This window comes from Triticum urartu, chromosome 4A (genome assembly GCF_056163025.1).
Source record: "Triticum urartu cultivar PI428250 chromosome 4A, HENAU_Tu73, whole genome shotgun sequence".
Classification (NCBI taxonomy): Eukaryota; Viridiplantae; Streptophyta; class Magnoliopsida; order Poales; family Poaceae; genus Triticum; species Triticum urartu.
The window spans coordinates 431,303,268-431,375,356 of NC_141876.1; the positions used below are offsets into that span (position 1 = coordinate 431,303,268).

At 46.8% G+C, this 72,089-nt stretch overlaps 1 protein-coding gene across 1 annotated transcript; it reads left to right on the forward strand.

Moving 5' to 3' along the window:
* The first annotated feature begins 3,708 nt into the window (after positions 1 to 3,708).
* Positions 3,709 to 10,113, forward strand: LOC125551919 (acetate--CoA ligase CCL3). Its single transcript, XM_048715323.2, has 3 exons — positions 3,709 to 4,130; positions 6,633 to 7,223; positions 9,059 to 10,113. Exons 1-3 carry the CDS (start codon positions 3,915 to 3,917, stop codon positions 9,953 to 9,955), a joined length of 1,704 nt encoding a protein of 567 aa, XP_048571280.2. The 5' UTR covers positions 3,709 to 3,914; the 3' UTR covers positions 9,956 to 10,113.
* The last annotated feature ends 61,976 nt before the right edge of the window (positions 10,114 to 72,089 follow it).

Sequence of the window (72,089 nt, forward strand, 5' to 3'; positions counted from 1 at the left end):
ACCATGGCTTGCTTCAGCAGCTCGAACGCTTGTTGCGCCTTGTCGTTCCAGGCGAAACCTTTCTTCGTCAGGAGCTGGGTCAGCGGCTTCGCGATGATGCCGTAGTGGGGGACGAATTTGCGGTAGTAGCCGGTCAGGCCGAGGAAGCCGCGGAGCTCGGTGGTCGTCGTGGGCACGGGCCAGGCCTGCATGGTGCTCGTCTTGGTCGTGTCGGTGGCGACCCCGTCCTTGGAGATCACGTGCCCCAAGTACTCGATGCTGGTTTGCGCAAACGAGCACTTGGATTCCTTGGCGAAAAGCTGGGGTTCGCGGAGCAGTTGCAACGTGAGCCGCAGGTGCTCCTCATGTTCCTGCAAGTCAGTGCTGAAGACAAGAATATCATCGAGAATGATGATAAACTTACGAACGTATCGCCTGAAGACAGTGTTCATGAGGCACTGAAAAGTTGCAGGGGCGTTGCACAGACCAAATGGCATCACTCTGAAGTGATAGTGCCCGTGGTGAGTTTTGAAAGCGGTCTTCTCTTCATCCTCCTCGCGCATACGGATCTGATGATATCCAGCATGTAGATCGATCTTGGAGAAATAGGTGGCACCGGCCAGTTCGTCCAGCAGCTCATCCACGACCGGCAGAGGAAATTTGGTTTTAACAGTTGCAGTATTCAGTCGTCTGAAATCAACACAAAATCTCCAGCTACCGTCTTTTTTCTTAACCAACAGAACCGGTGCAGCGTAGGGGCTCATGCTGTGCGCAATGACGCTAGTTTTTAGCATGTCCTTCACCTGCTTCTCAATCTCGTCCTTCTGAGCAGGTAAGTAGCGATATGGCTTTGTATTGATAGGAACAGTGCCTGGTTCAAGGTGAATACCATGGTCATACTGTCGACGAGGCGGTAACGTGGTGGGTTCGGCTAACACATCCTTGTATTCAGACAACACTTTCTGAATATTTGGTGGAATTGGTTCCGGGACTGCTTTATCTGCCCGCTCAACTGTAACCAGGGCTGCAGTCCAGATGTCGTTAGCCACTTCCATGCGATGAAGTTCATATGCATCCAATTCTGTGATTGGTGGGAGATCTACGGTTCTGACGCCCTGAAGGTGTACTGTCTTCCCTTCAGTTTGGAACGTGATCGTCTTCAGTTGCCAATGGCAATTCATGGGACTGTGTGAGGCCAACCAATCCATGCCGAGGACTCCATCGTATGCTCCCAGTTGCAGTACTCTGAAATCCGTGTGAAACGTGTGTCCAGGCACCTGCCATCCCAGTTGCCGAACGATCTTGTTGTAGTGTAGCCACTGCCCATTTGCCACTTGAACTGACACTGGTGGTAAGGCCTCTGTTTTTGCTGCTACACGCTGCACAAAGGAGTCGCTGATGAAACTGTGTGAGCTGCCCGAATCCACTAACAACAGCATGTACTGATCTCCCACTTGTGCGCGCAGGCGAATGGTAGATGGGGCTTCTTCTCCTGAAACTGCATGTTGCGAAATTGCACAACATTCAGGCTCGTGGGCGACAGGCGGGTCCAAGAGTTGCAGAGCATGCACTGTGTCGTCCGATAGGATCTCTCCAAAATCCCCTACTTCGATCATCAGTATTTGACCGGTGCGCTTGCACTGATGCTCGCGTGAATACTTGTCTCCACAGCGGAAACAGGGGCCGTTGGCTCTTCTGAATTCTTTGAGCTGCCGTTCTCGAGCGTACTCGTCGCCTCCTGGACGAGGTTGAGCGGCTGCGCGAGCCTGTGTAGCTGCTGCAGGTGCTGCTGGAGGTGGTCGCCCCACAGGAGCGATGCGGCTGCGTGGTGCTCTTTGTTTTTCCAGCTCTTCCTCTTGAATGCGTACAAACACAGCAGCTCGGGTAATGCTGGTTGGGGCTTGTAACCTGACGCCCAACCGCAGTTCATCCTTTAGTCCCAACAGAAACTGAGAAATGAAGAATTGGGTGCTCAGTGTTGGATCCAAGGAAAGCAGATGATACATTGAGGTTTCGAATTGCTGACGGTACTCCTGAACACTGCCAGTCTAACGCAGTTGAACGAGATGATGCATCTGCGCCTCAAACTCTTCGGGGCCAAATTCTGCTTCGACATCGGTTCTGAATGCTGTCCATGACATAGCAGGGTGTATCTGTCGATATGCTTGTAGCCACATCACTGCGATTCCATCCATGTACAGCCCCGCTGTTGTGACCCAATTGTGCTGTGGCACTTGGTAGAGCTCGAAGTACGAGGTGCACCGCTCGAGCCAGATGTGTGGCGCATAGCCATCGAAACGGCGAAAATCATGCTTGGGCGGCTTGGTGTAGTGGTCGTTCCCGCGATGTTGCTCGTACGCGGTTGGCGAGTGCTGGAGCAGGAGCGGGGGACCGTGGTTGACGAGGCGGGCAAACGGAAACTGCGCGGCGCCCTCTATGTAGAGTGGTGGAGGTGGTGGTGGGCGAGTCGTTGGTGGTGGAGGGGGCGGCGTTTGACTGGAGGATCCAGAGGCCGACGTCGTTCCCGTCACGGATGTGCCTGGGTCGAGCGGCGGAGGGGACTTGCGGGCCTCGTTCACATCAGCTTGCGTCAGATCTATCTGCTTGGCCAGATGCTTGAGCTCGTTGGAGACCTGGTTGTTGTAGACGACCTGGGCTTGGTGACGCTCGTCCGCCGTCTTCTGGTTGGCGTCGAGGCGGCCGATGACGGACTCGAGCAGGGTCTGAAGCTTGTCCTTCGTCTCCGTCATCGCGTCTAGCACGCGGCGTGTCTGGGCGGAGGGTTTGGACGGCGCCGTGATCGTGCTCCGAATCGAGGCAAACCCCGAGTAGGATTTTGAGCGAGCTTGCCGGGGCGGCTCGCACCTGGCTCGGTGGATGTTACCGCTCGATCTGGAGGATTAGCGAGCAGCGGCGGCCGATCGGAGAAAAATTTCTGGAGGATTTGTGGAGGCTCTGAGTACCACTGTAATGCCCAGGCGGATCCCGATCTAGAATTGGGGATGAGGGAGGAGAGAGCGGAGTAGGTGAGAGGCTTGGAGAAGGGGGAAAGGAGGACTCGATCAACACTCGCTGCCTCATTCGTCTTATGAGCCGTACACATGTAGCTGCCCCACTGGGCCACCCTTACAAGGCCGCAGCCCAATGACAAACCCACACACACACTCGACCCAAGCCCAACAGTGGGTTGCAGGTTCAGATAACTGAACTGCACTTGTTAGTCCGCTGCAGATGCATTAGCAGCATCTGCAGGCCTGACACCAACATTTTCTTGTAGCGTCGTGGCTGGACAGAGTGGAAGCATAAGTTGGCATTGCTGCCGACTGCAAAAAGAAGCTGCGATTAGTTGGACGCGAATCGTTCGCCGCGGGACGATACCTCGGTTTTTCTCGCCCTTGGTGCTGAGGCAAGGATCGTGTGACCGGGAAAACCAATGGTGGTCAAGTCCCGGTAACGACAGACGCGAGCTTGATTTGGTGCACGCCAACAGGGCACGTCCAATCCCAAGACCCTTCCCGCTACCGTACAAGCGCGGCGCATGGCGACTGCCCCGCTACGGCACAGAACCGCGAATTCGTGATGGCGCCAGTCGACGTCGCAGGATCTCCCCGCTCGCAACGCGACCATACATTACACCGGAACCGGACGGACGGGCGTCGCCGATAAACTAACAAGAGAACGCCACCCACCCACCCCGGCCGGCTGCCCGCGCCACGAGCCGGGGCGGCGGATCCCCACCACCCGCTCCTCACCCCCCTCCGCACGATCGCCCCATCCTCCACCGGCATGGCACATATAAAACGCAAGCCAAGCCGAGCGCGGCGCTCCCATTTGATCGGCGATTCCGTGCCAAGTCAAAGTCACGCGAGGGAGCCACTCGGTAGAGAGAGAGAAAGAGAGGGCGTGGGGCGGCCGGCCGCGGCGTTGGGGGAGAAATGGCGGCGGAGAGGGACATCGACGACCTGCCGCGGAACGCGGCCAACTACACGGCGCTCACGCCGCTCTGGTTCCTCGAGCGCGCCGCGCTGGCGCACCCGGCCCGCGCGTCCCTCGTGCACGGCGCCCTGCGCTACACCTGGGCCGACACCTACCGCCGCTGCCGCCGCCTCGCCTCCGCCCTCGCGCGCCGCTCTGTCGGCCACGGGAGCACGGTACGGGATGCCATCCCTCTTCTCCTCCCTCTCTCCCCCTTCCCCCACGTGCGCCTCTGGTCCGGTGTGTTCTGACTTCTGACTTTCTGAGTGAACCATACGCCGTAGCCGTAACTCCCTAGACTTGCACGCTCGTGTCCTATCAACTTCACACATCAGGTCCTATGAACTTGTACTATAAGTCTATAAGTGTGTCAGTAGAGACCCGAAGTTATTTTGATTGTCAGACAATGATCCTGTGACACTATAACCCTATTGAATCCAAAGTTTGATCATCTGGTTGCTTAGTAAGATCGATCAAATATTGCAAAATTTCACCAAATATTCGAGTTACATATACCAGTCCCCCGTTGATTTCACTCGTGAGCACATGATAAAATTCAGTTGGTATTTAGCTCAAGTGTTGTACCATATCTGCTTACAAATAGTGGACTGGAATGTGTGGATTCAAGTTCGCACAAGTGCAAGGACCTGGCTATACTGCATTCTATTCGAAAAAACAAAACATAGAAACTTCCCATTCGGTCATTCAAACTTGCCTTGAGAGGTAAAACGTTATTTTCTGAGTGTGTCAGTAGAGACCCGAAACAGTTTTGATTATCAACCAATGACCCTGTGACACTTTAACCCTATTGAACCCAATGTTTGACCATGTAGTTGCTTAATCAGATTGGCCAGATCTTGTAAAAATTTCACCAAATGTTTGAATTCCATATGACAGTTCCTCGTTGATTTCAATTTTGAGCGCATGGTAAATTTCAATTGGGATTTAGCTCAGGTGTCATACCATCTCTACTTACAAATAATCGACTGAAATGTTTAGATTCAAGTTCGCACGAGTGTAAGCACCTGGCTATACCGCATTCTATCCGGAGAAAAAAACATAGAAACTTTCCATCCGACCATTCAAATTTCCAACTTGCCTTGAGTGATAAAACGTTATTTATGGAGAGTGAGAAATAGATAGCATCTCGTTATTCACTTACGCTACCTTCAATTTTTTTTCCAAAAACAAAACATAGAAACTTTTCATTTGACCATTCAAATTTGCCTTGAGCAGTAAAACGTTATTTTCGGCGAGTCAGAAGTATATATATTCTCGTTATTCCCTTATGCTACCTTCAAAAGGTTATATACGTAGCTATTTGTGGTCATAAATGAGCTTTCAGCTCCTGGATTTCTTGTGACAGATATGAGGTCCCATCATTTGATAGACTATTATTAGATGGGTGGGTGAATGTTGTGCTTCTTCAGCCCTCAACTTCTCGTATGATAGGAATGCATGTTAAAGCTTCTCCTTTCAACACACATGTCTTGTGCATTTCAATTAAACAAACACATGCTGAGATTTGATGGTTCACATGAATACATAAATGGAGTGGCATACTTCTCAAAGTGAAATTATAAAGGATATTGTTTCACGTATTGCTGTATCCACATGGTGTTGTCTTTTCTATTGAATGAATGGCATACAGCAACCAGTTCATCCAAAAGTCCGAACTGATGGAGAAGGGTGGACAATGTATTTCAACATTTCCATGTTTCTGCACAACCAGTTAGTTTCAAGTTTGCACCATCCCGGGCTTGGGCTAGTGAGCAGAGAGGTTGGTTACAAATTTCAAACAGAGGCCAATATTTAACTTTAAGGGAACAATCCCCCAGCCATGTGTCATGCCAGAAGCTAACACTTTTCCAATTCCCTACATTCCATTTGTAAAAAGTGTTAGAGGCACTTAAAGCCCATGTAATGCCTTTCCAGAATGGAGATCCAACCCCATTTCTAGACCAATACATTAGGGTTTTCTGTATTGTACTTATGATCAATCAGAATTCTCCAATCCCTCCCCTCACTATCAAAATATCTTTTCCCCGCAAGAGGCCAGAAGAGCCATAGTAAAATTGCTAATAATTGGAACACCCAGTTAAAAAAAAAAATCTTTCCTTCTGGACACCAATCCCCAGTTGGAAAGGTGATGTTTATGATTATCACCTATATTCCTCCAAAAGAAGTGGGCCATCTGGGAGTTGATTGCATTTATCACCCATTTTGGAAATTTAATAATTGCCATAACGTTTGCAGGGACACGTTCCCCTGTAGGACAGAGTCCTACCCATCCAGCCAGAGATGTTTCTAATTATCCTATCAATAATAGGCTGTAGATCTTCTCTACGCAATTTATCATAGTGCAGTGGAACACCCAAGTATTTGATGGGAAAAGACCCCAATTGGCAACAGAAAATTTGAGCAAAAGATTTACAACCTATTACTCCCATCACTCTATTCATCTTGTCGACACCAAAACTTGTGTTTTCTAAGTTCAAACGTTCAATAGATTTGCGTTATATAGAAGATTAACTGCAGAAATCACCTTGAAGACTGTAATATCTCTTCAAGTGCTACTATAGTAGTTTCATTGACTATTTCGTGCTAGTTAATACTACTGCATGTATAGAGTATATTCTGTTATGTTTATATTGATTATCTTCTCTTATATCTGTTAGGTGGCTGTGATAGCTCCAAATATCCCAGCAATTTATGAAGCTCATTTTGGAGTCCCCATGGCTGGAGCAGTGGTCAACTGTGTCAACATTCGATTAAATGCTCCCACTGTTGCATTTCTGTTGGAGCACTCGTCAGCTGAAGTTGTGATGGTTGACCAAGAATTTTTCTCCCTGGCAGAGGATTCTTTGAGGATTATAGCAGATCAAAAGAAAGGTTCTTTCAAAAAGCCACTAGTAATAGTTATTGGTGATCATACCTGTGATCCTTCAGCCCTCCAAGATGCTCTGAGAACAGGGGCAATCGAATATGAGAAGTTCTTGGAAACTGGAGACCCTGAATTTGCATGGAAACCACCGCAGGATGAATGGAAGAGCATCGCCTTAGGTTATACTTCTGGAACGACATCTAGCCCAAAGGGTGTGGTTTTGCATCACAGGGGTGCTTACCTAATGTCACTCAGTGGTGCTCTTGTATGGAAAATGAACGATGGCGCGGTTTATCTGTGGACTTTGCCGATGTTCCACTGCAACGGCTGGTGCTATACATGGACGCTTGCTGCTATCTGTGGAACAAGCATATGTCTTCGTCAGGTATGCCTCACTATCTTGTAATCATGCTTCATTAGAGACCTTCTTACTGTGAAATGTCTGTAACATAAACCCTGGCACAGAACTTAAGTAGTAACATTTATTTTCGAATGTACACATATGAGCTACTCACGAAATCTAATGCTTCAGGGAATATTTGTTACTATATGAATGGAAGTTATTTATGTATAGAACAGTAAGTATGAGACCACGATGGTCTGGTTGAGAAGTATATTTCATAGGTTGATGCAATAAATGTAAATACCATGATGAATTCTAACAATAAATGATGCTACTCTACTGAAAGTAATCATTAATCGAGTCATTGAGTATGAATACTCACAGACAAATTATAACTAGCTTGATTCACTGTATCAGCCTTACTTTGAACACTAAACCTGCAATAGCAACACAGTTGAATCATAAAAAATATTACACCAAGATATGCAAAATACTAGAATGATCCTGGGTTCTGGTGTACCCATTCTCCAAAACTTAGCAAAAGAAAAACGTATTTCTATGTTTTCGAAAAATTCTGGAAAAAAATCACGCACATAGGTATCAAGTTGAAACTTATCCATGTAAAATTTCTCAAAATAATACGACAATCAGCTACCTGTATGAAAACGATAAAATGATATTGCTGCAGTTTAAGTTTCGAAACATAGATTGTAGCACTATCATTTTCTCTTCTTTATCTAGGCTACAAATGGGCATATTATTTTACGAAAACTTACATGGGTAAGCTTCTAACAAATACCTATCTGCATGGTTTGTTCGGAATTTCCCAAAACATAGAAATACATTTTCTGCCAAGTTTTATGAAGTGGATTCCGCTGTACCCAGGTCCCAAAAATCCTCTCCCACCAAGATATATAAAAGGAGGTACAAAGGATGCCTCGCACGAAACCAAGCCCAAGTAGTAGAATCAGTGCAATACGTGGTCTGCAATTTAATATGATTACTTTCTGATCTCTTGATTTTTTTTAATTGGAGGAGAATTATAGATCATCTTTCTTTTCCACTGGCAGCCTCTGATGGAGGTTCACTTAAACAAATGCTCCTTGATGCCTTTGTATGTGATGCAGTTGCCACATAAATGAATGAATAAGATATCATATACTCCCTCAGTCCCTCCATCCTCAGTTAGTTGACTTAGATTTGTCTAGATATGGATGTATCTAACAGTAAAACGTGTCTAGAACTCACAGTAAAACATGTCTATAACTCTACATACATCCGTATCTAGACAAATATGAGACAACTAATTCGGGAGGAGGTTGTATTTGATAGGTTGAAAACATGGAATTTGGACCCTTGCGGCTGTTTATGCCATGTGATTATGCACCCAGTTCGTTGCCAACTAGATGTTCAACCATAGCGATTAGTTTTACTGCACGCTTAGCTAATGATTTGTTATCCAGATGCTAGTAACAAGAACTTGCTTTGTCATGAACTGCTTGAAACAAGTTGGGCATACTTGATTATTGTTTTGATACAAGGATGTCGATGCCTAGAATGTGTAAGGTTGGAAATTAAGGGATTTAGCTTGGCTGAACTTCCTTTTGCCGCTCAGTAGGATACACTGAGCCACAACGTTCATACGAAATATTCAAAATGAGAAACAGAAGGGAAAGCAAAACAAGTTTGACAACAGCCCTGTGGCTGAAACAAAGAATTACTTAGATGAGTTCACTTTGAACCACTTGTATTGATTTTGAACTTTGAGGGTAAATGTTGTTGACAACTCACTGGATCATTCATTCTTGTGAGCAATTTAACTATCTCGTCTCACAAGCATATATGGTTCTCTTGTGTTGACCCATATTTATTTACAGGTCACAGCGAAGGCCATCTTCTCAGCGATAGCCAACCAAGGAGTGACTCACTTCTGTGGGGCGCCAGTTGTGCTCAACACCCTCATCAACGCCCCTCCAGCTGACACCATTCTCCCGCTGCCTCGCGTTGTGGATGTCATGACTGCTGGCGCTGCTCCACCGCCCTCAGTCCTTGCGGCAATGTCGAAGCTCGGCTTCCGTGTCTCTCATACGTATGGCCTCTCGGAGACATATGGGCCATCCACGGTGTGTGCATGGAAGCCAGAGTGGGACATCCTGCCAGATGACGAGCGTGCCCGCCTCCAAGCTCGCCAGGGCATTCGCTATGTAGGCCTGGAGGGGCTCGACGTGGTCGACCCCAAGTCCATGGCGCCAGTCCCAGCGGACGGCTCCACCCTCGGTGAGATTGTCATGCGAGGCAACGCCGTCATGAAGGGTTACCTGAAGAACCCCAAGGCCAACGCCGAGGCATTCGAAAACGGGTGGTTCCATTCCGGCGATCTGGGCGTTCGACACCCGGACGGCTACATCGAGGTGAAGGACCGAGCCAAGGACATCATCATTTCCGGCGGGGAGAACATCAGCAGCCTGGAGGTGGAGAAGGCGGTGTACCTGCACCCGGCGGTGCTGGAGGCGTCCGTCGTGGCGCGGGGCGACGAGCAGTGGGGGGAGTCGCCATGCGCCTTTGTCACGCTCAAGGACGGCGTGGACGGCTCCGACGAGGCAGCAATGGCTGCTAACGTGATCAAGTTCTGCCGCGAGCGCCTGCCCGGCTACTGGGTCCCCAAGTCCGTGGTGTTCGGGCCGCTGCCCAAGACGGCGACAGGTAAGATCAAGAAGCATGAGCTGAGAGCTAAGGCCAAGGAACTGGGCCCGGTCCGGAAGAGCAGGATGTGAGCTAGGCTAAAACTCGTTGTGTCCTCGTCCAGAGCTGTCAGTTTGGCGTCGGTGTACTGTATTCTTAGGACACCATACTGTATTTTGTTATATATATACGTATCACGTAACTTCTGTACGAATTAACGCCCTTGCTGAATTGTTTCTTACTGGCTGCTTATCGTGTGTATGACGGATGTATAACAGTGATGTAAGTCTTCTGCAACGCAGAGACGCGCTGATTTCTCATGGTGTTGGTGAAAATTAATCCCCCCCCCCCCCCCCCCTCCCTCTCCCTCTCTCTCTCTCCCTCCCTCCCTCTCCCTCTGAGATTGGTGCTGTATACCATGGTGAAAATACTGACAGCTCTTTCTTGTGGAGGTTCAGAATAGGCGATTCCTTCAGTTTAGTTGCATGGAGGAATAGCCTTCAGAAGCGATTTCAGTTTAGTTGCATGGAGGAATAGCCTTTAGAAGTGATTTCAGTTTAGTTGCACGGAAGAATAGCCTTCAGAAGTGATTGGTTCCAACATCTCGTTGATCGAGTTTGTCAGAAATTAAAAGGCTGGAAAGAGAAAATGCCATCTCTAGGTAGAAGGAAGATCTTGTTAAAAGTTGTGGCAGAAGCAAACCCATCTTATGCTATGTCAGTGTGGAATTTGTAAGGCGCCCTTGGGAAATTGTAAGGCAATCACTAGTGAAATCTCAGCATTCTGGTGGATGATGATTTGAAGAAAAGAATACATTGAATGGGCGTGGTGGAAAATGTGCATTCTGAAGATGATATGAGAAATGGCTTTTAGGGACCTTCGTAGCTCTAATTTTGCTATGTTGGCAAAGCATTGTTGGCGACTAATCCAGAATCTAGAATATTTGTAGTGCAGGTGTTCTTAGAGCAAAAATATTTTTTAGATGGTGAAATTTTGAAGGCCTCCACTTCGTATACATGGCAGAGTACATTTGCAGGAGTCCAGACTTTTAAAAGGGGATTACTAATTACTGAACAAAACATAAACATATGGAATGACCCATGGATCCCTTCAAGCAATGACATAAAGATCATTACGCCGAGAGGTTACAGAATGCTATCAAAAGTAGAAGAGGTTATTTATCCACATACTGGAGCATGGGATGAAGTTCTGATCCAAGAAACTTTTTATGCATTTGAATATTTGATGCTCGCCGCATATTGAAGATCCCATTTAGTGTACAATGTATTGATGACGTCGTTGTATGGCACTAAATCAGAGACCTTCTCTATCCGTTCAACATATCACAAGTCTGTTCAGCATATCACAGGGAATGCTCACAAATTTGGTCATTGTTTATACCCGGAGAATGGACAAAGATAGGTAAACACGAACCCTATCTGATCTAGAATTTGGAAACTGATGGTTCTCGGGAAAGTCAAGATCTTCATGTGGAAAGTTCTACATGGAATCTTGTCATGCATGGGTACTTTGATGAACAGACACGTGGTAACCCAAGCTCAATGTCTGGTTTGTAGGTTGGGGGCTGAGGATATAAAGCACTGCTTGTTCTGGTGTAAGCGCATCAAGGAAATCTGGAAGTAGCTGGGCTTTATGGAGTTGGTTATCAAAGTTGTTGAGATAGACCAGGTTCACTCATCATGAGTCGGCTGCTTGTTGACAATGCAGAGAAGAAACTCCCAGGAGATTTACTAATTACTGTGCTTGTAGCATGAGCAATTTACCATATGATTTTATTAACAGAAAGTCAGAAATAGTAGATAAAACATGACTATTGTAGCAGAGATAAAACAAGTCATGCAATCTGACAAAGAGAAGGTAAATAGCATCTGCATATATGAATTAGAAACGAACATATCTAGAGAAAACACTAGAGCAAGAAGCTGAGGTAGCACCTCAAACAGAAATAGCATGAGAACGTACGGAACAAGAGCAGAAGCACTGGTCTTGGGATCAGTGTCCTCGCCAGCCATGTCGTTGAAGAGGTTGTCGACGTCGGGGAAGAAGTCGTCGTCGGGGAAGTAGTCGTCGGAGTCCGGGTCGTCCGTGACGAAGAAGTTAGTAGTCGCGCGGAGCGCTCCCCAAAACCTTATCACCCCTCTCCCGTACAGGACTCAAAGATGTGCGGTTTCGGAGTCCTACTGTCCTGACCTGCGGTGCACGCCGCAAGCCAATATGGGCAAGATTGTGGCAGTAGCTCAGTGCCCAGGAACTCGGTGGCGAGAGGAAGAGAATCTTCTGGTGTGTCACTCTGGAGAGGAGCGATCTTCCTTTTATAGGCACAGGAGAAGGAGGCGAGAGACTGCGCCGGGAGCTGAAGGGAACGAGGGAGACGAAACATACAGGCAGCAGCCGAAGGGTGCTGCGTTCGTATTCAATATCCACTACAGCAAAAACTTTCCAGCTCCCGAGTGACCTTTCGTATACCTGTAGTGCGTGGCAAAAATTTAGATATCGGCTCGGCTCATTCCCGCAACCCGCGGCGCGTCGTGACGAGGCGGGCGGTGGAGGAGGAGCGCGCATGAGTGTCCCTCTTGTTCTCATGCTCAAACATGTGGGGAAACATCCTCCCTTATAAGGAGGGCCAACTCCCACTAAACTAGCAATGTGGGACTAAACTTTAGTTCCACCTCTTGCCTTGCACGAATGGGCTGCGTGGGCCTCTAGGATTTATTGGGATTTTAAACTGCTATTGGGCTGGCCCAAAATAGACAAAATTACAGCAATCTCCCACCAAATCCCAGAGGCACACAAAATTTGCCTTTGGTTCCAAAACACTGTTTTTGATATTGCATTGGAGACAGTTAAGTTGAACTTCCGTCTAAAACTCTATCCTATATACTAGTAAGCAACTTGAATAATGGACTGGGCCTTGAACTGCAGGTTTTATGCGAATCTAGCTTCACACAAAGCGTTGACTGATACTAGGCTACCGTGGGTCTTCCCCGTGGGTGGAGCTTATGCATCATACTCCGAGACCTTTCACAAGTTTACTAGAGATCATCCTACTCTCATAGATTGCGACATTCAACAATCATACTCATATAGGTGTGTTCTTCAAAAGATGTTTTGCAGGACATCTCTACTTTAATGAGCCACTTAGAACACATTAAGATATACATCAACCAGCCATGCAGTTTAGGAGAGTATTGCATCTTCATGGAGTGGTATTGTTAGTACTAAGGATACTCTCCTGTCAGTTGACCAATGCTTGTCTTCCACATCTAATTCACGGGATCTCTGATCACATAGACTAGGTTACCACTGTGAACAACTCACATTATGGGTCTCATACCCATCTCCTTTGATGCATTATCAATCACATTATGTGATAGGCCCTTAGTAAAAGGATCTGCCGAATTTTTAGACGTTTGGATATAATCCAATGCAATAACTTCGGAGTTTTTCATTTTTCTGACAGACTTTAACCTTCTCTGAATGTGTCTTGATGACTTCATGTTATCCTTTGAGCTGCTCACTTTCTTGATCACAGTTTGATTGTCGCAGTTCATAAGGATACCCAGCACATGTTTCTCAACAACCGGCATATTCAAGAGCCGATGAAGCCAATCTGCTTCGACCATAGTTGTATATAGTGTTGTGAGTTCTGCTTCCATTGTTGACCTCGTTAAGATGGTCTGCTTGCAAGACTTCCAAGAAACAGCACCACCTCCATGAGTGAATAAATACCTGCTCATGGCATTTATCTCAACAGCATCTGAGATCTAGTTTGAGTCACTATACCCTTCTTGTACCTTTGGGTACTCAGTGTAGCGAATTCCATAACTCGCAGTGCCTTTCAAGTAATGCATAACTCTCTCTAGAGCTTTCCAATGCACATCTCCTGATTTTGAGACAAACCGGCTCAGTTTGCTAGCAGCAAAAGAGATGTCAGGTCTTGTAGCACTGGCTAAGTACATAAGCGAGCCAATAATGTGAGAATATTTCAATTGATCTCTAGCAATTCTTCGATTCTTTCGAAGTAACATGCTAGCATCATATGGTGTTGGAGAGGGCTTGCAGTCATTGTAGCCAAAGCGACTCAAAATCTTTTCCACATAGTGATATTGGAGCAATGTAATCCCACCATCATCGTCTCTCCACAACTTGATGTTCAACATGACATCAGCCACTCCTAAATCCTTCATCTCAAAACAAGGAGATAGGAAATCCTTGACCTCCTTAATAACATTCAGATTTGTTCCAAAAATCAGCATGTCATCAACATACAAGCAAAGGATAACTCCCTTGCCCCCACCATGGTGATAGTACACACATTTATCAGCTTCATTTACAACAAAGCCCGCAACTGTTAAAGTTCTTTTAAACTTTTCATGCCACTGCTTCGGTGCTTTCTTGAGTCCATACAAAGATTTCAGCAACTTGCACACTTTTCCTTCCTGACCATCGACTACAAACCCATCTGGTTGTTCCATATAAATTTCCTCGTCCAACTCTCCATTTAGGAAAGCACTCTTAACATCCATTTGATGAACGAGAAGACCATGTGAGGAAGCTAGTGAAAATAGTACTCAAATAGTGGTCAGTCGAGCCACGGGTGAGTAAGTATCAAAGAAGTCTTCACCTTCCTTTTGGGTATAACCCTTAGCCACGAGCCGAGCCTTGTACTTCTCAATAGTACCATCAGTCCTAAGCTTCTTCTTGAATACCCATTTGCACCCTATAGGTTTGCACCCATAAGGACAATCAGTTATCGCCCAAGTTTCATTTGCCAAGATGGAATCCATCTCACTACGGACCACTTCCTTCCAGTAGTCAGTATCCTCAGATGCACAGGCCTCTGAAATAGAACTGGGAGTGTCATCTATGAGATACACAAGAAAATCATCACCAAAAGACTTTGCAGTCCTCTGTCTATTGCTCCTAGTAGGAACTTCATTGTTCTCCTCCACAGGATTTTCAAAGTGTTCCATCGAAATGATAGGTTCAGTAATTGTAACTAATTACCGATTCGAGGAACTAGGCATCTCCTGATTTGATGAGCTCGCCATATCCTTCATGGGAAAGATATCTTCAAAGAAAGTCGCATCATTCGACTCCATGATTGTACCGACATGCATGTCAGATACCTCAGATTTTACAACCAAGAAGCTATAGCCAATGCTATGAAAAGCATATCCCAGGAAAACACAATCCATAGTTTTTGGTCCAAGTTTGCGCTTCTTTGGAATTGGCACATTGACTTTCGCCAAACAACCCCATGTTTGTAGGTAAGAGAGTTTTAACCTTTTCTTCTCCCGTTCCTTGAATGGAGTTATTTCTTTGTTCTTTGTGGGAACTCGGTTTAGGACATGACATGCAGTCAATATCGCCTCCCCCCACCATGCCTTGGAGAGACCCGATGTGTCTAACATGACATTAGCCAAATTAGTTAGAGTACGGTTCTTTCTTTCCGCTACCGCATTTGACTGAGATGAGTAGGGAGGCGTCCTCTCATGGATTATACCATGTTCCTCATAGAAGGAATCAAATTCATTTGAAAAATACTCTCCACCACAATCGGACCTAAGCCTCTTAATCTTTCGATCAAGTTGGTTTTTCGCTTCAGCTTTATAGATCTTGAAATAGTTCAAAGCCTCATCCTTAGATTTCAGAAGATACACATGGCAGTATCTAGTGGATTCATCAATTAACGTCATAAAATACTTCTTTTCACCTTTTATCAATACACCATTCATTTCACAAAGATCAGAATGCGTGAGCTCTAGTGGTGCAAGATTTCTTGTTTCCGTAGTCGTATGAAACTTATGAGGTTGCTTAGCTTGCACACACACTTGACACTTAGATCCCTTGACAGTGGTGAAACTAGGGATTAAGTTCAACTTCGCTAGTCGCGACATGCAACCAAATTTAACATAACAAAGACATGAATGCCACACATTTGATTCACTGTTGTTGCAAACATGATTAACAAATTTATTGCAAACATCTGACAAGGATAAACGAAACAGGCCTCCTGACTCATAGCCTTTACCAACAAAGGTTCCATACTTGGATATTATAAATTTATTCGACTCAAAGACAAGCTTGTAACCATCTGTACACAGAAGAGATCCGCTAACAAGATTTTTATTGATGGAGGGGACATAATGCACGTTCTTCAGCTGCATGATCTTCCCCGAAGTAACCTTCAGATCGACCGTGCCAACACCACGAACAGAAGCACTTGAACTGTTACCCATCAGCACGGTGGAAGTCCCTACGGTCTGATAAGGCAAAAACATGGAAATATCACCGCATACATGCACATTAACACTCGTGTCAATCAACCAATCAGGAGAATGACATACTGAAAGAATAGTGGGAAATATACCATACCGCCTTTCCCAAGATGACGCTTGTCATAGCGATTAGGGAAACTAGGAGCCCAGTGATCAGGATCTCCACACACATGACAAACATCTTTCTTCTTGTCATTCTTCTTCTTGAAGTTTGTGTGCTGTACAGCCTTGTTCTTCCCATCAAACTTTGCTTTACCATCAAACTTTCTCTTGTTCTTGAACTTGTGGGCCTGGAAGTTTTTCTTCTGTACCAGATTGGCACTAGATCCTCCATCAATACCTCGAGCACGTACGTCTTTTGCTCTCGCCTTTTCTTCCACATCAAGAGTACCAATGAGATTCGGAACGGAAAACTCCTGCCTCTTATGCTCCATTAAGGTTGCAAAGTTCCTCCACGAAGGAGGAAGCTTAGTGATGATGCCTCCGGCAACAAACTTGTCCGATACGTAGCATACAATTGAAGTGCTCACGTTCTCCAGCAAACGATTGTAGCTCATGAGCTTGCTCAACCACGGAGCGCTCTTCAGTCATCCTGTAGTCATAGAATTCACCGGTACAACGACGTGCTATACAAACGGTTTTTAACCCTTTTCTGCGACGACATTTGGAACCGTCGCCAAGTGAGTGTGGGCGATAGGGGGTCCATCCCACACGACCCAGAAGCCGTCGGTTATAGGCCCTCCTGGGACACCAAATGAGCTCGTGTGCGATCGGGCGAGGCATCAAAACCCAATCATTTCCATAGGTATGTACATCCCACACGGTGAATCCCAGAAAATCATTTCCGTAGGTATGTACATCCCACACGGTGAATCCTAGAAAATCATTTCCGTAGGTATGTACATCCCACACGGTGAATCCTAGAAAAACATTTCCGTAGGTATGTATATTACTCACAGTTCTTTGTGTGGAGACGTTTGTGCAAGGTGGCCTAACGCAAACAGTTCGCTGCCGGAAGTCATGTGTGATTGTTAGTTGATCGAACACGCCTACTTTCTGGAAACCGTGCGGGTTGTTTGAGTTCATCGCACACGTGCTGTCTGAGTAACCGTCTGCAATAGAAAACCCTAATAAGCAGGGTAATTAGCCTATTATTGATAATCCATGTACTAATCAAACTGATATTTCTTATAAAACACGCAAGATATTTCATATCTGTATAAAAGCAACTAGGATTTTATAATCGAATTACATCAGATAGCTTTGGCACTCAGTTACGCCATTACACAACAGCACCAAGTTTCACATGCAACATCAATAACCTTTGGAAAGTAGCATCATACATGGTAAATAGACAGATGAATCTCATCTGGGAAACTGTAGAAGCAGAAGGCAAATATTGAGCCTTCAGTGATGTTGAATGTCCTTGCAACTTTAGGCCAGTGGCTATGGATAATTGCCCGCCCAACCTTCGTCCTCTTCAGCAAGACTTCAATATTGTACCGTGGGTGTTGAATGAATACCTTCCTCGCCTCTTGACCATGCGGGTGGTTTAAGAGGTAATCATCGGTGAACTGCTTTGAAAAGTACTGAAAACAAAGCTATGCATAAATCGCTGTTGTAAATTTTGAAATGGCGCAAGGGTTAAAAACAAGGTAAAAGAGTTGGTACCACCCTATAGTTGACTGATGTCTTCTTCATTGTGCAAGCAAAGATCTTGCTGTTATTCGTCACAAGTTTCTTCATCCTAACAATCTTTCTGAGTTTCTTAACTTGACTGATATTCATGGACATCTCATTTCCCCATATGCAAAATGGGTCAAACAGTGGGTCTAAGCCTCTGACAGTAGGACCTACATGTGCAAGACCAAATTGTAAGAAACCTAAATATTAAAATGATTCCTGCGACTGCAAAATAATGTGCTATTAGCCAAAGGACCCTGCTTGAACAAACCTCGATGGTAAACCGCACTGTCTCCCATTGTTTCCCTGCAACACACATAAGGAAGATCTTGATCAGGTTAACTAAGAGTTGCCATACTATCAGTAGAATATGTATTGAGTACAGCCAAATTTGATTGGTGTCACATGCATAACAATACAAAATTGTACCCACAACAAATGAAAATCAAATTGCAGAACTGAGCCAAACAGTTAAATGGACAGCAGACCAAATGAACCAAAATAGTTAACTGAGCACGACATTGGAGAATAGAAACATGTACTAGAAGATAAGACAGTTAACAAAACAAAGAATGCTTGAGAACAGTACTACGAAATGTAGCAATTGTTGGACCAAAGTGTTAACTGAACATTACATTTCAGAGGACCAAACTGTTAACTGAACATCAGATTGCATATTAACATTACAGAGAAAAAAATCACTAGAAGGCACTGGCGGTGGCCTCGAGAAAACAACACGAACTATATTTTAAAGTAGACAACCACGTGGTTGTGTCAACGAAGGCCTCGAAGATGAGGTGCTCCTCCAAGATCAGGCGGTCGACACGTATGGCAGCCATAGCGACCTCGTGCGCGCGTGAGGCCGCATGCTACTAAGCTCCAATTTATACTTCATGCAAAATGGCAGTGGGCGGCGCTTAATTGGAGGAGGGGGCAGTGATTTCGGTGGAAGGTGTCGCACCGTTGGTCCGGGCATGTGTGACGGGAAAGGAGGAGGATGGTGTGGGTGGGGTGTGGATTACCTGACCATATCGACAAGGCCGCGCAATAAGAAGAAGGGTCGGCGGCGAGGAGGCCGCGCATCAAGAAGAAGGGTCCCCGGCGAGAAGGCGGTGCTGCAAGAAGAAGGCTCGTCAGCAAGGAGGCGGCGCTGCAAGAAGAAGGGTAGCCGACGAGGAGGCGGCACTGCAAGAAGAAGGGTCGCCGGCGAGGAGGCTGGGCTGCCAGTAAGCACTAATGAAGGTTTGAATTTGGAAAGCAAGGATGAACAGTGGAAATGTGGCTTTTGGCAGGAGGGAGGGGGCGGGGAGATAGATATTTCCGCGGTGGCAAAAAAATTCGCTCGGTACCGTGAGAAACTGGCGCGCAAGTGTGGTTCAAGCGAGGGCGGTGGACTGTAGATGATGAAGCTTCCTGTGTAAGCCAGACAAGACGGTGGGCCAAGATATTTTATATCACATCCCACACAATTTTTTCTAGTAAACTGTTTGTGATATACTTGATTTTTCATTATGTTTTTAAAGACAAAATGGTGTTACGGAGGGAAATGATGGTGTTTGAATTGTTAGAACATTTACGTAGAGTGAACATGCAACTAGTACATGAGTGTCGTGTTTAAATTTGGAATTATTCCGGGTTTGTTTGACATTTTTATGCATTAATTGAGTTTCTGGTTATTTAATGTGCATAATTTAAATTTGAACTACAAGCACATGCTCCAATGCACCAAAGTTTGTTGAAAAATCACATGTGTGTCTTTGGGTGAATTTATAGGTCCCATGTAAGAAATGAGAATGAAATTTAAACATCTGGGCGTCGTGGCTCGGCCGGAAAGATTGAGAAACTTGGTTTTTTAATTTCAGTAAATCGAAAACACATCTGAAAATCATGAAACTTGGCATGGTGTCATGACATGGCACAAACATGTTGCGGTAATTTTTTTGGCCGAACTGGGACAAACTTTGGTGTAAGCTTCTTGCAAACCGGAGTTTCCCTCAAAAAGGCTCATGGTTTTGAGAGTGAACGTGTCACCTTCGTGTGCGAAATGACATACGTACACTGCCTTCGCCCGTCTTAATTTTTGTGCACTGGCATATTAGACCAAATAGAAATATCGTGCTAAATTTTGGAATTATTCCGGGTTCGTTTGACATTTTTATACATTAATTGAGTTTTTGGTCATTTAATGTGCATAATTCAAATTTAAACTATAAGTACATGCTTCAGTGCATCAAAATTGGTTGAAAAATCACATGTGTGTCCTTGGGTGAATTTATAGGTCCCATGCAAGAAATAAGAATGAAATTCAAACATCTGGACGTCGTGGCTCGGCCGGAAAGATTGAGAAACTTAGTTTTTTAATTCCTGTAAATCTAAAACAAGCCTGAAAATTATGAAACCTGGCATGGCGTCATGACATGGCATCAACATGCTACGGTAATTTTTTGGCCAAATTGGGACAAGATTTGGTGTAAGCTTCTTGCGAATCGGAGTTTCCCTCAAAAAGGTTTGTGATTCCAAAAGGGAATGTGTCACTTCCGTGTGTGAAACGAGATACGTACATTGCTTTCTTCTGCCTTAAGTTTTTTACACTGGCAGATTAGACCAAATAGAAGTGTCGTGCTAAATTTTGGTATTATTCCGGGTTTCGTTTGGCATTTTTTATACATTAATTGAGTTTTTGGTCATTTAATATGCATAATTCAAATTTGAACTATAAGCACATGCTACAGTGCATCAAAGTTGGTTGAAAAATCACATGTGTGTCCTTGGGTGAATTTATAGGTCACATGCAAGAAAAGAGAATGAAATTCAAACATCTCGGCGTCATGGCTCAGCTGGAAAGATTGAGAAACTTGATTTTTTTTAATTCATGTAAATCTAAAACACGTCTAAAAATCATGAAACTTGACATGATGTCATGACATGGCACCAACATGCTGCGGTAATTTTTTGGCCGAATTGGGACAAGCTTTGGTGTAAGCTTCTTGCAAACCGAAGCTTCCCTCAAGAAGGCTCGTGGTTCCGAGAGGGAACGTGTCACCTCCATGTGTGAAACGACATACGTACACTGCCTTCCCCCGTCTTAATTTTTTACACAGGCAGATTAGACCAAATAGAAGTATCGTGCTAAATTTTGAAATTATTTTGGGTTCGTTTAGCCTTTTTATACATTAATTGAGTTTCTACGCATTTAATGTGCATAATTCAAATTTGAACTATAAGCACAGACTCCAGTGCACCAAAGTTGTTTAAAAAATTGCATGTGTGTCCTTGGGTGAATTTCTAGGTCCCATCCAAGAAATGAGAATGAAATTCAAACCTCTGGGCGTCGTGGCTCGGGCGGGAAGATTGAGAAACTTGGTTTTTTAATTCATGTAAATCCAAAATACGCCTGAAAATTATGAAACTTGGCATGGTGTCATGACATGGCACCAATGTGTTGTGGTAATTTTTCTTTTCGATATGCGAAGGCGCACACATTAGCAATCAACAAAGTCATTTTGGAACAAGTGATGTCACGTTACAAATTGAAAACACAAGTATTATTGAAACCGTGAGCGTTCTACTTACCAATTACGTGCCGCCACGCGTCCCTTTTTTTATTGGCTAGGAGGTGCCGTGCGGGGTAGCTATTTAAGTACGGGAGGCATGCGATTAGACCCTTGTGCGTGCTCGTCGGGAGGAGAGCCCGTTGACCGCTACCCGCCGTGCACCTTCCTCCCAACGTCTCCATTAATGGCACCCGAGCCCTTATTCTACGGCGTGGCTATATGTCTCACTGGACTGAGATTTAAAAGAGGGAAATGAAAATCTGAAAAGAAAGTTTTGCACGGATCTTGATGTAAGATCTGACGAACCTATATAACATCGACTGCGACTTATAGCAAGCATGATGAATATAAGGACGATGTCAGTGGATAATAATTGTCTTACATATTTAGAAACATAATTAAAAAAAGCCACATGCGGCAACGCCCGAAATACACAAGGGCAAAAGAAGAAGGAAGATAACGATCTGGCTCGCTGATCTCTACTTTCTTGATGCGTTGCTGCAGGCCGCAGGAACTAGTCTTCACGGTGAGCAGCGATGAGATCTTTCTTGTCCTCAAGATGCTGCTTGAGAGCATCCACAGATTCCTCCACCAACCTTCTGTGCTCGATGCGCAGCATGACATTCTCGTCCATAAGTTTCTCAACGAAGACGCTGGTCCTCTTCAACAAGGGAGTGGTCTCCTCCTACTGCTCTGCACTTCCGACGATCTTCACCCTCAACAGGTCACGCTCGGCCCGGAGCTTCGCATTGGTCTCATTTAGTTTCCGGATGACACCGGCAAAAGAGGCTTTCATGTCGTCCTGCAACCTCGCCCAGCCCGAGATCTGATCCATCTGGCTATGGACGACCGCATGCATGCGCCTGTAAGTGTCCTCGCCTGCCCGCGAGACATTTTCCCAGGCTGCCGTGGTGCGGGAGGACATCTCTGCTGCATTCGCGACACGACGGGACATCTTTTCTACTTCCGCGGCGTGGCCGGACCAGTCTGCCGCATCGACGGCGCGACGGGACCTGCGTGCTGCTTCGGCGGCGCGGCGTGACCTCTGTGCTGCTACGGCCATGCAGCAGGACATGCCGGATGCGTTCGCGATGAGGCGGAACATCTCTCGTGCTTCCGCTTCCATACTTGCATCTCCCTGGTGGCAATCTCTCGACCCAGAACTCACGCTGGCCATGGCAGACGCAAGGGAACGACGATGAATGACTTGTTTGTTTTTGTGGATAAGGAGTTGATGAGGAATGTGTAGTCATCTTGGAGTAGTAGTAGTAGTAGTAGTAGTAGTAGTAGTAGTAGTAGTAGTAGTAGTAGTATCTATAACCGAGTAGTAATACGCTCCTAAGTGAGAAACCGTTTAGGTTTTGATCGGTGTGAATAGGTTTGCAATTTGGAATGTGATGGGACACATGCTCAAAATTTACTGACGGTTATAAGTGCATGACTATTCCCGGAAGGCGTAACATGGGCACGCACGTCTTCTCGGCCGCGTACATGGCGTCTGCACCGCAATAGGCAATGTCAGCACACGTCTTGTTCCAACAACCGTGCGCGCTCGTTATTATCATTGTGCATGCTTTTTTAATTAAAATGTGTGTGTCCGTCTAGCACACACATGTTGATCTATCTAATTGTTTCAGTTTGTTACGGCTAATCGCAAACAGTTCATCCATGTGAAGTGCATGCCATCAATCGCAGACATTTTGATCTGGCTGACCCGTTTTTATTCTGTTGCCTAATCGCAAACAGTTAATCCTTCTGAAGCATCTTCCCTCACTCACACACATCTTGGTCTGGTTGACCGTTTCTTTGTGTTGCCTAATCACAAACAGTTCATCCGAGTGAACCTTATGTTGTATATCGCTCACGCCTTCATCAGGCTGCCTGTTTCTTTTGTTCTGCCTCATCGCAAACAGTTCATTGGACTGAACCGTATGCCCTACGTCGCACACACAATTAAAATATGAACCGTGTTTGATGGCTCCACTATCGTAAACGTTTTGCATCTTTTTTGATGATTCTTTTACACCACTGTTTGCGATTATTGCATCGCACACAGTTTCGTCAAAGGGTCTCTGATCATAGTGTCGCGTTAGCAGCATCCTGCAGTAGTGATTGTTCCATGATGTACAGCTCAGTGCCGGCATCTGAGACCCCAAACTTGGCCTCGAGTGTGTCCCACATATCTTTTCCATTGTCAATTAATGCATAAGCATCAACTATGTTCTCACCAAGAACACTCAAGAGAGCAGCCATAAACAGAATATCCATTTTCTGAAAAGCTTGTTCCTGTTGAGCATCATACTCTCTTTCGGGTTTGCCGAGAGTGGCGTCATAGCAACTCATGGTTTGAAACCATAAGACTGCTCTCACGCGCCATCTCTCACGCAACAAAACCACCCGGGGTAAATTGCCTATAATAAGGGTTTTGAATTGTTGAAAATATGAGCAATTTATCATATGATTTTACTAACAGAAATAGTAGTTAAAACATGCCTATTGTAGCAGAGATAAAACAAGTCATGCAATATGACAGCTAGAAGGTAAATAGCATCTGCATATATGAACTAGAAACGAACATATCTAGAGCAAACACTAGAAGGGAACAAGGAAGATGAAACGAACAGGCAGCAGCCGAAGGGTCCGGCGTTCCCGCCACGAGCGGGGCGAGGCGGAGGAGGAGCGCACGTGAATGTCCCTCTTGTTCTCATGCTCATACATGTGGGGAAACATTCTTCCTTATAAGGAGGTCCAACTCCCAATAAACTACCAATGTGAGGCTAAACTTTAGTTTCACCTCTTGCCTTGCATGAATGGGCTGCGTAAGCCTCTAGGATTTATTAGGACTTTTTGAAACTGCTATTAGACTGACCCAAAATAGACAAAATTTCAGCAGCTTCTTGGTATGACAATGTCGTCCATTGACGAAGGGCGAGACTACTGAGAGGTGAATGGGGGCAATTTATAGCTGCTACAACATTGTTTATTTCTCATGTTTCTGATGTTGCTACAACAGAAACGATAACACTTTAGAATGGATTGAATTTGGTGGCACATATAGGGCGCTCCAAGATCGAAGCTGAATCTGATTACTCAAGGTTGTTAAAGACCTATCTTGATTCTTTGCGGCGCAGGCTGCAACAATCGAAAGGCCATTGGCCGAACTTTATTAGATAGAAAAGAGAGTACAGCAAGGACAGTCTAGGAAACTTAGACTGAACCCAGAGTTTACAAACAGCCCTGCCAGGGGTCGGCCTCCAAAAAACAGAGGCGCCCCCGCTACAGCAATGATCTCGGACCACCCAGGTGAGGGCCGGTCTTGCAAAACATGAACACCCGCACAACAACTAAGTTGGCAGATCAACGATGCATCCGGCGGCCCTCCACATGGCCACATCTTCTACTACCCGCTCCAGAACGCCGAACGGCGAAGCTGCCACTTGGTCAAAGATCCTGGAGTTTCTCTCTTTCCATATGCTCCAATGCATCAAGATCACCACTGTGTCAAAATTCCTTCGGATGTGCTTGGGAATGACAGCCCTAGTCTGCAACCACCACTCCCGAGTGGAGGCAAAGGTGTTATCGGGGATAAGGAAATCGGCGCCAGTCCAAGATCTGAAGCGCGCCCAAACTTGTTGTGTAAAACGGCAGTGGAGAAACAAGTGGGTGCAGTCTTCCGGCGCTTGAAGACACAAGGGGCAGACTTCGTTGGAAGGCCAATTTCTTTTCTGCAGATTGTCCGATGTAAGGCAACGACGGTGCACCACGAGCCACATGAAGAATTTGCCGCGGGGGGGGGGGGGCGCCTTGGATTTCCAAATAGGCTTGTAACAGTCGAAGCGAACGTTGCCCAGAAAGAACAGGCGGTATGCACTTTGGACAGAGAACTGCTGATTTTCCATCAGGAGCCATCGCGGCGTGTCTCTCGCCTCAGGATTTAACATAGTGGCGTGTGCAATATCCCAGACCAAGAGGTACTGAGCAATGGCAGGGAGGGAGAGCCCACCCGCAATGTCATGTACCCAAGCCTGCCCGGTCAGCGCCTCCTTGACAGATCTCCCCCTGTCCTTGACGAAGGAGTAGGGTTGCGGTGCTGTTTGAGCAATTGAGCAGCCGGTATCCAACCACTTATCAGTCCAAAACTTGGCTACCTCTCCTGACCCGAGCGTGATGCGGCAGGCTGCATTGAAGATTGCGTGGACCTCCTTCTCCGTAGTATCAGGCAGGCCATGCCACGGCCGCTCCTCTGCACTCCAACGTAACCAAGGCCATCTGTAGCGCAGCGCGAACCCAAACCATTTGATATTCAAAACACCCAAACTTCCGAGCTCCCGCGGCATGCACACCCTGCTCCAAGGCATAAGGCAATGGCCACCACTAGTCTCCTCCTCCCCCTTCCAAATAAATCCACGGCAGCGGCGGTTGATAGTCTTGATAGCCCAGGCCGGCAGCGGGAGCGCTGCCATGATGTGCATGGGCAGTGCCATGAGGACCGAAGAGGTGAGCGTGAGCCGGCATGCAACTGCCAACATCTTCGGTTTCCAGCCCTTCATCTTGTTCGAGAGCTTATCAACCAAGGGCAGCAACTTGTGCCGCTTGAGCCTGTATATCGATAGAGGTATACCGAGATATAAGATAGGAAAGGCCCGTTGCCTGCACTGGAAGTGTCCAGCTACCTCTGCAGCCTGCACCTCATCACATCGTATGCAAGTGATGGTGCTCTTGTGCATATTGATCCGAAGCCCCGACGCCTCCCCAAAGAGTTGCAGAAGGGTTGATATAAGCAGGAGACCGTTACGCTCTGGCTTGAAGAACAGAACCGCGTCATCGGCAAAAACAGATGCACATGGCACCCCTCTGTCGCAGCCAAGATCAGAGAGAAGATGGCGCTGCCTTGCCCATTCCAACATGCCGTGAAGGGCGTCCATAGCCAGAATGAATAAGGTCGGGGAAACAGGGTCGCCCTGGCGGACGCCTTGGCCGATGGCGAAGGGGGGGCCAAGCTCTCTGTTGATAAGGACGGAGGTGGAGGCAGTGGATAGCAACCCGCAAATCCAGGAACGCCACCTCCGACCGAATCCCCGAGAAGACAGCACCTCCAGAAGAAATTCCCAAGATAGAGTATCAAAGGCCTTGGATATGTCAATTTTCATTAGCACCGAGGAGCAGCGCCGTCTGTGCAGCCACCTAGCTTTGTTCCTCACAAACTTGAAGTTCTCGTGGATATTGCGGCTAGTCACAAAAGCACTATGAGCTTTCGAAATCAGACTTGGCAGAAGCGGAGCCAGACGGGTAGCGAGGACCTTAGCAAATATCTTGGCTACCCCGTGTATCAGGTTGATGGGTCTAAAGTCACCGATCTCCAGTGAGTTGGCTTTCTTGGGCAGGAGGGTGAGTATCGAGGTGTTAGGACCTCCAAAGGAGTAGAAGCGGCCATCGTGCAGAGCCTTCATTACCGCCATCAGATCCGTGGCTATGACGTCCCAGCATGATTTGAAGAAGAGCCCTGAAAAACCGTCCGGCCCTGGTGCCCTGTCAGGGGGCATGTCCATGACCACACGCTTCACCTCATCGATCGTGAACTCCGATTCAAGCCTGTCGGCAATCTCTGGTGACAGCATCCTCAAGCCCAATTCTTCCAGGCGCAGGCAGGCTCTCCTAAGGTTCTGATCTGGTGCGCCCATCGGCCTGCAAAAGAACTCGCTGGCCATACTCAATTTGTCTTCCATGGCACTAGCTGTTCTATCCCCATGTTTGAGATACGGTATGAGGTGTTTCTGACATCGCCCATTGGCCTTCATATGAAAGTATCTGGAGTTGGCATCCCCTTCCCGAAGATCCCGAACCCTGGCTCTCTGCCGCAGCCGCACTCGCTCGAGGGATGCGAACGCCAGGCACTTCCCCCTGAGAAAAGCACGCAACTTCTTTTCCTCACTGGAAAGAGGACGTCTTTCTTGTGCGCTGTCAAGGTGTAAGATCACCTTGCTGGCCACCTGGAACTGAAGCGTCAGTTGGCTCATGCTCCTTTGACCCCAGCTGCGTAGGGCTTTTGCACTTCTGTGAAGTTTAGTGTTGAGGATTTTCATGGGGTCACTCCCCGGAATCTCTGGAGCCCAGGCAGCTTTCACCACATCCAAAAAGCCAGGCAGCTTGCACCAATAATTCTCAAAGCGAAACCGAAAAGCCCTTGGTCGTATGGATGAACAGGTGAGCAGCAGAGGGGTATGATCTGAGATATTGGAGCTAAGCGGAAGCAAACCATTGATGGGGTACAAGTCCTCCCATGCATTGTTGAAGAGCACACGGTCCAGCCTTGCCAAGATGGCGTTCTCCTGTTGATTGCACCAAGAGAAGCGACGCCCAATCAGAGGCATGCCGTGGAGCCCCAACCTGTTGATCGTGTGCCAAAGCTTATTCATCAGCCTCCTGTTCACTCTCCCAGTGCTGCGCTCCTCTGGGTTGCACACAATGTTGAAATCTCCATTCAGGATCCACGGCAAGCTCACGCGGTCTCCAAACTGCACAATTGCCTCAAGGAATCTTGCTTTGTCTGTGTCTTCTTGCGGCCCATACACCGAAGAAACCAACCACTCTTTGCCCTCTGCTAGAGAAAGAACTTGTGCCGATATCATGAACTCCTCTTTCTGGATGTTAGTCACCCACAGTATATCAGACTTCCAAGCCAACAATATGCCACCACGTGTTCCTTCAGCCGGCAGGAAATCAAAACCATCGAAGGCAGGCCCCAGAGTTTCCCGAACCACAGTGTCATTCACCAGTGCCAACTTGGACTCTTGAAAGCAAACTAGGGATACATCGAGAGATTGCACGAAAAGCCTAACTGTGTTCCTCCGAGCAGGGTTATTGATCCCCCTTACATTCCATACCATGACATCTAAAGACATACTCATGATGATAAAAGCAGAACCACCAATAAAACAGAGCAGCATTATGCGCCACACGGCTCTACCATCTCCGGCAGGGAGAAGGCATCAAAGCCCGCCTGTGGAGGCTCGTCGAAGTCGACCTCCCCGGGAGCGAAGATCGCGGTGATTGCCTTGACGTGGTGTGGAGCAAGCAGCTTGTCGAACAACTTGAGGTACTCGTCCAGAGCTTCTGAAGAGACCTGTTCTTCAGCCTGAATCAACCCCATCCGCTTCAGGAGCACCGATTGCGCCCGCTGCACAGGCCCCGTGTTGTGGGCTGGTGCATTTTTGCACAGCCTAGCGCTCCTCCTGGGCGTAAAATTGGGCGGGAGGGCCTTCCTGCGCCTGACAGGGGCCGCCGCCGCCGGCCTGGGGCCAAGAATGGACAGCGCCGGGGACGCCACCAGGCCGAGCCTCAGTGTCTCCGATGCCGTCATAGGCCCCTGCATAGTGCCCGTTCCAACCCCAGCCGATGCCGGCGGCAGCAGCATGTGCTGAGGCAGAGGAACGGCGAAGGGGGTCTGGATTGGGCTGGAGCTGGCACTGCGAGTTGGCGCTACCCGCACGGATAAGCCCACCTCCTGGAGCAAGTCGGTGTTGTCCTCTTGATGAGCTTGTGGGTGCCCCAGGCATCCCTGAACCTCCACCTCCTCTTCCCCAGCCTGGTCAGCGTGTATCATCCCTGCCATCTCCTGAGTGCCTTTCCCCACCTGCATTTGAGACGCCGGGCTGAAGGACAGCCTTCGATGCGGCGGCGTGCCCCAGAGCGCGGAATTCCGAACGGGAGGCGTGCTTCCAAGTGCCTTAGATCCAACTGCAGTGGAAGCCTCGGAGCTGAGCAGCAAGGGCGTGTCCGCCAGGGCCCTCGAGCCAACAGCAGTTGATGCCAGAGAACCACAAGAGCGCACGGCGGCCAGGGGCGACCCGGCGACTGGACTCCCAGCCACATTCCCAGCCGGCAAGCCAGCATGCGCACCTGCTGCGGCCGCCGAAGAGGACGACGAGCCAGGCCTCCCAGGGGCCGCCATCAGCGTCGAGCGCGTCGCCTGGACCGGAGCTTCCCGAGGATGAGCAGACCCCGGAGCAAGGAGGCGCACGGGTACCGCCATTCCCCCTGCCGGCGCCAGGACACCCATGACCCTGCGACCACCTCCCCAGTCGCCTGCCATGCCATAGCCACCAGGCCCGCTGAACGGATGCCCACCAGAGTTGGGCACATTGCCCCTTCCGGTACCATCAATCCTGCCCCAGTAGCAGCTTCTCAAATAGTCGTGCCGCCTTGTGAGATCCTCGTCGTCATCTGGTTGGAAATTGGGGCGCAGCTCCAAGTATGGGACAGTACGATCCACCACATCGATGACATGGATGGTGAGCGGGTGGATGAGCGTGATCCTCTCAGTCGGCGGGGCAGGGAGAGGAGGAGATGCCGGGTTGTCTTCTTCGAAGGAGGCCGGTAAGCCCACCGGCTCCGGAATCTCCAAATCATAGATCTTCGGGACCGCCGACGGATTCTTCAACCAGGCAGTGACCTGGAGTTGCCACCGGTCATCCGGCGGAAGGATTTCAACCAGCTGGCCATTGAGATTGTTGAGCAGCTGGCTGATGGCGCCGCACTCCCATGCATTCGCCGGCAGCCCCTCAATCCCCAGCCGGCAAAAGAACTCCATAGAGCCACTGGAGGCAAGCGCGCTCCAGTGCCAATGCTGGAACGCGATAGGCGCCCCCTTGCAGCGCAGCTTGCCGGAGTCGAGGAAGACCCTATCACAGTCCGCAGTGGAAGCAAAAGTGATGAAGAAATCCGCCGGATGAGAGACCTCCACCCGGACATGCCGCCGCTCCACGCCGCAGATCCGGGCGAGGGATTGGACCAGGGCCTCCGGAGAGATGGGCGGCCGCCGGCCCCCCACCGTGGCCAGCAGCGCCCGGCTGCGAAAGTCCGCCTCCAGCGCATCCATACCCGGGGTGCGGGAGATGATTCCGCCGCCGCGCTCCGGCCGCAGATCTGGGTCCCCATGCGTGAGGACCTCCCCTGGGAAGCGCACCTGGGCCAGCGGAGGGTAGTGCACCATGGACTGCAGCGGTGGCGGGCGGTGGTGACGACTCGGAGGGGGGCGACCGGACCAGCGAACGGGCGGCGCCGCACTGGGTAGCCCGACCGGATCTGGGCGGCGGGGGGGGGGGGGGGGAGGCGAGGAGCGAGAGGAGGGGGGGGCAGTCACGGGCGATGTGTCCAGAGATCCGGCACTTATGGCAACGGATCTCACCGGTGCACACCTTTTTATGGTGCCCGACTCCAGACACCTAAAACACCTGTCCAGCAGCCACCGAGGAATCCGAAGCTTGGGCCCCGGCGAACGGCTGACAGTGGGCAACTTCTCTTGACGGCGCTGGTGGCGACGGCTGCGCACCTCCGTCCAGCCATCATTGTCAGGTTCAAGATCCATCTAGGCGGGCCTGGAACGGCCCGGTAACAGGACATCGGAGGCCGGATGGGCGGAGCCATCCGTACCAACACGCGAGCAGGCAGGAGCGTTATCTGGCCGACGGGCGCCGGAGCGACGGACCGGCGGGTGGGACTGGGGGTGGGCACGACAGGGACCGGAGGCGACACGGGACGTGGGCGGAGCGTGGGAGCAAGATGACCGTTGGGACGCCATCTCTTTGGCTACACTCCGAAGCTCCGCAGGCTGCAACAATCCCTGCATGCTCACAACTTGCACAAGAATTCGGACGATTCCATTTCTCTGCATGTAACCGGGAAGCAAACCAAGTGGCAGATTCCTCAGCTAAAGAAGCCTTCGTGTCAACAAGTTGTTCCGTATGTGAAAATGACATGCTTGACTTCATTTTATCTTTTATTGAAAATAAAATTGCGGTTATTTGATGAATGAAATATAAACCCTGTCAAAAAAAGCGCAGAGTTATTCAGTAATTGGCATCTGAAGCCAGGCTCATCTGCACCTAATGAATAATATATTGAGAAAATAGTAAAAAGTTCAAAAATGCTGATTTTTTGTTATAAAAGATGCTCCAACGCGCTAGGTGCATGCAAAATTTTGGGGTGAAATGACATTCAAGAAGCTCTACACACACAAAAAACTACTCTGCACATTGTTCTTTTTTAAAGTTTCTGTGAGACTAGAAATTTTGCCGAGAGCTCCTTGAATATTAATTTACCACGAGTTTTGGCACCCACCTAGTACATTGGAGTATCTTTGGTGCCGCAATTTTATGTTTATTTTTATTTTCTAGCTATTTTATTTGAATTTACTGTTCATGTCTAGGTACAAATGCATCTGGGCATCGAATCGCTGCACAGTTATTAGTGAACTGGACTATAATAGAAGACTAGAAAATATTTATCTTGGTAATATTGTCTCGGATGTTTATGAACAATTAGAGCTACATCTTGTGATTTGCGAAGCTTGACAAAAACGTAGCCAGGACCAACACACAATACAAGAGAGGATTAATCTTCGTCAATCTATCTCTTTCTTGGGAAATGGAAAATATTGCAAAACTAAAAAATTGTTCAGGAATTATTTTAAATGATCATGAATTTTAAAAAATGTTCTTGAATTTCAAAAATATATTCATGGATTTAATATTTCACTAATGTTGAAAAAAGTTCATGACTTTTTAAAAAAATTTATGGGTTTGAAAATTGTTCATGAATTTTAGTCAAGAATTTGAAAATTGTTCATGGATTTGAAAAAAATTCACCAACTCAAAAAAAATGTTCTGGAATTTTTCAAATGCTCGCATAGTTAAGAAAATGTTATGAAATTTTAAAAAGTTCTTAAATTTTAGAGATGTTCACATATTTAAGAATATATTCAGGAAATTATAGAAAAATAATCAAAATTATAAAAATATTTGTAACTTTTGTAAAAATCATGAATATTAATAGAGGTGTTTAGCAATTAAAATGTAAGAAAAGAACAAAAGGAGAAGAATAAATAAATAAAAGAAAATGAAGTCGACAAGGAAAACTGACAAAGAAAAAAAATGATTGAGAACTTCCCAAAGCTGGGCGGAAGTTTACCAAAAGTATGGGACAATCTAGTAGCGCACACGAGTGCCCATTTGCTCGAAAACTAACATGTTACATGCGAAGTTGGAAACACCTGGGAGAAGAAAAGATAACTCCGCACGTGGCCACCTGGTTATGTAAATGGGCTATCTATTGAGAGTTACTGAAGAATTTTTGTTTGGGCTAGGATTTATGACCCACTCTGGTCACAACAAAGCACCTCATTCCTAGGCTAACCAACAAGTCAACCTGTGTTTTGCGTGCCTTTTCTGTTAAGTTTACAAGTTTATTGTTCTCTTCAATGGAGAACCTCTGGAAGAGTTTAAAGCCACCATGAGAATCAGCCAAGAATACGGGAATTGTCGGCATATTCAACTACCGTCGCCATATTTATTTCTTGTTGCGGTGATATGATTGTCGTGTGTGCTTAAAGCAAGTGGACCCGATGCTAATTTGGAAGGACTTAAACAACCCCATCAGCGGGGGATGCGAGACATTTATTTTTTGCTGACGATACTCCGGTTTGTTCTTACTAGGCTAATTGGGAGGTCTTTAGGTGTTAAACGATCTCTGGAAGCCTATCATAATGCCTTAGGGGAACGAATGAACTTGAGCAAATCCACTGCCCATTTTATGAAGGGATGTCTTGAGGTGGAAAGAGGGGAGATAAAAACTGTTTTGGAGATCGAGTAAAAGTTTTGAATGATAGGTATCATGGAAGGCCTGCTAATGTAGGATGAGAAATGGCATCTTTAAATATTTGAAGGGTTGGTTATGGCACAAGATACAAGGATGGACAGAGAAACTCCTATCATCGAAAGGCAAGGAGGTATTTCTCATATCAGTATCAGTGGCTCAAGGAGTGCCGACATTTTTGTTTGGAATATGACCTAGAGGCAAGAATACAATTTTTCTTTTCATGTTTATAATTAAGTTTATATTCCTGTCATATAATTGAATGGTTCTTGAATGAGAGATTCAGAGGAAAACTCATTTACATGTGTGAAAACATAAATCCCAAATAGATCCCTGGTCTTCCCTCTAAGACTAGCTCATGTATTATTGATGGTCATGTGCATTGTTAAAGTAACAAGAATGCCGATAGTAATGAGAACACATTATTGGCAGAACAATAGCGTTGGATAGACCCAACACTTAACATATGCTACGAGATCATATTGTCACTTAGCTGTGAGTATTATCCATATAATAAGTTAACGTTTACTCACAACCTTAGACTATGAGAATATTCTAGAGCTTCATGTCGGACGGTTGCTTTGGGGTTGCAAAGGTTTCCTGTAACTAGCGGCAAGTGTTTCCTACGAGTACATTGAAAAATTATGTCACTAGCGGCAAGTGTTTCCTCGCACCCGCCACTTTTTCTTGTAATCTTATGGTTTTAGTGTTTCAGGGAGATTTTTGTTCCGATTTTTTTGGGAGTTGAAGTTACTTCATAAAAAGAGTCAAGGGAGGCTTTTGTCACTTTTTGGGTTGATTTTCTATTTTTAGGGCATTAAATAAATTTCTACCTATTAAAAAAATCCTTCTTGATTAAAAGTAGATGTAAATGAAGTTTTCAAAGCGGTGAAACTTGGCATGACCCATAAAGGGTGTGGTAAAAAATTGTGAGAGTTAAGGAAATTTTCTGATGCACTTCATGCAAAACTTGAAGAGTCTCCTGGGAAGTATTAGTGTTTTGAAGGGAAACTGCTGGCTTTGAACGAAACTATACTTTTTTCATAATTTCTCCTTCAAACTTTTTCTATATTAAACATACACCATTAAAAGTTCCATGGTCAAATTTGGGGGTATGATTTATTTAGGGCATTTAACATTTCTAGTGATTTCATGGAACTTTAATGATGTCATCGTATTCCCAAATGCCCTTGTGCCCAATTCAAAATTGGAAGGTGAAAGAACCACGAATCATCGTATTCAAGTATAGATTAAGCTTCTTTTGTGTTAGATTTATGTGTCCATGTCGTCAATGTCTCGAACTGTGGAGACACAAATATTGGAGAGCATGTGGTGTTTTGGTCTCGTGCACCATCACCCAATTGATCTTTTGGTTTTTCGTCCATGCTTAGGCCTATCTCGGTGGTGGCGGTAACGACGAGGATGATGGTGTCAATTCTGTTTGGTTGGTGATTCTCTAGTTTTTCTCTTTCATGTTCTCAATCTTCTTCCATGACAATACGATGACGAAGCAGCAACACAATTGTTTACCTTACAAGGGTTGTGTTCCCAACCACAGTGCACCCAGTGAATTAAGGTTCTCACATGCTGGAGTGGACGGCTCATGCGACTTTTCAAAAGTTTTGAGGTTAGTCTAGCTTGTGTAGGTGTGGTCATTAACGATTTCTGCACCGAAGGTATACATGATTGCTCGGAGAAGGTGAAACTAGAGAAGATGACTTTCAAAACTTTAATGTAACACTAGCAAAAGAACTTGTGACAGGATACAACACGTCCCTAGCATGATAACCATGACTGAAGACCCAACAGGTCCATGTGCATCGCATTTGTATTGCCACTAATCCTCATTCCCACCCTCTTCAACGGTGGCCTCAATGCTCACACGACCACAACGTGTTTGAATGTAGTCAATTCTAAGGTCCGCATAAGATGAGAAATGTGCTTTTTTTACCTTAAGGTTTTGTCGAGACGTGCATGCGTGATTATAGATAGTTTTTCGTCTTCAAAGAGATTTTGCTGAGATGTTGACTTCTAATCCGGATCTACACCGGTACAAAATAAAGACAAATCATGCGCTATTGATTAAGATTGCACCATAAATAGATTTTTAAAAAAATGTTTAACAGGTAAAACAACATCATATCCGGATTCTACACATTTTTCTAATCAATTTGTGTATATAACATGTCAAAATTGAAGTGAGGGTTTAAAATATATTGATATTTTTAAAAGGCCTTTAAACTCATTTAAAATATAACCACAGGTTGATTAAGCAAAAGAACATGGGGTTCACTGAAATACAACGAACATTTTTTTTCACTTAAAATAGGACCGCTGGTTAATTTCGGAAAACTGCATGGTGTTTTCTGCGAACGCGAGGTGTCACTAAAACTTGAACTGCAGGTTATTTCAATAAAGTGTACGGGGGTTTCTAAAAAAATCATGACAGACGGGCAAAACCGATCCTCCCTTTATTAGTATTAGTAGGTATAGATATAGATTTTATTTTATCTATGATCTTCGCTCCATGTTTTGGTGTAATTATTTTATCTGACACGCTTTCCATCTAGTCAATTACTAGTAATAAAATCAGATCAGTTTTTCTAATTCAGTTCACTTGTAAGTAAGACCCTCTCAAAAACTCACATGAAAACCCTGCAAAAAAAATCACATGAAAAAAAAACATCACAAGCCAGTCCGTGAAGGCATGCAATATACTATATTTCCGCAAAAAACGAGTAAAAAATATACTCTCCGAAACACCGATTGAACAGCAGTATCTTTCCCAACTTTAGCTTTCTGGCCTAGGATCAAAAAATACACCAGCAGCAGAGCTAGCGCGAAACCAAACAGCTAGCTCAGTCACCAGCGCCCACCGGGACAACCAGGCGCGCCCGCCGATCCTCTGGGCAGAAAGGCCAGGACAACGTCTATCAAAGCCTCTCGCTTCACGTCCCCTAGTCCTAGTCCTAGGAAAAAAGCGCAAACGCGAGCGCTCTTTCTGCATGCGCGCAGCGCCTCGTCCATGGGAATTTCTCTTCTCTTGAGGTAAAAATCCCCGGTTGCCTTGGTGGACTGCACGTCCGGCCGACACCGCGGCGCTAGTGACATCGGACACGCAGTCATCATATTCGTGGCACAGTGACAACAGTCTGCAGCCCTGCAGAGGATGAGCAGCCTGCGTCGACTCCTATGTCGGCGTTTCGGCAGACGCAGAAGGAGCAGAGATACTACAACCCGTTCCTCAAGCAACACGGGCTGGCAGAGAGTCAAATCTACGATGAGTATGCAAGCAAGGTGGCCGTGACCGCTATGACCACGATGAACCTGAATTTCATTGCGAAGCAGCCGACGCTCTACGAGGCCGCACATGCTCAAGGCTCCGCTCACAATGCAGAGCCAGCGCAGCCGGACGCGGACGCGGCCGCACACGCAGTCGAGGACTCCAACGTCGCCAGCTGTGCGTCCTACGCCACCGTCCAACTTTCGAGGGTGTACATAGCATGTTGATAGTGACAGACCGTTCACGTTCATCATCGACCTTTTGAACCTCGCCGTCGTTCATGTAGACGGCTGGAGGACGTGGTTGCCGATGCAAAATACAAAGGAAGATGACGTTGGGCGCCGCCGTCGGATAGGTTTAAGGTCCAGTCGCTCTTTTATTTGGTATTTTTTATATGAAAATTTGTTCGTGTTTGCATAAATTTCGTCCGATTAATTGTTACTTTGTTCAGCGATGGATGGCCGGCTCTCCCTCGTGGACAAATGCCTGGGCAAACTTATGGACCAGCAAGATGCCATTAGCCTCAGGGCCTACGATCGAAAACAGCCGCAGCTAGCGCGAAACCAACAGCTAGTTCAGTGAACTGCGCCCACCCGGACAACCAAACCAAGCGTGCCTGTCGATCCTCTGGGTATCAATTCCAGCCTCGCTTCACGTCCTAGGAAAAAGCGCAAAAGCGAGCGCTCTTTCTGCATGCGCGCAGCGCCTCGTGCATGCAAAATTCTCTTCTCCTCAGGTAAAAATCTCTCGTTGCCCCCGTCGACTGCTCGTCGGGCCGACACCGCGGCCACGGACATTGGAGACGCAGATGCAGCGACCATGAAAAGGGTAAAAAGACGTGTCCATCTCATCGCACTCGTGGCAGGCACAGTGACAGCAGTCTGCAGCCTGCAGGCACGGAATAAACACGGGAAAGCGAGTACTCTACTGTGCATGAACCCTTGGTTTCATCACCAACCCGTCCGACACAAGTTGTCATTCGTTTCGGCGCAATGCAGCAAGGGCATCTCCAACGTCGACATGTTCGTTGCCTGGACTCCTTTTCACCCTTCGCAAATCTAGGAATATATTCCGGTCAATTTCTTTTGGGGTCACTTCATGGATACGGCGAATATATGATGAATGAGCCCGGAGCAGAGAAGTACCGGCGCTACGGACACACGGAACAGAAAGATTTCCTGGCTTTGATGATTGGTGCTGCTAAAAAGAACAGCACCAAGCGAGAGGAAAGTGGAGGCACTATGAGCATGCATCAACAATGCCACGCAAGTCGCAAGTAGCACGACAGTTTCACTTTATTTCAAATAAAACCACAACCTAGCGTATTTGATTGGTGAATGACATGCATATGCTGCAATGCCAACCAAGGGCTCATTCGGTTTGGAGGAAATCAAAACATAGGAATTAGGAGTAGTATAGGAATATGATAGGATGGCACTTGCCATCCTAAGGAATTGACTTGCCTCGTTCCTACGCGTAAAATGAGCTTTGAGTGGATGTGTAGTTTCCTCCAAAAACACGGGAAATGAGTAGTATTCCTACGAAATTCCTGCACGCATTTCCTACAAACCGAATGCATACATAGAAAATTTTCCTCTGGAATCCTTATTCCTATGTTTTTCCTACGAAAATCCTCCAAACCGAATGAGGCCCAATTGACCGAGGTTGGTGACATCCAATTCTTGTCTCTGCAAGGAGAAACGTTGCCCGCATAAATCCTCTTGCATTTGGAGGATCGCTTCGTGGACACGGATGTGGGAGGACGTCATTGAACTATAGCCGTAGGGTATAAACTGGGCGGGCTGTGGCCCGTCTAGCCCATGCTATTATTTTATGTCGATCAAATATCCAGCCTAGATATTATTTTTTAAGATGAAAATGGCTAGCCCAGCTATACCTTTTTTACGGAATACCCAACCCAGGTCAACTTGTTATTCTCCACCCCGCTGGGCTATAATTATTTCTTAAAGCTCGTTTTCTTTCCTATTAGGCCTAACAAGAAAATGAGGTTTAAAAAATAATAAATGGGATGTAATTATAAAAACTGGGCTATAAATATACAAAAATGCACCAAGAAGGTAATTAGTTTAAAAAATATTATTGTTTGAATTTGGAAATTTTCATTTCATTACTTATTGCGCGCGCACTATTTTTTTAGATTTTTACCTAATATAAATTCATTTTGAAATTATATTTAATCTGACTCAAAATTTTGGGATAATTTTTTTCGGATCCCATTAAAATGTGGGATTTTTGGTTGAATTCTGTTTTGAGAGGTTGGTTTAAATTATTAATCGTTGTCCTGGCTAGAAAATGGGCTGTAATTTTAATAGACTGTAAATGGATTGTAGTAAATTCCATTAGAATTCAAAAATGAGTTGTACACTATTACGAATCGTAAATGGGCTATATGTTCTCTGTCACAGATATAATGCTCACTTGTGGGTCTACTATTTTTTTAAGAATTATAGTTAGTGACGCGTACGGAAGGCTTGTGGGCCTACTAAGGCGTACGGAAGACTTTGTAAACTTATAGTCAAGACACGATTCTAGCAGCAGTTGCCGTTGGATGTTTATCCAACGGCTGTAGTGTTTCTTCAATCTCGGATATTCTTGCTTCAGCAGCTCAAACCACCGCCGGTGGTACCGCCTGCTACCGTCTCCCGTGGCCGGCTGTGCTGCTGCGCAGACTTCACCGGCCCACTCTACTCCCAAACACCGTCCAGGCCATTCCTCTACTCACCAACACCTCATGTTCTTCATCGGTGATGGCAGCCTCACACCGCAGTCGAACCAGTGAACCCTCGTACTCCCCTCCACGTGGGCATCCACTACTGTGCCTTCGCCAGCTCCGGGTCGTTCCCTTCGTAATACTCGCCATCGTTCACTGCGTTGGTTCTCTCGGCGCGGCGTGGTCAACTTTGTCAACAAATGACAACCATCGGGGACAGAGATCCAGTGCCTTGCCCACAGCAAGGCACAACATAACTGGCGGCCAGCCAACCGTTGGATCAGGGGAGCGGCTCAGATGAGGCATGTATGTGGATTGGCTGACAGTAGGGACGCACATGGCCCATGGCCGCACGCAGCAAGTGCCCCCGTATTATGCGAAAACAAATAATTTCTCCCCTTGACAGGTTTGATCCACTAACTAAATCTTCGCACGCAAGGAAGTGCTTCCTTTATTATGCGGAAATAAAAAGTTTCCTCTCTGTGACAGCTGGGGCCTACCAGCTTTATTATGATCCTTTTCATGAAAATATAGATTATACCAGAGATTCTAAATTGTTTTATTTTTATTCTAACTCGAAAAAGAAGAAATAAAAAAATCAGAAAATATCTTCGCACGCAAGGAAGTGCCACCTTATTACGCGAAAAAAATTGATTCCCCCTGCTAGCTGGGACCCATCAGATTTGCAGGCTGACTTGTGGGCCTACTAAGTTAACGCGTACGCAGGGCTTTGTCAATTTAGTCAATAAATGATTCTAGCTGCACTGACCGTTCGATGTTAATCCAACGGACAAGCTGCGTCTTCAACCTCTGATCTTATTGCTCCAGCCGCCCAAACCCGCGCCCGCCGTACCGCCTGCTCGAGCCTCCCGTGGCCGGCTGTGCTGCCGCACAGACCTCACCGCCCGACCATACTACTACTGGCCAGGCCTTCCCTCTACCCACCCACACCCCCTGTTATTCTCCGGAGACGGCATCCTGAAACCGCAGTCGAAGCAGTCAACCCTCGTACTTCCCTCCTCGTGGGCATCCACTGCCGCGTATTCCCCGGCTCCGGGTCGTTCTCTTCCTAGGTCGCGCCGTCGTCCACCACCTTGGTGCTGTCGGGCGGTACGGCGTCGTCAACGCGGTCAATGAACAATAGCTATCAGAAGAGGACTGTAAGTGGAGAGGTTGACAGCTGGGTCTATCGGTTAAGGAGACCTCTTCAGAAAGACTATGTCTCGACCATTCGGTTCTCAAACATCAGGCAGTGCGAAAAATTCAACGGAGGAGATCGTGTCTTGTGGAGAAAAGTGCGCAAACCTCTGCAGAGTGTATAAACAAATCATGATTTGTCGTGTCCCCGGTTATGGACATTTTGAGTATCTGGTATTTGAATTATTGGTTGATCTCATCACTCTATTTAATGAAATTGTTGGTTTATTAATGATTTGGTGATTTTTTGGGGGATTGAGTTGGGAAACCTTCTCAATATGGGTAATTTAATTTGGTAGTAAAACAAAATTTATTCTTTGTTGTAGGGAAAAATTAGCTTTATGAAAATGTTAAACTTAGAGCCTCCACCAGCCAAATATGCATATAGAGATAGACAATTCTCATTATTATTCTATGGTGTGAAATTGCCAGTACATTCAATGTACTAACCTATATGGCTGCAACGTCTCATGTTGCAGGATTCTTACGACGAGTAAGTGATACGTTAGGAGTACGATGTCTACACTCAACTTTGCCGTTGGTGTTGTTGAGACTCCACAGCTTTGTTGTTTCTTCCGCTATATGGATTGAGGTAATAACATTTACGTTACTTTATACATGTGATTTACCTCTATTATAAATCCTTGAGTATTGTGTGTGTCAGCATACCGATCCAGGGATGACACTTAAGCATAGAGACTTCGATCCATTCGGGTCAAGTCGCTACACTAAGTTGTCATTTCTTAAGGTTTGGGGCTGCCATGCTTATGTCAAAAGGCTTCAGCCAGAAAGCTCGAACATAAAGCAGACAAACGTGTAACGCCCCGAGAATCTTGCTACAGTAATCTCCCCCTGATGGTGGTCATGTCATCGTGATTACTATACAAGTTGCCACTTGTTTGAAAATCAAATTCAAATTTAATTTGCAAGTGAAATTTAAAGTTTCACTGATATGGTTGCAAATAGTCCACGATTTAGCAACTAATCCATAACAAATAATTGTTAAGGGAAAACTACATCACCACAATGCCAAAATGGGATATAGCAATTATAACAGTGCCATTTTGGCATTTTAAAATGCTATTTCATTTGTGAAAAATCAAATTGGATTCAGTTGCCCCTCAAACTATTTGAGGCGGTGCCAAATACTACAAGGAATTTAAGTAGCCTAGTCCCATCTTTTTCAAAGTATTTTGGTAGCCCAAACTTTCTACCTTTGTCTCTGTTTTAAATAAAAAAAGAAAAGAAAACGGAAACCTAAAAGGAGAAAAGGCAAAAAGGAAAAAAAAGAACCCCCGGGCCCCTTTGCCTTTGGGCCAAGGCAGCCCAACCGGACCGACCGGCCCAACCCCTCCCCGAGTCGTCTTCCTCTCCTTCCCTGTTCAACCGACCGGGAGGGGGCTCCCGCTCGTCCCCGCTGGACCTGGCGCCGTGCCCGTACGCCACCGACGGGAGGATAAGGCCGCCCCTGGCGCCTCGGTTCCCCCTGGCCTCACTCCCGCTCTCATCCACTCCCCCCTCTCCTAGGCGTCCCCCTCTCTAGTTCCTCCCACACCCGAACGCCTCCGTCGCCACTGTTGCCGGCGACCTCGCGGCCACCGTCGCCCCCACGCCGAGCTGGGAGGTCCCGCGGACCCGCCGTCATCTGCTTCGTCCTCCTCGCCCATGAGCTCAAGCTCGGAGCCACCACATCGGCCGGATCGACACCATCTTCTCCTCGGTCGTCGTCGATGTTCTTCGTCGTTTTCGTCGCCGTCAGCTGCTAGTAAACCCCCCAACAAGCCCCCGTGTGCTCCTCGGTGAGCTGCGCCTTCGACCCCTCTGTTTCCCCTTCGAATTCGTCCCCTAGCTCGCTCGTCGCCGCCCCGCGTGCTCCGGCTCCGCTGCCGCCATGGCCGCTCCAATCCCCCTGGACGCGCCGCTCCTGCCCGACTGCGCCCCTCAACCGCACCCTACGCCCGCCTATGCGCCCCTAGCCATGAGCCGGCCTCGTCCCGACGCGCCAGCGCATCGCTGGCCGCACACCCACGTGGGCCATGCCGTAGTCGCCCGAGCCCGTCCGCCCTGCTCACCGCTAGCTTCTCGCGCCACTGCTGCTCTGTTGCCGCTCGCCGCCCCTACTCCCTGTCCATTGCTTGGCCGCGCCCGCCGTTCCCCGCACGCGCCCACAGCCGCCCACTCGCGCTTGCTGCTCCTCCCCCCACGTCGCTCCTCCCCTGCCTTCTGCTGTTGTTGCTGCGTTGTTGTCCGCGGCCTCGCTAGCCTGCTGCACCGTGGCCCGCCGCTGCCGCAGTCGCCCACCACCCCGCCGTACGCGCCCGCCGCCTCGCTGTCCCGCGGCCGCGCCTCGCCGCTGGCCACCTCCCATCCGCTTCCCTGCACCTCGCCCCACTTCGGCTCCGGCCTGCCGCGCCTCGCCGACGCCCCGAGGCGCCCCGCCGGCCTCGCCCCGCACCTGGGCGGGTTTGGCCTCCGCCCGGGGCAGCGCTCGCCCCGTTAACCACCCACTCCAGTGGCCCAATGGGCCACTGAGCAGTGGGGCCCATCCCCCTGTTATAAAAAAGTTTTAAATAATAATAATAATAAATATAATTAATTAATTAGTTAATTAGGTTTAATTAACCTAATTAAAGTTAATTAGCCTAATAGCCTAATTAGACTAAATTAACTAGTTAGTTAACGAAACAGTCAATGACAGGAGGGCCCCACCCCCTGTTGACCAGTCAAACGTGATTGGTCAATCGGGACCCCCCTGGCCCACTTGTCAGCCTCTGTGCACAATCTATGTACACTGGGCTGGGTACACCTAGCAATTTCCTGTTTATTTTTTTAATTAAGTAATTTCAGAATATTGTTAAATCTTTGAAAAATCGTATAAAATAAACCGTAGCTCGGATCAAAAAACTTTGTACATGAAAGTTGCTCAGAACGATGAGACGAACCCGAATACGCTACCCACATACATGTCAGATGCCTCTAACTATCTGAACATGGAACATTCCCCCTCCGGTCATCTGTCTAACACAGGTCCGGAACCAGGAAAACATTCCCAGTTGAATCCCCCCTTCACCTTTATTGTGTAGCCATACGTTAGGTCACACCCGGCACAACATATTGCCACGCTATGCTTTGTGATGCTATGTTTGCTTTATATTTACTGTTTCTTCCCCCTCTTCTCTCCGGTAGACCCCGAGACCGATGCTACCCCTGTGATCGACTACGGTGCTGGCGACCCCTCTCTCTTGCCAGAGCCGACCAGGCAAGCAAACCCCCCTTGAGCATTCCGATATCGCCCATTTCTTTCCCTCTCATGCTTGCATTAGAACTGCTACTGCTTTATGTATGATCCTACTCTGATGCATAGCCTGTTTTTGTTACCTGCTTTCATACCTTACCTGCTTATCCTAAACTGCTTAGTATAGGTTGGATAGTGATCCATCAGTGACCCCCCACCTTGTCCCAGTTGCCCCCGCTTTATGTTTGGTGACTCGATCAACGTGATCGACGTCCAGGCCCCGGCACCGCACATCACTTCCCCCCTTTTTGTTTGCTCGACTCTGCAGAGTTACCATCGAGTGCCGAGGGTGGAACCTCTTACATCACTCCTGATGAGATCTCTGTAATGTAGCTATACTGTCGAGGTCATCGAGGGTGATTTCCTCCTTAACCTCTTTTCGTTACGGCTCTGTCGTGCAACCCCTCAAGTGTGAACCTCGAGGGTGGATCATCTTACGTTCACCTTGATGATAACATCGAGTGGAATTCACTAGAGGTGATTCCTCGGGTTTTCCCCTTGGTGTTTGACACACAGTTACTATGGTTACTATGAATTTGCACTGAGCCATGTTACTAAAGACGGGTCGGCCCTGAGGGGTACCCGCGCGAGCTTAATAGCGAGTGATGTGGAGTCGGTTTGACCTGGAAGGTGCTCGCGAGATACTTACGAGGCGTGGCCGGGCATTCTTAGCCCTTGCCGCAAGTACTCGAGACGGGGTGACGGGGTCACATCGATTGTGAGTCTCTGCTCGTTACCGCGCGTTCCTAATCCACTATGATTTGGATATTTGATCCGAGGGGCCTCTGTCCTGATAGCACTAACCATCACGTGGGCATAGTATGGGCGTTCTGCGTCGTATACATCAGCCGAAGCTTAATAGACATCAGCGACTGAGCGGCGCGCGCCGGGTTGGACTGCATAAGCTCCTGCCTTGTTGAAGGAGGTAGCTGGGTCTGCTCACTGGCCGCCCACGCAACGTGCAGGAGTTCCCAGGGAGATGGCCCATGACCCATGGGGGCATAGGTTTAGTCTGGCATGCTGGCCTCTCTATTAAGCCTAGGTCGTGTTGCGGCGTATTGTTTGGCCGAGGCCGGGCATGACCCAGGAAAGTGTGTCCGGCCAGAGTTAATCGAGCGTGGTGGGTAAGTTGGTGCACCCCTGCAGGGAAGAAAACATCTATCGATAGCCTGTCCTACGGTAACGGACACTTGGAGTTGTATCCCGATCGATACAACTAGAACTAGATACTTGTGATGAGAACTGGATGGTGATGAGTTTTGGAATGTGTTGACACTTGGATAGTATGGCTCTGGGATTGCTTTCTCGCAGGGAATCGAGAAAGGATCTCTGGCCGAGGTTGATAACATTACTGCTACTTTACTTTATGCTACTCTACTCCCTCCTGTTGCTGCAAGATGGTGGTTTCCATAAGATGCTAGTCTTCGATAGGCTAGGCTTTCCCCCTCCCTTCTGGCATTCTGCAGTTTAGCCCACAAATACAACCCATTCCTTTGATACAGATGCATACTTAGTTTAGATCTGATGTAAGTCTTGCGAGTACTTTGGATGAGTACTCACGGTTGCTTTGCTACTTCTTTTTCCCCATACCCGATTGTTGCGACCAAATGACGGATCCCAGGAGCCAGATGACGCCACTGATGACTACTACTACCCGGAGGATGCCTACTACTACGTGAAGACTGCAGTCGACTAGGAGTAGTTAGGAGGCTCCCAGGCAGGAGGCCTTGCCTTTTCGATCGATGATGCTTTTGTGCTAGCCTTCTTAAGGCAAACTTGTTTAACTCATGTCTGTACTCAGATATTGTTGCTTCCGCTGACTCGTCTATGATCGAGCTCTTGTATTCGAGCCTTCGAGGCCCCTGGCTTGTAATATAAAGCTTGTATTATTTTAATTTGAGTCTAGAGTTGTGCTGTGATATCTTCCCGTGAGTCCTTGATCTTGATCGTACACATTTGCGTGTATGTTTAGTGTACGGTCAAATCAGGGGCGTCACAAAACACGTCTTCAGAGGATACCCAAAAGAGATAGTTGGGTATACCTTCTATCTCAGATCTGAAGGCAAAGTGTTTGTAGCTAAGAATGGTTTCTTTCTCGAGAAAGAGTTTGTCTCGAAAGAATTGAGTGGGGGAAAGATAGAACTTGATGAGGTTGTTGAACCTTTACTTCAACCAGAGAATAGCGCAGCGTAGAAAGATCTTTCTGTGGCACCTACATCAGTTTAAGAGGAAGCTAATGATGGTGATCATGAAGCTTCGGATCAAGTTACTATCGAACCTCGTAGGTCGACAAGGATATGTATTGCTCCTGAGTAGTACGGTAATCCTATCTTAGAGGTCATGTTGTTGGACAACGATGAACCTACGAGATATGGAGGAGCGATGGTGGGCCCAGATTCCGACAAATGGTTGGAGGCCATGAAATCCGAGATGGGATCCATGTATGAAAACAAAGTATGGACTTTGGAAGTATTATCTGAAGGGCGAAAGGCCATTCAGAATAAATGAATCTTCAAGAAGAAGATAGACGTGGACGGTAATGTCACCGCCTATAAAGCTCGACTTTTGGCAAAGGGTTTTTTCACAAGTTCAAGGAGTTGACTATGATGAGACTTTCTCACCCGTAGCGATGCTTAAGTCCGTCAGAATCATGTTAGCAATAGCTTCATTTTTCGATTATGAAATCTGCCAGATGGGTGTCAAAGCAACGTTCCTTAACAGTTTCCTTAAGGAAGAGTTGTATATGATGCAACCGAAAGGTTTTGTCGATCCAGAGAATGCTGACAAAGTGTGCAAACTCCAGCGATCCATTTATGGAGTGGTGCAAGCATCTTGCAGTTGGAATCTTCACTTTGATGAGGTGATCAAAGCATTTGGGTTTATGCAAGTTTTCGGAGAATCTTGTATTTACAAGAAAGTGAGTGGGAGCTCTATAGCGTTTCTAATATTATATGTGGATGACATATTGCTGATTGGAAACAATATAGAACTTTTGGAAAACTGATATGTCCATTTTGCATCATGTTTTTCTACTTCTATTTACAATCTGCAAGATATATAATAAAGAGTAGTTTGAGTTTTGCTTTCTTTACTTTTATGTTTCAATCAAAATAAAAGGAAATAATGAAAAAACAAGATCATATGCTAATCTCATGGTAAGTAATGACATCACATAAAGAAAAGTACAAGTGGTAAAATTTGTTGAAAGTTGACAAACATAGCATTGGTCAATGATGCAATTCATGAAAGGATTAATAAGGGAAGAGAAGATTCACATGCAAACACACTATCTTTGACATCTTTTATGATTGTGAGCCCCCATCAAAATATTATATGCCAAAATTGTTGACATTGGACAAGACAACGTAATGATTTATGTTTGCTCATATGCACATAGAAGTTATATTGTCATAGATCCTTTAACATGTGGTGCTTGCCCCATATCTTTGCTAGCCAAAAATTCTGCACTAAGTAGAGATACTACTTGTGCATCCAAAAACCCTTAAACCCAAAATCTTGTTTTGAGAGCCCACCATACCTACCTACGGATTGAGTAAGATCCTTCAAGTAAGTTTTCATCAGTGCAATAAGGCAATAAAAATTGCTTCTAAATATGTTGGATCATTTAGTGTAAGAGAAAATTGAGCGTTGTAAGAACTTGTGATGGCAAAGTAATAAAGGCGACAGACTGCATAATAAAGGTTCCTATCATAAGGGGCAATATAATGTGACGTTCTTTTGCACTAAGAGATTGAGCATACAAACGAAAAAGCGCGTGACAACCTCTGCTTCCCTCTATGAAGGGTCTATCTTTTACTTTTATGTATTTACTTTTATGCAAGAGTCAAAGTATTCTTCCATATTCCTTTTTATTTTCTCTTTTTGCAAGCATCATGTGGTGAGGAAATATTTAGGCACATATATCCCATTGGATATGAGTGAGCATGAATTATTATTGTTGACATCACCCTTGAGGTGAATACCTTGGGGGCGAAACTATAAGCCCCTATCTTTCTATGTGTCTGGTTGAAACTTTTTGCTCATGGGTATGCGGTGAGTGTTAGCAATCATAGAAGATTATATGATGGTTGAGTATGTGGACTGCTACCTCTCGAGCACTTCGTTGGATTTCCCCGAAGAGGAAGGGATGATGTAGCAAAGTAGCGTAAGTATTTCCCTCGGTTTTTGAGAACCAAGGTATCAATCCAGTAGGAGGCTACGCTCGAGTCCCTTGTACCTACACAAAAACAATAGCTCAACGCAACCAACGCGCTTAGGGGTTGTCAATCCCTTCACGGTCACTTACGAAAGTGAGATCTGATAGAGATGATAAATAATATTTTTTTGGTATTTTTGGTATAGAGATGCAAAGTAAATAAAGTAAAAGCAAAGTAAAAGCAAAGCAATAGTAAAGTGATGGAGATTGATATGATGAGAAAGAGACCCGAGGCCATAGTTTTCACTAGTGGCTTCTCTCAAGAGCATAAGTATTCTACGGTGGGTGAACAAATTACTGTTGAGCAATTGACAGAATTGAGCATAGTTATGAGAATATCTAGGTATGATCATGTATATAGGCATCACGTCCGAGACAAGTAGACCGAAACGATTCTGCATCTACTACTATTACTCCACTCATCGACCGCTATCCAGCATGCATCTAGAGTATTAAGTTAAAAACAAAGTAACGCCTTAAGCAAGATGACATGATGTAGAGGGATAGTTTCATGCAATATGATAAAAACCCCATCTTGTTATCCTCGATGGCAACAATACAATACGTGCCTTGCTGCCCCTTCTGTCATTGGGAAAGGACACCGCAAGATTGAACCCAAAGCTAAGCACTTCTCCCATGGCAAGAACAACCAATCTAGTAGGCCAAACCAAACTGATAATTCGAAGAGACTTGCAAAGATAACCAATCATACATAAAAGAATTCAGAAAAGAATCAAATATTATTCATAGATAGACTTGATCATAAACCCACAATTCATCGATCTCAACAAACACACCGCAAAAAGAAGATTACATCGAATAGATCTCCATGAGAGAGGGGGAGAACATTGTATTGAGATCCAAAAAGAGAGAAGAAGCCATCTAGCTACTAGCTATGGACCCGTAGGTCTGAAGTAAACTACTTACACTTCATCGGAGGGGCTTGGATGATGATGTAGAAGGCCTCCGTGATCGATGCCTCCTCCGCCAGAGCTCCGGAACAGGCCCCAAGATAGGATCTCGTGGATACAGAAAGTTGCGGCGGTGGAATTAGGTTTTTGGCTCCGTCCCCAATCGTTTGGGGGTACGTGGATATATATAGGAGGAAGAAGTACGTCGGTGGAGCTTCGAGGGGCCCACGAGGAAGGGGGCGCGCCCTAGGGGGGGCGCCCCCTACCCTCGTGAGCACCTCGTGGATTTCTTGACGGAGGGTACAAGTCTCCTGGATCTTATCTGATGAGAAAATCACGTTTCCGAAGGTTTCATTCCGTTTGGACTCCGTTTGATATTCCTTTTCTTCGAAACCCTAAAACAGGCAAAAAACAGCAATTCTGGGCCGGGCCTCCGGTTAATAGGTTAGTCCCAAAAATAATATAAAAGTGGAAAATAAAGCCCAATAATGTCTAAAACAGTAGATAATATAGCATGGAGCAATCAGAAATTATAGATACGTTGGAGACGTATCAAGCATCCCCAAGCTTAATTCCTGCTCGTCCTCGAGTAGGTAAATGATAAAAATAGAATTTTTGATGCGGAGTGCTACTTGGCATAATTTCAATGTAAATATTCTTAATTGTGGTATGAATATTCAGATTCGAAAGATTCAAGACAAAAGTTCATATTGATATAAAAATAATAATACTTCAAGCATACTAACAAAGCAATTATGTCTTCTCAAAATATCATGGCCAAAGAAAGCTATCCTACAAAATCATATAGTCTGGCTATGCTCTATCTTCACCACACAAAGCATTTAAATCATGCACAACCCCGATGACAAGCCAAGCAATTGTTTCATACTTTTGACATTTTCAAAACTTTTTCGATCTTCACGCAATACATGAGCGTGAGCCATGGATATAGCACTATAGGTGGAATAGAATGGTGGTTGTGGAGAAGACAAAAAGGGAGAAGATAGTCTCACATCAACTAGGCATATCAACGGGCTATGGAGATGCCCATCAATAGATATCAATGTGAGTGAGTAGGGATTGCCATGCAACGGATGCACTAGAGCTATAAGTATATGAAAGCTCAAAAGAAACTAAGTGGGTGTGCATCGAACTCGCTTGCTCACGAAGACCTAGGGCATTTTGAGGAAGCCCATCATTGGAATATACAAGCCAAGTTCTATAATGAAAAATTCCCACTAGTATATGAAAGTGACATAATGAGAGACTCTCTATCATGAAGATCATGGTGCTACTTTGAAGCACAAGTGTGGTAAAAGGATAGTAACATTGTTCCTTCTCTCTTTTTCTCTCATTTTTTTATTTGGGCCTGTCTCCTTTTTTTATGGCCTCTTTTTTTCGTCCGGAGTCTCATCCCGACTTGTGGGGGAATCATAGTCTCCATCATCCTTTCCTCACTGGGACAATGCTCTAATAATGATGATCATCACACTTTTATTTTTCTTACAACTCAACAATTACAACTCGATACTTAGAACAAAATATGACTCTATGTGAATGCCTCCGGTGGTGTACTGGGATATGCAATATGACAATGATGGAGTGTGTCATAATAAATGGAACGGTGGAAAGTTGCATGGCAATATATCTCGGAATGGCTATGGAAATGCCATGATAGGTAGGTATGGTGGCTGTTTTGAGGAAGGTATTTGGTGGGTGTATGATACCAGCGAAAAGTGCGCGGTATTAGAGAGGCTAGCAATGGTGGAAGGAAGGAAAGTGCGTATAATCCATGGACTCAACATTAGTCATAAAGAACTCATATACTTATTGCAAAAATCTAGAGGTTATCAAAGCAAAGTATTACGTGCATGCTCCTAGGGGGATAGATTGGTAGGAAAAGACCATCGCTCGTCCCCGACCGCCACTCATAAGGAAGACAATCAATAAATAAATCATGCTCCGACTTCATCACATAACGGTTCACCATACGTGCATGCTACGGGAATCACAAACTTTAACACAAGCATTTCTCAAATTCATAACTACCCAACTAGCATGACTCTAATATCACCATCCTCATATCTCAAAAAAATCATCAAGCATCAATTTCTTCTTAGTATTCAACACACTCATACGAAAGTTTTATTATTAATCTTGCATACCAAGCATATTAGGTTTTAAGCAAATTACCATGCTATTAAGACTCTCAAAATAATCTAAGTGAAGCATGAGAGATCAATAGTTTCTATAAAACAAATCCACCACCGTGCTCTAAAAGATATAAGTGAAGCACTAGAGCAAAACTATAAAGCTCAAAAGATATAAGTGAAGTACATAGAGTATTCTATCAAATTCCAAATCATGTATGGCTTTCTCAAAAGGTGTGTACAACAAGGATGATTGTGGTAAACTAATAAGCAAATACTCAAATCATAAAAGACGCTCCAAGCAAAACACATATCATGTGGTGAATAAAAATATAGCTCCAAGTAAAGTTACCGATAGAAGTAGACCAAAGAGGGGATGCCTTCCGGGGCATCCCCAAGCTTTGACTTTTAGGTGTCCTTAGATTATCTTGGGGGTTCCATGGGCATCCCCAAGCTTAGGCTCTTTTTTTAGAAAAGGGGTATTACCCCGGCCTCTGCATCAGAAAGATGCATACGGCCTATAATTAAAAACAAAAGTAGTCACAAAAATGTCGAATATCTGAAGGTACGAAAATAAAACAAGCTGCTCCAGCGAGCCTAATCAAGAAAGCCACAACCGGCTGGCAAATAAAATAGGAGCACTACATGCCTATCCTATTACATGACCGCCATCCAAACCGGTTGAAAATACCCCGAGCTACCATCTCCCATCGGGTAGACGCAGTAGCCAAACGCCCCCTGGCCTCCGTCGGAGTGAGTAACGACCACATACGGATTAATGCTGTGGCCCTGAAGATAACCTGCAAAAAGTGAAAGTTTGTTTTTCTGTTAAAAACCAAATCATTTCTGCAGTTCCATACTGCCCATAACAAGGCACACACTCCGACACGAATGTGTCTTGCTACATCCAAGTTAACCCCATCAAGCCATGTTCCAAATAACATATTGATAGAGGTAGGTGGAGTAATATTAAAAGCAATATGAATCGAACGCCAAAGAATCTTATGTTGGAAATATGCCCTAGAGGCAATAATAAATTGGTTATTATTATATTTCCTTGTTCATGATAATCGTTTATTATCCATGCTAGAATTGTATTGATAGGAAACTCAGATACATGTGTGGATACATAGACAACACCATGTCCCTAGTAAGCCTCTAGTTGACTAGCTCGTTGATCAATAGATGGTTACGGTTTCCTAACCATGGACATTGGATGTCGTTGATAACGGGATCACATCATTAGGAGAATGATGTGATGGACAAGACCCAATCCTAAAGCCTAGCACAAAGATCGTGTAGTTCGTATGCTAAAGCTTTTCTAATGTCAAGTATCATTTCCTTAGACCATGAGATTGTGCAACTCCCGGATACCGTAGGAATGCTTTGGGTGTGCCAAACGTCACAACGTAACTGGGTGGCTATAAAGGTACACTACAGGTATCTCCGAAAGTGTCTGTTGGGTTGGCACGAATCGAGACTGGGATTTGTCACTCCGTGTAAACGGAGAGGTATCTCTGGGCCCACTCGGTAGGACATCATCATAATGTGCACAATGTGATCAAGGAGTTGATCACGGGATGATGTGTTACGGAACGAGTAAAAGAGACTTGCCGGTAACGAGATTGAACAAGGTATCGGGATACCGACGATCGAATCTCGGGCAAGTATCGTACCGCTAGACAAAGGGAATTGTATACGGGATTGATTAAGTCCTTGACATCGTGGTTCATACGATGAGATCATCGTGGAACATGTGGGAGCCAACATGGGTATCCAGATCCCGCTGTTGGTTATTGACCGTAGAGTCATCTCGGTCATGTCTGCATGTCTCCCGAACCCGTAGGGTCTACACACTTAAGGTTCGGTGACGCTAGGGTTATAGAGATATTAGTATGCGGTAACCCGAAAGTTGTTCGGAGTCCCGGATGTTATCCCGTACGTCACGAGGAGTTCCGGAATGGTCCGGAGGTAAAGAATTATATATAGGAAGTGCTATTTCGGCCATCGGGACAAGTTTCGGGGTCACCGGTATTCTACCGGGACCACCGGAAGGGTCCCGGGGGTCCACCGGGTGGGGCCACCTGCCCCGGGGGCCACATGGGCTGTAGGGGGTGCGCCTTGGCCTATATGGGCCAAGGGCACCAGCCCCTAGAGGCCCATGCGCCAAAGGGACAAGAGGAGGGGAGAGTCCTAAAGGGGGAAGGCACCTCCGAGGTGCCTTGGGGAGGATGGACTCCTCCCCCCCTTGGCCGCACCCTTCCTTGGAGGAAGGGGCAAGGCTGCGCCCTACCCCTCTCCCTTGGCCCTATATATAGTGGGGGAAAAGGGAGGGCAATCTAACCTAAGCCCTGGCGCCTCCCTCTCCCTCCCATGACACATCTCCCTCCTCTCGCAGCGCTTGGCGAAGCCCTGTTGGAATCCCGCTACTTCCACCACGCCGTCGTGCTGCTGGATCTCCATCAACCTCTCCTCCCCCCTTGCTGGATCAAGAAGGAGGAGACGTCGCTGCTCCGTACGTGTGTTGAACGCGGAGGTGCCGTCCGTTCGGCGCTAGGATCATCGGTGATTTGGATCACGACGAGTACGACTCCATCAACCCCGTTCTCTTGAATGCTTCCGCGCGCGATCTACAAGGGTATGTAGATCCACTCCTCCCTCGTTGCTAGATGACTCCATAGATTGATCTTGGTGACACGTAGGAAAATTTTGAATTTATCCTAGCTCTATGCGTAGTTTCTATGCACGAGTAGAACACAAAGTAGTTGTGGGCGTTGATTTTGTTCAATATGCTTGCCGTTACTAGTATTATCTTGATTCGACGGCATCGTGGGATGAAGTGGCCCGGACCGACCTTACACGTACTCTTACGTGAGACTGGTTCCACCGACTGACATGCACTAGTTGCATAAGGTGGCTAGCGGGTGTCTGTCTCTCCCACTTTAGTCGGATCGGATTCGATGAAAAGGGTCCTTATGAAGGGTAAATAGCAATTGGCATATCACGTTGTGGTCTTTGCGTAGGTAAGAAACGTTCTTGCTAGAAACCCATAGCAGCCACGTAAAACATGCAAACAACAATTAGAGGACGTCTAACTTGTTTTTGCAGGGTATGCTATGTGATGTGATATGGCCAAAAGGATGTGATGAATGATATATGTGATGCATGAGATTGATCATGTTCTTGTAATAGGAATCACGACTTGCATGTCGATGAGTATGACAACCGGCAGGAGCCATAGGAGTTGTCTTAATTTATTTATGACCTGCGTGTCAACATAAACGTCATGTAATTACTTTACTTTATTGCTAACCGTTAGCTGTAGTAGTAGAAGTAATAGATGACGTGACAACTTCATGGAGACACGATGATCATGATGATGGAGACCATGGTTTCATGCCGGTGACAAGATGATCATGGAGCCCCAAGATGGAGATCAAAGGAGCTATATGATATTGGCCATATCATGTCACTATTATTTGATTGCATGTGATGTTTATCATGTTTATACATCTTGTTTGCTTAGAATGACGGTAGTAAATAAGATGATCCCTCATTAAAATTTCAAGAAAGTGTTCCCCCTAACTGTGCACCGTTGCGACAGTTCGTTGTTTCGAAGCACCACGTGATGATCGGGTGTGATAGATTCTAACGTTCACATACAACGGGTGTAAGACAGATTTACACACGCGAAACACTTAGGTTGACTTGACGAGCCTAGCATGTGTACAAACATGGCCTCGGAACACAGAAGACCGAAAGGTCGAGCATGAGTCGTATGGTAGATACGATCAACATGAAGATGTTCACCGATGTTGACTAGTCCGTCTCACGTGATGATCGGACACGGCCTAGTTGACTCGGATCATGTAATCACTTAGATGACTAGAGGGATGTCTATCTGAGTGGGAGTTCATAAGATGAACTTAATTATCCTGAACATAGTCAAAAGGTCTTCGCAAATTATGTCGTAGCTCGCGCTTTAGTTCTACTGTTTAGATATGTTCCTAGAGAAAATTTAGTTGAAAGTTGATAGTAGCAATTATGCGGACTAGGTCCGTAAACTGAGGATTGTCCTCATTGCTTCATAGAAGGCTTATGTCCTTAATGCACCGCTCAGTGTGCTGAACCTCGAACGTCGTCTGTGGATGTTGCGAACATCTGACATACACATTTTGATAACTACGTGATAGTTCAGTTAAACGGTTTAGAGATGAGGCACCGAAGACGTTTTGGAATGTCGTGAAACATATGAGATGTTTCGAGGGCTGAAATTGGGATTTCAGGCTCGTGCCCACGTCAAGAGGTATAAGACCTCCGACGATTTTCTTAGCCTGCAAACTAAGGGAGAAAAGCTCAATTGTTGAGCTTGTGCTCAGATTGTCTGAGTACAACAATCATTTGAATCGAGTGGGAGTTGATCTTCTAGATAAGACAGTGATGTTTCTCCGAAGTCATTACCACCAAGCTGCTAGAGCTTCGTGATGAACTATAATATATCAGGGACATATATGATGATCCTTGAGATATTCGCGATGTTTGACACGAAAGTAGAAATCAAGAAGGAGCATCAATTGTTGATGGTTGGTGAAACCACTAGTTTCAAGAAGGGCAAGGGCAAGAAGGGATACTTCATGAAACGGCAATTCAGCTGCTGCTCCAGTGAAGAAACCCAAGGTTGAACCCAAACCCAAGACTAAGTGCTTCTGTAATAAGGGGAACAACCGCTGGAGCAGAATTACCCTAGATACTTGGTAGATTAGAAGGCTGGCAAGGTCGATAGAAGTATATTGGATATACATTGTGTTGATGTGTACTTTACTAGTACTCCTAGTAGCACCAGGGTATTAGATACCGGTTCAGTTGCTAAGTGTTAGTAACTCGAAATAAAAGCTACGGAATAAACGGAGACTAGCTAAAGGTGAGATGATGATATGTGTTGGAAGTATTTCCAACGTTGATCAAATATCGTACGCTCCCTCTACCATCGATATTGGTATTAAAACCTAAATAATTGTTATTTGGTGTTTGCGTTGAGCATAGACATGACTGGATTATGTCTATCGCAATACGGTTATTCATTTAAGGAGAGAGTAATGGTTACTCTGTTTATTTGAATAATACCTTCAATGGTCTTACACCTAAAATGAATGGTTTATTGAATCTCGATCGTAGTGATACACATGTTCATGCCAAATGATAGTAATGATAGTACCACCTACTTGTGGCACTGCCACATAAGTCATATCGGTATAAAACGCATGAAGAAGCTCCATGTTGATGGATCTTTGGGCTCACTCGTTTTTGAAAGGTTTGAGACATGCGAACCATGTCTATTGGTGTATATGCATGAAGAAACTCCATGCAAATGGACCGTTTGGACTCACTTGATTTTGAATCACTTGAGACATGCAAATCATACCACATGGGCAAGATGACTGAAAGCCTCATTTTTCAGTAAAATGGAACTAGAAAGCAACTTGTTGGAAGTAATACATTTTGATGTGTGCAGTCCAATGAGTGCTGAGGCATGTAGTGGATATCGTTATGTTCTTACTTCACAGATGATTTGAGTAGATGTTGAGTATATTTACTTGATGAATCACGAGTCTGAATTATTGAAAGGTTCAAGTAATTTCAGGGTGAAGTTGAAAGATCGTCGTGACAAGAGGATAAAATATCTATGATATGATCATGGAGATGAATATCTGAATTACGAGTTTGGCACTGAATTAAGACATTGTGGAAATTGTTTCACAACTAATACAGCCTGGAACACCATAGTGTGATGGTGTGTCCGAACATCATAACTGCGCCCTATTGGATATGATGCATACCATGATGTCTCTTATCGAATTACCACGATAGTTTATGGGTTAGGCATTAAAGACAACCACATTCACTTTAAATAGGGCACCACGTAATTCCGATGACATGACACCGTATGAACTATGGTTTAGAGAAACCTAAGATGTCATTTCTTGAAAGTTTGGGGCTGCGACGCTTATGTGAAAAGGTTTCAGGCTGATAAGCTCAAACCCAAAGCGGATAAATGCATCTTCATAGGACACCCAAAACAGTTGGGTATACCTCCTGTCTCAGATTCGAAAGCAATAAGGGATTGTTTCTAGAATCGGGTCCTTTCTCGAGGAAAAGTTTCTCTCGAAAGAATTGAGTGGGAGGATGGTGGAGACTTGATGAGGTTATTAAACCGTCTCTTCAACTAGTGTGTGGCAGGGCACAGGAAGTTGTTCCTGTGGCACCTACAACAATTGAAGTGGAAGCTTATGATAGTGATCATGAAACTTCAGATCAAGCCACTACCAAACCTCATGGGATGATAAGGATGCGTACTACTTCAGAATGGTACGTAATCCTGTCTTGGAAGTCATGTTGCTAGACAACAATGAACCTACGAGCTATGGAGAAGCGATGGTGGGCCCAGATTCTGATAAATGGCTCGAGGCCATAAAATCCGAGAGAGGATCCATGTATGAAAACAAAGTGTAGACTTTGGAAGAATGGCTCGATGGTCGTAAGGCTATTGAGTGCAGATGGATTTTAAAAGGAAGACGGACAATGATGGTAAATGTCACCATTAAGAAAGCTCGACTTGTCGTTAAGATGTTTTCCGACAAGTTCAAGGAGTTGACTACGATGAGACTTTCTCACTCGTAGCGATGCTAAGAGTCTGTTGGAATTATATTAGCGATTACTGCATTATTTATGAAATCTTGCAGATAGGATGTCAAAACATTGTTTCCTCGACGTTTTTTGAGGAAAGGTTGTATGTGATACAAACCGGAAGGTTTTGTCAATCCTGAAAGATGCTAATAAGTATGCAAAGCTCCAGCAATCCTTCTAGGGACTGGAGTAAGCATCTCGGAGTTGGAATGTATGCTTTGATAAGATGATCAAAGTTTTGGGTGTATACAAAGTTCATGAGAAACTTGTATTTTCAAAGAAGTGAGTGGGAGCACTATAGAATTTCTGATGAGTATATGTTGTTGACATATTGTTGATCAGAAATGACGTAGAATTTCTGGAAAGCATATAGGGTTATTTGGAAAGTGTTTTTCAATGGAAAACCTGGATTAAGCTACTTGAACATTGAGCATCAAAATCTATAAGGATAGATCAAAACGCTTAATGGTACTTTCAAATGAGCACATACCTTGACATGATCTTGAAGGTGTTCAAGATGGATCAGTCAAAGAAGGAGTTCTTGCCTGAGTTGTAAGGTATGAAGTTAAGACTTAAAGCTCGACCACGGCAGAATAGAGAGAAAGGACAAAGGTCGTCCCCTATGCTTAAGACACAGGCTCTACATTCTGCTATGCTGTGTACCGCACTTGAAATGTGCCTTGCCATGAGTCAGTCAAGGGGTACAAGAGTGATCTAAGAATGGATCACAGGACAACGGTCAAAGTTATCCTTAGTAACTAGTGGACTAAGGAATTTTCTCGATTATGGAGGTGGTAAAAGAGTTCATCGTAAAGGGTTACGCCGATGCAAACTTTGACACTAATCCAGATTATTCTGAGTAGTAAACTGGATTCGTATAGTAGAACAGTTATTTGGAATAGCTCCAAATATAGCGTAGTAGGTGCATCTACAAGATGACATAGAAGATTTGCGAAGTACATACGGATCTGAAAGATTCAGACCCGTTGACTATAACATCTCTCACAAGCATAATATGATCAAACCCAGAACTCATCGAGTGTTAATCACATGGTAATGTGAACTAGATTATTGACTCTAGTAGACTCTTTGGATGTTAGTCACATGGGGATGTGACCTTGAGTGTTAATCACATATCGATGTGAACTAGATTATTGACTCTAGTGCAAGTGGGAGACTGTTGGAAATATGCCCTAGAGGCAATAATAAATTGGTTATTATTATATTTCCTTGTTCATGATAATCGTTTATTATCCATGCTAGAATTGTATTGATAGGAAACTCAGATACATGTGTGGATACATAGACAACACCATGTCCCTAGTAAGCCTCTAGTTGACTAGCTCGTTGATCAATAGATGGTTACGGTTTCCTGACCATGGACATTGGATGTCGTTGATAACGGGATCACATCATTAGGAGAATGATGTGATGGACAAGACCCAATCCTAAAGCCTAGCACAAAGATCGTGTAGTTCGTATGCTAAAGCTTTTCTAATGTCAAGTATCATTTCCTTAGACCATGAGATTGTGCAACTCCCTGATACCGTAGGAATGCTTTGGGTGTGCCAAACGTCACAACGTAACTGGGTGGCTATAAAGGTACACTACAGGTATCTCCGAAAGTGTCTGTTGGGTTGGCACGAATCGAGACTGGGATTTGTCACTCCGTGTAAACGGAGAGGTATCTCTGGGCCCACTCGGTAGGACATCATCATAATGTGCACAATGTGATCAAGGAGTTGATCACGGGATGATGTGTTACGGAACGAGTAAAAGAGACTTGCCGGTAACGAGATTGAACAAGGTATCGGGATACCGACGATCGAATCTCGGGCAAGTATCGTACCGCTAGACAAAGGGAATTGTATACGGGATTGATTAAGTCCTTGACATCGTGGTTCATCCGATGAGATCATCGTGGAACATGTGGGAGCCAACATGGGTATCCAGATCCCGCTGTTGGTTATTGACCGGAGAGTCATCTCGGTCATGTCTGCATGTCTCCCGAACCCGTAGGGTCTACACACTTAAGGTTCGGTGACGCTAGGGTTATAGAGATATTAGTATGCGGTAACCCGAAAGTTGTTCGGAGTCCCGGATGTTATCCCGGACGTCACGAGGAGTTCCGGAATGGTCCGGAGGTAAATAATTATATATAGGAAGTGCTATTTCGGCCATCGGGACAAGTTTCGGGGTCACCGGTATTGTACCGGGACCACCGGAAGGGTCCCGGGGGTCCACCGGGTGGGGCCACCTGCCCCGGGGGCCACATGGGCTGTAGGGGGTGCGCCTTGGCCTATATGGGCCAAGGGCACCAGCCCCTAGAGGCCCATGCACCAAAGGGACAAGAGGAGGGGAGAGTCCTAAAGGGGGAAGGCACCTCCGAGGTGCCTTGGGGAGGATGGACTCCTCCCCCCCTTGGCCGCACCCTTCCTTGGAGGAAGGGGCAAGGCTGCGCCCTCCCCCTCTCCCTTGGCCCTATATATAGTGGGGGAAAAGGGAGGGCAATCTAACCTAAGCCCTGGCGCCCCCCTCTCCCTCCCATGACACATCTCCCTCCTCCCGCAGCGCTTGGCGAAGCCCTGTTGGAATCCCGCTACTTCCACCACGCCGTCGTGCTGCTGGATCTCCATCAACCTCTCCTGCCCCCTTGCTGGATCAAGAAGGAGGAGACGTCGCTGCTCCGTACGTGTGTTGAATGCGGAGGTGCCGTCCGTTCGGCGCTAGGATCATCGGTGATTTGGATCACGACGAGTACGACTCCATCAACCCCGTTCTCTTGAATGCTTCCGCGCGCGATCTACAAGGGTATGTAGATCCACTCCTCCCTCGTTGCTAGATGACTCCATAGATTGATCTTGGTGACACGTAGGAAAATTTTGAATTTATGCTACGTTCCCCAACATCTTAGCCAGCAGACAATCTAGAAAGAGGTGCCTTATAGTTTCGTTACAATCACAAAAGCTACACCTAGCAGAACCCACCTAATTGTGTTTTGCCTGGTTATCTTTTGTCAAAATCACTTGTTTATGCACAAACCACATAAACACTTTGATTCGCAAAGGTACCTTAACTTTCCAGACGTGCTTCGAGCAAGGAATGACACTAGTGTTTATGACATTCAGATACATGGATTTGACCGAGAACCTGCCGTCCTTAGTCAGTTTCCAAAACAATCTATCTGACTGCTGAGACAGCTGGACATCCATCAACCTTCGTACAAGATGAAGCCAAGCCTCCCACCGATGGCCTACTAGCGTCCTCCGGAAGCTAATATTGAGAGGCGTGGACTGTAAGACAGTTGCAACATAGGCTTCTCGACGTTGAACAATGTTATACAGAGTAGGATATTGAAGTGCCACAGGCGTCTCCCCAAGCCACGTATCCTCCCAGAACCTCGTATTAGCCCCATCACCGACTAAGATTTTCGTCCTGTTAAAGAATAGGGGCTTGACTCTCATCAACCCCTTCCAAAACGGAGAATCATTCGGGCGCACAGTCACTTGAGCCAAAGTTTTAGCCTGAAGATACTTATTCCGCAGAATCTGAGCCCATGTAGCCTCTGTCTCGGACGAGAGTTTAAATAGCCACTTGCTAAGGAGACATCTAATCTTGATCTCTAGATTTTCAATGCCTAGACCGCCTTGGTCCTTCGGCCTACAGATGATATCCCATTTTGCAAGCCTATACTTTTGTTTCAACTCATCATTCTGCCAAAAGAAACGAGATCGATAAAAGTCTAACCTCTTCCTGACCCCCACCGGGACCTCAAAAAAGGATAAAAGAAACATGGGCATACTGGTTAAGACCGAATTAATCAGAATTAATCGACCTCCATATGACATGAGCTTCCCTTTCCAACAGCTCAGTTTCTTTTCAAAACGATCCTTGATGCATTTCCACTCCTTGTTCATCAGCTTACGATGGTGAATGGGTATACTAGGTATGTAAACGGTAGCGAACCCAACTCAAAACTTGAAAACTTCACAACACAAAACTTAAGGTAGAAAACTCGTGAGCTCCGTTAGCGAAAGAAAACAAAAGACCACTTCAATGTACTGTAATGAACTCATTCTTTATTTATATTGGTGTTAAACCTAATGTATTTCAACTTCTATATGGATTATAAACTATTTTACTAGCCATAGATTCATCAAAATAAGCAAACAACACACGAAAAACAGAATCTGTCAAAAACAGAACAGTCTGTAGTAATCTGTAGCTAGCGCAAGATCTGGAACCCCAAAAATTCTAAAATAAATTTCTGGACGTGAGTAATTTATCTATTAATCATATGAAAAATGCATTAACTAAATATCACTTTCCAAATAAAAATGACAGCAGTTCTCGTGAGCGCTAAAGTTTCTGTTTTTTACAGCAAGTTCAACAAGACTTTCCCCAAGTCTTTGCAACGGTTCTACTTGGCACAAACATTAATTGAACACAAAAAACACAACCAAAACAGAGGCTAGATAATTTATTTATTACTAAACAGGAGTGAGGGAGTCCTGGATTAGGGGGTGTTCGGATAGCCGAACTATACCTTCAGCCGGACTCCTGGACTATGAAGATACAAGATTGAAGACTCCATCCCGTGTCCGGAAGGGACTTTCCTTGGCATGGAAGGCAAGCTTGGCGATACAGATGTTCAGATCTCCTACCATTGTAACCGACTCTATGTAACCCTAACCCTCTCCGGTGTCTATATAAACCGGAGGGTTTTAGTCCGTAAGACGACATACACATCAACAATCATACCATAGGCTAGTTTCTAGGGTTTAGCCTCTCTGATCTCGTGGTAGATCTACTCTTGTACTACCCATATCATCAATATTAATCAAGCAGGACGTAGGGTTTTACCTCCATCGAGAGGGCCCGAACCTGGGTAAAACTTCGTGTCCCTTGCCTCCTGTTACCATCTGGCCTAGACGCACAGTTCGGGACCCCCTACCCGAGATCCGCCGGTTTTGACACCGACATTGGTGCTTTCATTGAGAGTTCCTCTGTGCCGTCGCCGTCAGGCCCGATGGCTCCTACTATCATCAGTGGCGATGCAGTCCAGGGTGAGACCTTCCTCCCCGGACAAATCTTCGTCTTTGGCGGCTTCGCACTGCGGGCCAATTCACTTGGCCATCTAGAGCAGATCGAAAGCTACGCCCCTGGCCGTCAGGTCAGATTCAGAAGTTTAAACTACATGGCTGACATCCGCGGGGACTTGATCTTCGACGGATTTGAACCACTGCCGAGCGCGCCGCACTGTCACGACGAGCATGATCTAGCTCTGCCGCCGAACAGTGCCCTGGAGGCCGCACCCGCATCGGCTCCGACCCTTAGTTCAGAGCCGACCGTGCCGATCGAGGATGGGCGGTTGGACGTCACCTCGGGGGCTGTGATCCAAACGGCGATTGAGCCAAACACCAGCCCCGTACTCTGCGAGGCTCGTGACTTCAAGGAGCCGGACTCCTCTCCGGACTCCGAACCCTCCGTGCCCCTGCCAGTCGAATCCGATTGGGCGCCGATCATGGAGTTCACTGCCGCAGACATCTTTCAGCACTCGCCTTTTGGCGATATCCTGAAGTCACTAAAGTCTCTCTCTTTATCAGGAGAGCCCTGGCCGGACTACGGTCAGCAAGGTTGGGGTACGGACGATGAAGAAATTCAAAACCCACCCACCACCCACTTTGTAGCCACTGTCGACGACTTAACCGACATGCTCGACTTCGACTCCGAAGACATCGACGGTATGGACGCCGATGAAGAACCATCGCCTACTAGGCCCTGGAAAGCCACCTCGTCATATGACATATACATGGTGGACACCCCAAAAGAGGGAGAGGGCGATGGAACAGCAGAGAATGACCCCTCCAAGAAACAGCCCAAGCGCCAGCGTCAGCGGCGCCGCTCAAAATCTCGCCAACACAAAAATGGTGATTCTAGCACGGGAGATAATAATACTCCGGAGAGTGCCAAAGAAAACCCCCTCCAGCAAGGTTTAGCACAGGAGGATGGACAAGCCAGCCCTCATGAGAGAGCGGTAGACAGAGAGGTCGAGGACGATAATTATATGCCTCCCTCCGAAGACGAGGCAAGCCTCGACGACGATGAATTCATTGTGCCAGAGGATCCCGTTGAGCAAAAGCGTTTCCAACGCAGGCTTATGGCCACGGCAAGAAGCCTCAAGAAAAAACAGCAACATCTCAGAGCTGATCAAGATTTGCTAGTTGACAGATGGACTGAAGTCCTTGCGGCCGAAGAGCATAAACTCGAACGCCCCTCCAAGAGCTACCCAAAGCGCAGGTTGCTACCCCAATTAGAGGAGGAAGCACTTGATGCGGCCGACCGGCCACCTCGTGGCCGCGACAGAGAGGCCTCCCGGCCCTCCACTCAAGCCGCACCCCGTACCAAGGCACGGGAATATGCGCCAGACTTACGAGACATGTTGGAGGACAAGGCAAGGTAAACACGATCGATCTACGGATTGCGTGGGCACCCCACGGCTCGAGACGGTAACCGTCACGCCGGCCACAAATTCGGCAGGGCCGAACATAGTAGACAAAGCTCATCGGAGCTACGTCATGATATCGCCCAGTATAGAGGCGCCGCACACCCACTGTGCTTTACAGACGAAATAATGGATCATCAAATCCCCGAGGGTTTCAAACTCGTAAACATCGAATCATATGACGGCACAACAGACCCTGCGGTATGGATCGAGGATTATCTCCTTCATATCCACATGGCCCGCGGCGACGATTTTCACGCCATCAAATACCTCCAACTCAAGCTTAAAGAACCAGCTCGGCATTGGCTCAACAGCTTGCCAACAGGATCAATCGGTTGTTGGGAGGACCTGGAAGCCGCATTCCTCAACAATTTCCAGGGCACTTATGTGCGACCCCCGAACACCGATGACCTAAGTCACGTAATCCAGCAGCCAGAGGAATCAGCCAGACAATTCTGGACACGGTTCCTAACAAAGAAAAATCAAATAGTCGACTGTCCAGACGCTGAGGCCCTAGCAGCCTTCAAGCACAATATCCGTGACGAGTGGCTGGCCCGGCACCTCGGACAGGAAAAGCCGAAATCTATGGCAGCACTCACGACACTCATGACCCACTTTTGCGTGGGAGAAGATAGCTGGCTTGCTCGTAGCAACAATATGACCAAGAACCCTGGCAGTTCGGACACCAGGGACATTAGTGGCAGGTCGCGTCGCAACAAGCAGAAGCACCGCATTAACGGCGACAATGCTGACGATATAGCAGTTAATGCCGGATTCAAAGGCTCTAAATCCGGTCAGCGGAAAAAGCCATTCAAAAGGAATCCTAGGGGCCCGTCCAGCTTGGACCGAATACTCGACCGCTTGTGCCAAATACATGGCACCCCCGAAAAGCAAGCCAATCACACCAACAGGGATTGTTGGGTGTTCAAGCAGGCAGGCAAGTTAAGCGCCGACAATGAAGACAAGGGGCTGCATAGCAATGATGATGAGGAGCCCCGGCCGCCGAACAACAGTGGACAGAAGGGTTTTCCCCCACAAGTGCGGACGGTGAACATGATATACGCAACCCATGTCCCCAAAAGGGAGCAGAAGCGTGCGTTAAGGGACGTATACGCGGTAGAGCCAGTCGCCCCAAAGTTCAACCCATGGTCCACCTGCCCGATCACCTTTGATCGAAGGGACCATCCCACTAGCATCCGTCATGGCGGATTCGCCGCATTGGTTCTAGACCCAATTATTGACGGATTTCATCTCACTAGAGTCCTTATGGACGGCGGCAGCAGCCTGAACCTGCTTTACCAGGATATAGTGCGGAAAATGGGCATAGATCCCTCGAGGATTAAGCCCACCAAAACGACCTTTAAAGGCGCAATACCAGGTGTAGAGGCCAACTGTATAGGCTCAGTCACACTTGAAGTGGTCTTTGGATCTCCGGATAATTTCCGAAGCGAGGAGTTAATCTTCGACATAGTCCCGTTTCGCAGTGGCTATCACGCACTGCTCGGGCGAACCGCATTCGCCAAATTGAATGCGGTACCGCACTACACATACCTTAAGCTCAAGATGCCAGGCCCTCATGGAGTAATTACGGTCAATGGAAACAACGAACGCTCCCTCCGAATGGAGGAACACACGGCGGCCCTTGCAGCGGAAGTACAAAGCAGCCTCTCCAGGCAGTTCTCCAGTCCGGCCATCAAACGTTCGGACACCGTCAAGCGCGCCCGGAGTAACCTACAACAAGACCGCCTGGCACGTTCCGAGCAGGCGTAGCAATTCGTCCCCAACCCCAACCCTCGCAAAAAGGCGACGCCAGTACTTCGCGTCCATAACTACGCTCTGGAAATACCATGGGCATAGGGGGAGGGGCACCATCACGGCACGCCCAAAACACGGCTTAAACCGCACCAGGGGCTGCCGATTTTTTACTTTTCTCTTACTTCCAGGACTCTACTCTTCGGAAGGCCTGTTCGGCAGTTCAATTGCCGCACAAACGATGCAAGGACCAGGGAAGCAGACAAGCCATGCCGCATTACGGAAATCCCAGGTGGTCTCTATCACGAGCAGTATACCTGTTTCGCATACTATTCCGCAGCTTGCCCCTGGAGCAGACATGTTAAATAGTCCAAATTTTCGTTTATCGCATTACTTGTATCGTTCTGCTTTGATCGCAGCTATTTTAATAAACAATGCATAGCTTTTGTCTATTTTTTGCATTACCTTTTTATATGTGTTCCTTAACGACATGTTGCACCCGTACACTTTGGTACGGCCAAAATACGCCAGGGGCTTCAGTACCCCTCAACATGGTGTGACAAGTCCGAACACTTTAACAAGTGCGGCACCCCGAACTTATAACATTATATGCATCGGCTCCGAATCATGTCTTGGGTCAATAGTTGGGTTTGCCCGGTCCTATGTTTTGGTGCCTTACGTTCCGCTATATCGGCTAAGGTAGCACTAGGAGAACCACTGCGATTCTGCCCCGGTTGAGCTGGGTCGAGCACCTCAGTGGAGAAAGCTAAAACTGACCGTCATGATGAGGCGAGAGCTGGTCGCTGTTCGAGAGGTCTTTTCGAGTCCTTAAAGACTTATGCCGCTTAGGGCGAGGAGCCGGCTCTGTCCGGCCAAGGCGTGGATAGCGCCCCGAACTCGGTCTTCCGAATACCAGGGGCTTCGCCGAAATTTAAAATTATAGAATTCTATGGCTAAGTGAGAGTGTTCGCACATTATAGTTCGATTGCCTTGTTCGTTGGGCTGAGCACCTCCCTCGAAGGACCAAAACATGGGAAAAAGAGCCCTCAAGTTTATCCCCGAACACCCCAGCACTAGTGGCAAGGGGGCAGAAGCCGACGACTCGCCATCTCTCAGTATTGATAAACATCCACACAGAAGGTAATATTTTAAATTCAAGCAGCATTGCTCAGCGCATATGAACAAGTTTTCAGCGCACAGGACAAACACGAGCGAGTTTTACTCAAAAATTACATCCCTAGTACATTCATCCGCCACAAGGCGGGCACCCTTCAGAACATCCTTATAGTAATTTTCGGGCTTGCAATGCTCTTTCCCCGCTGGTGGCCTGTCCTTCACAAGCTTCTCCGCATCCAGCCTGCCCCAGTGCACCTTAGCACGGGCAAAGGCCCTACGGGCACCTTCAATACAGACGGAGCGCTTGATGACTTCGAGCCTTGGATAGGCCTCCACCAGCCGCCGCACCAGCCCAAAATAGCTCCCAGGCAGAGCCTCTCTAGGCCACAGCCGAACTAGGAGGCCCTTCATGGCCTGTTCGGCCGCCTTGTGGAGCTCGACCAGTTGCTTCAGCTGGTCGCTCAGGGGTACGGAGTGTCCGGCCTTAGCATACTGAGACCAGAACACCTTCTCCGTCGAGCTGCCCTCCTCGGCTCGATAGAATGCGGCGGCATCGGATACACTCCGGGGAAGATCTGCGAACGCTCCTGGAGAGCTCCGGATTCGGGTAAGTAACAGGTAACTCACGTTTATGTGTTTGCTTTGCATAAATAATGCCTTACCCGCCGCTATCTTCTTCACCTCATCCAACTCCTGGAGGGTCTTCTGGGATTCGGCCTTGGCAGATTTGGCATTTTCAATAGCCACCGCAAGCTCGGACGCTTGCATCTTCGAGTCACGCTCCAAACTCTCATGTTTTTCCATGAGAGCCTGGAGCTCTTGCCGCACCTTGCCAACCTCGGCCTCATACTTCTCCTGCTCGGTGCGCTCCGAAGCCGAACTCTTCTCGGTCTCGTCCAGCGCTTGCTTAAGGGTCGCCACCTTAGACGTAGCCCCTACAATAGCCACGATAATCTTGTCATTTTTTGCAACTGCACCTTATATATATATTTTTTTAACAAGGTATTTCTTACCTTCATTGTCCTCAAGCTGCTTCTTGCCACGCTCGAGCTCTTGCTCGGACCTTTCGAGGTCCTGCTTTAGCGTGTCCACTTCCGCAGTCAGTGCGGCGGACGCAAGCAGGTTAGCCTGCACATGCATATTGACTCATTTTTGTTAGACTCCTGCGAATTCTATTTGATCCTCTATTCGGCCTTTCTTCCCGAACGCCAAACAGAGCATCAGGGGCTACTGTCTATGCGGTACTATTATTTACACTTTCTTTACTTACCTCAAAGCCTGTTAAAAGGCTTGTACAAGCTTCAGTCAGTCCGCTCTTGGCGGACTGAACCTTCTGGATCACCGCACTCATAATAGTGTGGTGCCCCTCGTCGATGGAGGCGCCTTGGAGCGCCTCCAACATATTGTCCGGCGCCTCCGGATGGACGGAGGTCACCGGCACGGCGGGCTTGCTCCTCTTGGAAGGAGGTCTCCCGCCGGACTCTGGAAACTTTGAAGGTTCCAGAGCGGTGTCCGGCCTAGGGCCGGACTTGGAGCCCTGGGGGGTTTCATCCCCCTTACTCCTGGAGTCCGGGAGGTCGCCTCGCGGTGCCTCCAGGACCACCTCCTCCCGGATTGGAACCTGTTGGGACAACACCTCGGTGTCGTCCGTAGGGCGGGGGGAGGAAGCCATCGGAAGCAAGGTCACCTCCGACGAGTCCAGTGAGCCGCTTGACGACACGTCGAGCCGGTCTTTGGGTGGGCTTCATAAGCATATTCGACATAAGGGAAAGCTGTGCAATAAACGAATACTATGAATTACTCCGGTATCCAGATACTTACGATTTTGCCAGGGGCTTGGCCCTGGGCTGCCACTCATCTCCGCCGTCGTCGGCGTCGGTGGAGTAGTCCGGGGGAAGGGTTTTCCCCTTCTTGGACCCTCCGGCCTCCTCAGAGAGGGCGGCCTTCCTTTTCTTCCCTTCCCCCGCTGGACGGGGAGGGGTCTCTTCTTCCTCCTCCTCATCTTCACGGGAGGAGTGCGTCTTGGATTCATTGGATGATGAATCTGACACCTCCGGGCGTCGGGCACTCTTTCGAGTCCCCGTGGCCTTCTTCTTGACCTTCTTCTCCGACACCACATAGGGTGCCGGAACCAGCAGCTTCGCCAAGTGAGCGTCCGCTGGGCCTTCGGGCAAAGAAGCCGGACAGTTGATCTGTCCGGACGTCACCTTCCAATCCTGTCAAAGGTAAGGGAGTTTAGATCCCGCATAGAGTCAAACTATGGAAAGTTGATACCCTGTAAAAGGAAAAAACAGCTTACCGCAAGCGCGTGACGCTGCGCGCTGAATCCGCGATCCTCGGTAGCGGATGTGGGAGCCTCGGCACCCTTGAAAAGCATCCTCCAGGCATCTTCGTACGTCGTGTCGAAGAGCCTGTTTAGAGTTTGATGCTGCGCCGGGTCGAACTCCCACAGATTGAAGGCTCGTCGTTGACACGGGAGGATCAGGCGGATGAGCATAACCTAGACTACGTTGACAAGCTTGAGCTTCTTGTTCACCAGGGTTTGGATGCATGTTTGGAGTCTGGTTAGCTCTCCTTTTTTACCCCAAGACAGGCCTGTCTCCTTCCAGGAGGTGAGCCGCGTAGGGAGGCCGGATCGAAACTCAGGGGGTGCGACCCATTCGGCGTCGCGCGACTCGGTGATGTAAAACCACCATGATTGCCACCCCTTCAGGGTCTCCACAAAGAAGCCCTCGAGCCACAGGACGTTGGCCATCTTGCCAACCATGGCACCGCCGCACTCCGCCTGGCTGCCGCGCACCACCTTTGGCTTGACGTTGAAAGTCTTAAGCCATAGGCCGAAATGGGGGCGGATGCGGAGGAATGCCTCGCACACGACGATGAACGCCGAGATGTTGAGGACGAAGTTCGGGGCCAGATCGTGGAAATCCAGGCCGTAGTAGAACATGATCCCCCGGACAAATGGATGCAGAGGGAAGCCCAGTCCGCGGAGGAAATGGGGGAGGAATACCACCCTCTCATGGGGCCTAGGAGTGGGGATGAGCTGCCCCTTTTCGGGAAGCCGGCATGCGATGTCGCTAGCCAGATATCCGGCCTTCCTCAGCTTTTTGATGTGTCCCTCCGTGACGGAGGAGACCATCCACTTGCCTCCCGCTCCGGACATAACTGGAGAAGGTTGAGGTGGTAGTGCGGACTTGGGCGCTGGAGCTCGAGTGCGCAAGAATGGATAGGCAAAGGAGGAAGAATGCGTGGGTGAAAAGGTGGATCCTTATCCCCTTATATGGGTGGACGCAACTACGTGTCCCCACCAGCCTGGTAAAACTCGCTTATCTCCAAGCGCCGTAATCAATGGCGCGGTTGGGTTACCCATGCCCGTATTGATGAGAATCCCGGAATAAGGGGACACGATCTCTGCTTCAACAAGACGTGCCCAGGAAACCGCCTCGCATAACGTGCTAAGATGGGATAGTAAAATGGTTCGAATAAAAGCTTGGCCGTGGTGTGACATCACACTATGGAGTACGTCAGCAGATTAGATTTGTGTAAATATTATTCTCTCTATGGCAATACGTGGAAACTTATTTTGTAGAGCCGGACACTATCTTTGTGTTCAAAATCTTCTATGAAGTACTTGGAGGAGGAACCCGCCTTGCAATGCCGAAGACAATCTGCGCGCCGGACTCGTCGTCATTGAAGCCTGGTTCAGGGGCTACTGAGGGAGTCCTGGATTAGGGGGTGTTCGGATAGCCGAACTATACCTTCAGCCGGACTCTCGGACTATGAAGATACAAGATTGAAGACTCCGTCCCGTGTCCGGAAGGGACTTTCCTTGGCGTGGAAGGCAAGCTTGGCGATACGGATGTTCAGATCTCCTACCATTGTTACCGACTCTATGTAACCCTAACCCTCTCCGGTGTCTATATAAACCGAAGGGTTTTAGTCCGTAGGACGACATACACATCAACAATCATACCATAGGCTAGCTTCTAGGGTTTAGCCTCTCTGATCTCGTGGTAGATCTACTCTTGTACTACCCATATCATCAATATTAATCAAGCAGGACGTAGGGTTTTACCTCCATCGAGAGGGCCCGAACCTGGGTAAAACTTCGTGTCCCTTGCCTCCTGTTACCATCCGGCCTAGACGCACAGTTCGGGACCCCCTACCCGAGATCCGCCGGTTTTGACACCGACAAGGAGCAAAAAGTAGGGAATAAAAATAAAATTGGGTTGCCTCCCAACAAGTGCTATCGTTTAACGCCCCTAGCTAGGCATAACAAGCAAGAATAGATCTAGGTATTGCCATCTTTGGCAGGCAATCCATAAGTGGCTCTCATGATAGATTCATATGGTAATTTTATTTTCTTTCTAGGGAAGTGTTTCATGCCCTTTTTAATGGAAATTGAAATCTAATATTCCCTTCCTTCATATCAATAATTGCACCAACCGTTCTAAGGAAAGGTCTACCAAGAATAATAGGGCAAGAAGGATTGCAATCTATATCAAGAACGATAAAATCTACGGGCACATAATTCCTATTAGCAACAATAAGAACATCATTAATTCTTCCCATAGGTTTCTTAATAGTGGAATCCGCAAGATGCAAGTTTAGAGAGCAATCATCAAAATCACGGAAATCTAGTAAATCACACAAAGTTTTGGGAATAGTAGAGACACTAGCACCCAAATCACACAAAGCATAAACCTCATAATTTTTAATTTTAATTTTAATAGTTGGTTCCCACTCATCATAAAGTTTTCTAGGGATAGAAACTTCCAATTCAAGTTTTTCTTCATAAGATTACATCAAGGCATCAACAATATGTTTAGTAAACGCTTTATTTTGACTATAAGCGTGAGGAGATTTTAGCACATATTGCAACAAGGAAATACAATCAATCAAAGAGCAATTTTCATAGTTAAATTCCTTGAAATCCCTAATAGTGGGTTTAGCAACATCTAGGGTTTTAATTTCTTCAATCCCACTTTAATCAAATTTAGCATCAAGATCAACAAATTCTGAATTCTTAGAACGCCTTCTAGGTAAAGGTGGATCATATTCAGTCCCATCATTATCAAGATTCATATTGCAAAACAAAGATTTAATAGGGGACACATCAATAACTTTTAGATCTTCATCATTATTTTCATAGGAACTAGAAGAACACGCTTTTATAAAGGCATCTTTCTTAGCAC

Bases quoted from the DNA above. Each gene is read 5' to 3' on its own strand.
- LOC125551919 (XM_048715323.2), top strand. From the start codon at position 3,915: ATGGCGGCGGAGAGGGACATCGACGACCTGCCGCGGAACGCGGCCAAC. The intron at 4,131-6,632 runs GTACGGGATGCC...TATATCTGTTAG, and splicing joins CTGTCGGCCACGGGAGCACG to GTGGCTGTGATAGCTCCAAA. The intron at 7,224-9,058 runs GTATGCCTCACT...ATTTATTTACAG, and splicing joins CAAGCATATGTCTTCGTCAG to GTCACAGCGAAGGCCATCTT.